Raw genomic sequence first — 72,089 nt, 5'->3', positions numbered from 1 at the left:
TAAAATTAAAAAATTAAACACAAGCAAATACACATCTTCTCATTAGGAAAATCATCATGTTTTAAAAGTTATCTCCATGAGTCCTCCTGGTTTGCTCAGGCAGCAGCTCTTATCTTCCCCTTTCCCACCCAATCTAGACCTGGGACCATCTTACCTCTTCTTCCAAATGTTACTACTGAGTGAAAAGTTTTCTGTTGAAAGAGGCTCTAGCCAGCTCCCAGACAGAAGATATCCTCCTCCTCTTTCCTCTCTGGTTTTATTACCAAGGATCAATAAATTTGTAATTCACCTGCTATATTCCAGGTCTGCACACAAAGGTAAAAAACAGCATTATCCCTACCCTCATGGGAATGAAATTCTTTCAGAAGAGATGAGGCATCTACACAGATAAATTTAAGGCAGAGAATGATGAGGGCAAAGGACATCTCTAGACAAAGAGCTCTAGGAAGTCTGGGGCAAGAAACATCACATTCAGCTGAAGGGGTCAGGGAAGCTTTCATGGAGAAGGGGTTACCTGAGCTGAGCTTTCAAGGAGGATGAGTTTTTTTCAGCTTTGTGTTGCTATCAATTAAGCAATCACAGAGCATTTATTAAGGGCCTGCTAAGTGCCAGGCAATGTGCTAAGCACTGGGGATACAAAAAGAAGCAAAAACAGTTCCTGGCTTCAAGGAGAATCAAATGGGTAACAAGAAGCAAACAAATATATACAAAAAAAGTTATATACAGGATAAATAGGAAATAATTTAAAAAGGGAAGGCACCAGAATTAAGAGAGTTTTTAGGAAGGGTTGCTATAGAAGGTGGGAATTTTAGTTGAATCTTAAAGGAAGCCATGGAGGTTAGTAATCTGAGGGGAGGAGGGGGAGTATTTCAAGTAAATGTCAAGAGATAGAATATATTTTGTTTGTTGAAAAGCCAGGAGGGCAGTGGATCAAAGACTACATGTAGGGAGTAAGGTGTAAGAAGACTAGAAAGGCAAAGGGGAGCTAACTTATAAAGGGCTTTGGATGACAAACCAAATGAAGATTCCAAAGGGCCCAGGCCCAGAGGATACCTCCACAAGATTCTGAATTATCAGATCTGCTTTTCACACATCTTGTCAAATGGTCAAATGTATCCAGTATCTCTCCATGTACAGTCATTGGGTACAGTGGGAAAGGTCCTGGTCTTATAGTCACGGGTCTTGGGTTCTATGGGATTTAAATTCAGATTTTACATTGTGTAGATGTGTAAATTTGATCAATAAATCAATCATGAGATCACAGACCTAGAGCTGAAAGCAGCACCTAATCCCAACACTCTAATTTACAGATGAGGAAATTTAGTAGAAATTAAAAAATTGAGTGGAGGTTAAGTGACTTGCCCAGGTTCACACATGCAGTAAGTGTCTGAAACAAAATTCAAACTCAGATCTTCCTCACTCTAAGTCCAGTCAGTGGAAGCAGTCACTCAGTGGCCTCTGGACTTTGGTTTCCTTGTCTATAAAATGAAAATCATAATTACATTTACATTCCTTACTACCCAGAATCCCAACTTTTAGAGAAAGCCTTTCCTGGTACCCCTAAATTCTAGAAGCAGCTAGGTGTTGTAGTGACTAGAGAGTCCGGGTTGAAGAATCAGGGAGACTTGAGTTCAAATTTGCTCTCAGACACTTACTAGTTGTATGACCTTAGGCAAGGCACTCAATTTCTATCTGCCTCAGTTTCCTCGACTGTAAAATGGTGATAATAACAGCACCTGCCTTGCAGGGTTGTTGTGAGGATCAAATTAGATAATATTCATAAAGCACTTTACAAACATTAAAGGACTATTTAAATAAATATTAATGATTTATATATGCAATATGGTATTTATCTCTCTATAGAGACATGTAATAGTGCCTTTTCCTCTGTTATTTCCAATTTATTTTGTCAATAACTTTTTTTGCACATAGTTGTTTCTATGTTGTCTCCCCCACTAGACTGTCCCTGAGAACAGAGACTGGCTTTTGCTCTTCTTTGTATCCCTAATGCTTAGGACAGTGCCTGGCACACAGTAGGTGCTTAATAAATGTTTAATGAACTAAAGACCTAAAGTTTATGTAAGTAAAGTGCTTTTTAAACTCAGTAAGTCCAAAATGTAACGTATTATTCTTCTCTCCAAATCAACCCCTTATTCTGAATTTCCTTATCTCATCTGAGATCACCATCTTTCATGTCAACCAGGTGTGAAACCCTGGAGTCATTCTCAGCTGCTCACTCTCCCTCATCCCATATATTCAAACATTCAAGCAAAGACTTGTCTCCATGATCTTCACAGCATATTTAAAATCTGTTCCCTTCTCTCCATTCACTCCTAACCATACTCCTAGTATAGCTCCTCATCGCCTCTTGTATAGTCTATTTTAAGAACCTTCATTTTGTCTCCCTATCTCTAGTCTCTCCCCTCTCCAATCTAATTCTCCATATATCTGCTGATGTAAGACATAGGTGTGACCATGTCATACCCTTACCATGTTAGTCCTATAATCATATACAGAATCCTTTGTTTGTAATTTAAGCTCCTTCACAACCTGGCATTAACTTACCTTTCTAGCCTTATTATACAGGGTGTCCCCAAAAGCTTTAGTGTAATTTTGAGCTTTAACAACTTCAGAAGGATATAGACATGTTGCAAACTTATAAAAATAATATATAAACAGACCTTTCCAGCTTTAAAATATTAAGATGTTTTCTTATTAAAACTCAATATGGCAACCATCTTGTGGTAAACATTGCTCTTTGGTTTTCAGCTTTTGTACAAACTTGCATTGGCTGCTGCTGCTCAGTGACTAAAAGCATTGCATTTGCTATCCTAACCTTAAGATCATCCTAAGAATGAGGTATGATTCATACATGACACTTTTGATAAAACCCTACAACAAAATATCTAATGGTCACTGAGGTGGCCATAGCAAAAGACCTTCTCTACCAAATTATCAGTCTGAGAAGTCTGAGAAAGTATCATCCAGAAACTGTTGTATTCAAATTGCATAATGCAGGATGCTTCGTCTTATTAACATCAAAATAAAAGATTTATTATTCAAAACTCACAAAATTAAATCAATGTAAAATGTAAATAATTAAACTTTTGTTTGTTTTTTGGTAGGGCAATTGGGGTTAAGTGACTTGCCCGAGGTCACACAGCTAGTACATTTGTCAAGTGTCTGAGGCTGGATTCGAACTCAGGTCCTCCTGACTCCAGAGCTGGTGCTCTACGCATTGTGCCACCTAGCTGCCCCTAATAATTAAACTTTTAAATGATATTTTTGTAAGTTTGTAGCATTTATATTTTGGGAGTTCTTAAAGCTGAAATATCATTATTGGGACAGCCTGATATTACTGACATTCAAATACTCTTTGGTTCATCCAAATTGGCCTTTCTACCATTCCTATCAGATGGCATTCTTTCTCCCACCTTGTACCCATGTACCTTCTCCTCCATGCCTGGAATGCACTTCGTTCTTATCTCCAGTTCTTAAAAAAAACCCCTAGTTTCCCTAAGCTCATTTCAAGTGCTATCTTCTCTGTGAGTCCTTTCCTGGCCCTTCCGAGGTAGTAGCATCTCTCTCCCAGCACCTTGTATTGGTTTCATATTTCTTTATTCCCTATTAATGTTATTTACTCCCCAAAGAATGTAAATTCTTTGAGGGCAGAAGACATTTCTTTTTTTGTCTTTGGGTCCCTTGGTGCCTAGTCCAGGGCCTGGCACATAGTAGGTGTTTAATAAATGCTTTTGATTGATTAAATCTTAAATGGATATATCAATGTACATGATAGATTTTATAGATTTCAACAAATTTCAGGGTTGGAAGGGACTTTGGACAGCATCACTCCATTGTATAGGAATTCTTTCTTCCACCTTCCCAGCACATCTCTGTTACCAAGAGTACTTTGAAGACTTCTAGTGGTAGAGAACTGACTGGTTCCATAGTCAGCTCATTGCCTTTTTTTTTTTTTTGACAATTTTAATTACTTGAAAGTTTTCATTTAAACATGTCCTCTAAAAGCAGTTCAGTAGGAAACACAACTTTAAAAGTTTTTTTCAATTTTGGAAAAATGAATTTATTATACTGTGCCTATTTCTTGAAGACTTCTTTACCTGAGTTCAAATCTCTCTTCAGACACTAGGTGCGTGACCCGGGGCAAGTCATTTAACCTTGTTCGCCTCAGTTTCATCATCTGTCAAATGAACTGGAGAAGGAAATGGCAAATCACTCCAGTATATTTTGCTAAGAAAACCCCACATGGAGTCCTGGAGAATCAGATGCAACTAAAACAAATGAAAAATAGCAATAAAACAACAACAACTTCCTGACTCCAAGGATGGCTCTTTATACACTATGACCCCTGTTATTGTCTCTAAAGTAGGGACTTCATCATAATATTTTAGTGAATATAATCAGAATGTGTTTCCTTGTGCTGAGCTGAAAGCAGACTCCCTGAGAAGTCTGAGAAGTAATTTCCTCCTTTCACTCCATTCAGTACTAATTTTGCCCTTCTTGGTAAAGGAGAATAAATCTAAGGCTTCTTTCACGTGTAATAATTCTTTCTTTAAGTATTTGACAAGAGTATGGTGTTCACCCTGAGCCTTCTCTTCTCTAGCCTAAAATTCCCAGTTCATTAGCCAATCCTTATAAGGTCTATGGAGCCTATTAATCCTGGATACTTTTTTTCTGGCCATCCTTCAACTAAGTGTTTACAATGCCATTATCCAAATTTGCTTCAGGGCAGACAATGAAACTATTGCCTCCCTTCTTTTTAACACTGTGCCTATCAGTGCAATTAAAGACCCAGAGCTGTTCTAATAGCCCTGGAAAACTATTGGATTGTGTTGAACCTACAATCCATTAGACTACTGAGACTCTTATACATGAAATGTTGTTTAATTGCATCCACCTCATCTAATACTTGCATTTCACTGCCTGAATTTCCTCCAATCTCTGAATCTCCCAGTCCTAGCTGAGGCTATGTTCTTGTTTTTTTTCCAAGGTTGACAGCTTCTTTCTCTTCTAGTTAGTTTTGTTGCTCACCTGTAAGCTGACTACTTGGGACTGTGATCATTTGGTTGTTTATGTTTGTGTATATATGTGAGTATGTATGTATATCTGACTAGGTGTCTGTGCTTGTGTGCTAATGTTTTGTATGTGTCTCTGTGGAATTGCATCTATACCTGTGTGACAGCATGTGTGTGGGTCAGGAATTCTTCAGCTCTACTGATTTCCTTAATTACCCTAAGCCTGAGTTCCTGGCCATCACTCACCACAGGGCAAGCATGTAGCTGGTACCACTCTGTCCTCCTAGTTAAGGAACACTCATCCTTCTACAGACACAACCAACGCTCTGGAAGAAGGTTTCTCACTGCCCTTTTTAATAGATTCTGAGTCAGAAAGTCCAGTGGGTATGGAAGCCAAGAGGATCCTGAAATATCAGGACCAAATTCCCTTAGTGAGAAGAGAACCCAGATGGCTATTTTTTTCCTCTAAGCCCACTCAGGATCTGGGCCACTAGGGACCCAAAGAAGAAAGTCATTATACCTAAGTTGAGACCAGAAACTCCCATCTCTCATTACCAACCCTGCAGAGATTTCTTCATCCCCACCCCTCCCCTTCCCTACCCTAGGGATTAGAACTTATGAAGTTAAACTTTTAGAGATTCAATTTACTCAAAGTAAGGTCTACTTGGAATCAGGAATAACTTGTAACTCTTCAAAAAATCTTCAAATTCATATGAAGCATCTTCTGAACAATTATATCCTACAATGATTTCTCCCTTCTCTGAGCTCCCACTATTACAGGTCATGCTGCTAGAAATTCTGAGTTGCAAAGCGTGTGAAAGGTCAAGCCCCTGTATGAAACCTGAGTCATTACTCTAATATTTCCCACAGACAATAACCCAACTTCTGTCTATCTTCATTATCTTAATTCCATTCTACTTTGGCACAGTTCTAATTGTTAGAAATTTATTCCTTATATTAAACTGAAATGTGACTTCCTATCACTTCTATTAATTAATCATGGATCACCTGTGGCCAAGCAAAATAAATCAAATCTCCTTTCAATAGGGCAGCCCTTCAAGTACTCACATTCAACTTTTATGTCTTCCTTAAGTCTTCTGCTCCAAGGTGGAGCCAAGATGGTAGAAAAAAGGCAGGAACGTACCTGAGCTCTCCCAATTTCCTTCCAAATAACTATAAAATAATGCCTCAAAGGGAATTCTGGAGCAGCAGAACCCATACAAGGATGGGGTGAAATGCTACTGCCCTCCCATTCTGGAAGCTGTTTTCTAAAGTGCAGATATTTTAAAGAATTACTGTTTAAGAGTTTGTTCCTCTCCTTATGGTTTCATGGATTGGATTCATAAATTCAGTAATAAGTATATATGTGATATATTTTGAATTGTACCCGATCTTATTGCTATTTTTCATTTGAATTAATTGAGGAGTGGGTTAATTTTTCTTCTGCTTCATGTCAAGGAAACTCTTAATACTGAAAGTCTTATGGAGGACATGATGATGAAATAATAACCAAGATTCCATCCAACCATGATGGCTGGATGGGCAAAAAGGGAAGCTATTCCATCCAACTTCAAAGGGAACTCAGAAAACTAGATACTTCTCTCCTCTTAGTTCCCCCCACTTTATGTGGTGAAACACTTGTCTCTAGCTTATCATGGATTTTTCCTATCACATTCTGGCTCATTGTGCTCCTACCCATTTGCTTATTTTCTTCATTGAGTGACTATGTACCTTGTTTATTCCCTTGTTAATCACTGTATTATGTAAAACTTTAATCAGATTATTGTAAAATAACTCAACAGGCAACATTAATACACCCAGGGTAGGTATCTCTCTCTAGTACTTATGATTCTCTTCACATCAGGCAGCTTCTCCCTTTTTATCAGATAAACTCCAAAACTTGGAAGTTTAATTCTTCTTCCAGGTGTTCCCACAGGAGGTAGCAAGGTCATGAACCCTAGAGCATTTCTAACCACAAGGGAACCTCTTGGAAAATCACTCCCAAGTCTGTGGAGTGACTCTAGGAACTCAGCGTCACTTTTTTTCTAAGTCCTTGAAATCTGACTGTATCTGTCACCAATCATTCACCTGAGCAAATACCACCTTTGGCTGTTGCCACTGCTAGCTGCCTTTGTTTGCTAATGTCAACTTCAGTCTGTATGTACAACAGGTATAGGTAAGAGACTCCAGTCTGTGCTAATGTGACTGCAGTCAGATACTCATAAATACTATACCATATAGAATTAAGAGACAGTTTCCAAGAGTAAGGAAGCAATACTCTAACTTTGTCCCCATCAGAAGATATCTGGGGTGGTAGTGATAGCTAGTGATTACATAACACTTTAAGGTTTGCAAAGTGCTTTACATATAATATCTCATTTTATCCTCACAACTGCCCCAGGAGATAGAGGTTATTATTATTCCCATTTTACAGATGAGAAAACTGAGGCAGACAGAGGTGGTTCAGGGACTTGCCCGAGGTCATGCAGCAAAGAAGTGTCTGAGGATGGATTTGAACTCCAGTCTTCCAGATCCTAGGGCCAACACTCTATCCTCTGTGCCAATTAGCTGCCTCTGGGTGCTATGTACAACACTGCACACCACTTATAAAGAGAGACATTGATTAACTTAAGACCTTCCAGAGGAAAGTCAATAGGATGGTGAAGTGTCTAGAGATCATGCCATATAAAGATGTTTTAAAGTTACTGGGATGTAAAGCCTGGAGAAGAGAAGACCTGGGGAGGGGCAAGCAGACAGAGGACAGCTGTCTTGCAGTACTCAAAAAGTTATCATGTGAGAAAGGGAATTGGCCTGAGAGAATTGAATTAGGAGTCTTGAGACACTGGAGGAAAACAACAACAACAGTAACAACCACCTTAGTCTTGATAATGGAAAAAACCAATTCCTAACCAATTCCCTCTGCAGATGGTGGCTCATTCTTAATTGAAAATTTTTAAGATTGGTGTGCTTGTCAATGTTTAACAATGGACTCTTCAGGAAAAAAAAGTTCCTCCAACACACTTTTAAGTTTAATCTGTGCCATTAACATTTTCTCCAGACAATAAAACAAAACATAACAAAACCAAAGGAAACAAAAACCAATAAATCAAGTTTTGTTTTGCAGTAATGCTCACACTGATCATTTAAGAGTCAGCTAGTCCTCCAGCACAATTCTGCATTCTAAAAAAGGCTGGATGACTGTTAGTTGTGTTGTAAAGAGATTCTTTTTCACAGATGGCTTAAGCTAGATGGGCACAGAGGGGTGTGTGGTGCGTATGTGTGTGTGTGTATATTATACTGAGTGCAAGGAAGACTCAGGGTATGTGTGTATGAGAAAGTATATGTGTATGTGGGAGACTCAAATTATGTGTGTAATAGGCTACATATGTATACAAGAGATTCAAGTGGTATGTACATGAGAAATCAGGCATGAGTTTGAGTGTAAATAATTGTGTGTGTGTGTGTGTGTGTGTGTGTGTGTGTGTGTGTGTGTGTGTGTATGTGAGACTGGCCTATTGGTGTGGAGAAAGGAGTAGGTTGGTAGGGGCAGGGTTTCTGTCTTTTTTGTTGACCACCACTATTCCTCAGGGGTAGGATTGAAAGAAGCAGAAACGTTGAAGCCAATTTGACCTGAATAACATCAAGAACTTACTCTCTGCCCCACAGCTCAGGCCCCATGGGAAGGAGCAAGATAAATATTCCTCCTTTCTCAGAGATGTCTCTATTCATGCACCTGTGTGTGCTCATGTTTATAAATACATTTGTCTGTGGCTGGGTCTCTGGGTCTTTATGTCAGTTCTAACCTCACATCGAGGACAAGATTAGGTGAGTCCATAACTTTCTTGGATCAATTTTTGAAAATGAAGACCTCCTTTGTGTCTATGCTATTATTTCCATCAATCCATAACATCATTACAGAATCAGAACTCCAGACCCTATGCTGTTTAGATAGGCTTAGGAAAAGAAGTGATGGAGCTGAAGACCTTTAGGTTAGACTTCTAGACAAATTTCCAGGGAGTTAGGTGTATGAGGCACAGGGACCTAGTGACAATGGATATCCTAGGGTTAGTGGCAACTAAGAAAAGAAGAGATTTTTCTAGGTCTAGGCATGTTTGATGTTTCCCTACCAAGAGACTGAAGAATAATTGGGAGGCCTCCCCAAGTGTCCCCTGATCTAAAGATGTGGAGAGAAAAGCAGATCAAGTCTTTTTCCTCTCTGCCACCAAAGTTATTCCCTCTGGGGCAGGTCTTTGCCCTTAATCTACTAGAAGGGAGGAAGGATAGTTAGCAGTAGCGGGGAAAGTGGTTCAGGAGACCTGATGTCTTGGCTCTCTCTCCTTGTCTCCTCTTATAGGGGAAGTCCTGGACTCATAGTTCACATTCAGAGAAGAGCAGGAAAAGCATCTGGCCACCAGCATATTGACCCTAGAGCCTCACAACCTGTTTCAGGAGGATTGCTTAGAGCTGTCTCCTGAAGTAATGGGTTCCCTATCCCTGTAGGTATTCTAGTGGAGGCTGGATGAGCACTACTCAGACATGTTACAGATGGGATTCCTTAGACTGGTTGATTCAGAAATTTGCTCCCAGTTCTAACATTCTACAGTTCAAACACTTGAACAGATCAGTGATTTTGTTAGCATGTGTCTGCCCTCTGAGACAGGTTGCACCCCTTTCCCCCACTGCTTAGTAGATGGTGTCATGAACTGCTCTGACTCCAACAAAGAAGTACTTGGTCTGTGCCAAAAGTCTTAGTCTAGAGCTAGATTTTTACTTGGATGAAAAAAAGAGGGGAAAAATTATCTAGAGACGTTTCAGTGGATTTCAAAATCAATGACTCAACAATGGAATACCGTAGGCAAAAAAACTGATGACATTTTTAGACTGAATTGAGAACAAGAATGTCCAGAAAGCAGCAGATGGTTATTTTCTTCCCTGATCAAAATAGAAAAAGGGTATTATATTTACAGTATGGGTATAGCATTTTAGGAATAACTCTGATAAACTGGAGATCATCTTGAGGAAAGTAACCAAGATGAGGAGCCTTGAGAAGATTTTATATGAAGAATTGGTGGTGTTTAGCCTGGAGAAGATAATTCTTATATTTTCAGAGCTGGGAGGCACCCCAGTGGCTACCTAACCCAACTCATAACCACCAAGTAATCATTTAATCTTTACTATTTTTATGTACTTGTACATTTGATGTATTGAAATTAAACATAAAACTTTATGTTTACCCCCATTATATTTAATCAGGTTAGATTGAGGCTATCATTCAAACCTGCCAAAATGTTTCTGTATTCTGGAAGACAAGTTTGGAAGAACAGTAAAATAAAGTCATATGGAATGATCTTGAGGCCCTTTACCATGCTGGTTGTTCTTCGCAGGATGATCTCTAGCTTATCTAGCTAGATCCTGAAATATTATGCCCGTACTGTTAGCCAGACAGCTCTGTTAGATTCTAATCAGTGAAGACTAAGGATAGTCACCTCCCTTTCTTGCCTAACCCATTAATTATTTATCCTATCTTTGGATGTGCTACAAATTTGATATCCAAGAATAAATAAGCCACCAATATTATTATTTGTCCCATTGCTAAGGACTTAAAACTGGAAGGTATATTTGAGGTCATCTGGTTCAACTCAATCACTTCACACATGAGTCCCAGAAAAGGCTTAAGTGATATGTCCAAAGTCACACTAATAGAAAGTGACACAGTTGGAATTGAAACACGAAGTTGGGATTCCAAACTCAGCTGCCTTTAAAACACTGAACAGCCTAAGATCAAGAACATAGACCTTCAAGGTCCAGAGAGGGTGATAGCAGAGATGGGGCTCCTTCTCTGGCCAGGAGGGAAGGATATCTGGGGCCCAGCAAGGGATCACCATTGAGAAATAAGATTCTTAAAAGGCTAAATCCCCTTTCTGTGTGTGCTATATGCTCCACACACAGCCTTAGGGGAGTTGAAAATCAAGGTTACACATACACACTTACTCTATCTTCCTGGGTCACTCTTTCCCTCCCCTTCCTCTTGGGCCAATATATACAGTTTACTATGTTCATCCCCCAACCTAAAATCAAGTGAGATTTCTTGTCTATTGTTCATGGTTTTTGGTTCTAGACATAATCAAGAACCTAGAATAATCTCATCCAACCCAGAAGAGACCATACCTTAACAGGATGATAATTTTTCATTATTTTTCAGATGCTCAAAAAGAATTCACCCTTTCTTCATATTATCCCCATTGGTTATGGGGTCTAGTACCTCTCACCATCATGAAGTTGTATCTGGAGTTTAATCTTAGTACTTACGGTTCTAGGTTATCACCATGCACTCTTTTGTCCTTGTCAAAGCTGAGCCAGAAGAGCAGCCCTGGAGAGTTCTTTCATTTTTGAAACCACTCTGTGATCTGATCTAGAGAAAGGAGAGCTGATTCCATAACTGGAGGCAGGGAGGGAGAGAGGGAGAAGACCAAGAGAGGAGGGTCCCTGTCAAAAAGACAGGGCCATGTAAGAGAAAGGAAGGAGGGAAATCTTAAAGGTGAAGAAGCTCAATGCAGTGAGAAAGGGAGAGAGAAGGCAGAAGAGTGGGAGGGGAAATGAAGGAGAGAAAGGGAAGAAAAAAATGGAAGAAAAATGAAGGAGTAAAAGGAGAAGCCAAAAAGCAAGTGAAAAGAGAGAAAAAAGCAAAATGAGAAGGAGACATGGAACAACTTGAGAAGAGCTGAGAGGGAAGGGGAGCCCCGCCCGGATGACCCCACAGGTTCTTGGCTGAAGAACTCACAATGGACCCCGGACATTGCTTTCCCAATGGCAGGGTGGCCGGAGGGGGAACTGGCACCCTATTTGATAGCTGAATCTTTGACTCTTTGCTCAAAAAGGAAAACTTAGTTTCTCTCTCCCCAAGAGATGAATCTCTGGGGATAGCCTAATCACTATGAGATCGCAGGAGCCTTAGCTAGGCTGAAGTCTGACCAGGCCTGATGCTTAACCCCAGAAATTCTGGCAGGGCCTCCCTGAATTGGGAGAGGGTGTGATGGAAAGAGTGTTGCTCTTAAAGTCAGAAGACTAGAGCAACAGTTCTTACTTTCTGAGCCTCTAGGACCAGTCATATAAGTGCTCTGACCTTCTAATGCAAAAGAGAGGTACTGAATGAACTTACATTTATATAGCGCTGTATGACTTAGAAAACACTTTTCTCACAGTGGTCTTAGCAGGGAGGTGGTGGAAGTTATTCAACAACTATCTATGATCATTTAATTTATATTTGGATATATGTGTATAAATAGATGTATAAGTGTGTGTATATGCATATATGAGTACCTGTATACATATAGGTGTACATATATTCATGTATGCACATACATACATGTGTACATATACACAGACACACAGATATATGCACATACATGTGTGTATGTGTATATATATAATCCTTATCTGATAAGGAAACATCCTAGGGCATCCTAGACATCCTAGAATATTTAGGTGGCACAGCAAACAGAAGACCTGGAGTCAGGAAGACCTGAGTCCAAATCTAGTCTCAGACACTTATTGCTGTGTCTTCCTGTCCAAGTCACTTACGCTCTATTTGTCTCATTTTCCTCATTTGTAAAAATTAGGATAATAATCACAATGCTCTCCCAGGTACACAGAGTTGTTATAAGGTTAAAATGGGATCATATTTGTAAAGCACTTAGCTCAGTTCCTAGCTCTTAGTAATGAATTGAGTGCTAGGCCCAGAGTCAGGAAGACCCAAGTTCTGGCCTCACACTTACCTGCTGTGTGGACCTGGACAAATCAATTTACCTTTGCCTCCATTTTCTCCTCTGTAAAATGGGGATAATAATAGCATTTACCTCTCAGAGTTGTTGCGAGGATCAAAGGAAATAAAATATTTTGACATATAAGAAGTTCAAGAGACAAAGTTTCTGGATAATTAATCATTTTATTGACTATGCTAGCAGATAATTAATAAAAGGCATCAGTGGCACCCTGGAAATGCCAAAGACTCCTCATGAATGCCACTCACTGCTTATATGCCCTTGGAAGTGTGAGTGTTCCTGAGGGTGACAATCAACTCTGAGTGATTAACAATGAAAAGCATGAATATTATAATGAGATGTGGACCTATTCTAATGAGTGACTGAGGGATATGACTCTGATCACTCTTACTCTCAGATCACTTTCCACCTTGGGCAATCTAGACAAAGGATCCACCCCCGACCCCTCACCCCACCACACACACATACACACACACACACACCAAAGCCTGGGTAGAACACATTGGCTTCCCCACTTCTCTAGTCTCTGAATGGTTACCTCACTCAAAGTGAGAACCTGAAACGGCCTTACCCTAAAAGGACTAGGTTCTCCCATTGCATCCTGGGCCATCTCCAGGTGTCCTGATGAATATTTGGCCACTGGACCCAGAGGCTCTGGAGGAGAAACTGAGACTGGTGACCTTGCACAGCCCTCTGTCACTCAAATCAAAGTCAACTGCAAGTCATGTCTCAATTTTTCTGATGCCATGGTCCTCTTTGAAAAAGAAGGACAGACACAGTCTCTGAATAAGATTGAGGAGAAAGTTAATCCAATGTCATTAACAACAATGTCTTTCAGATGCTAACTTGACCAAATACAGAATAAGGCAAAGGAAGAGAAAAAAAAAACTCAATGTCCACAACAATTCTTTTTTTTTTAATAATCATTTCTATCAATACAGCAAAATAGGTTGCCAGTATTAAAGCTCTATGTAAATGCAAGCTATTATTATTCTTATTATGAGTCATGGAATGATAGAGCTAGAAGTGGAGGGGCCTTCAGTACCCATCTACTTCAACTCTCTCATTTTACAGTTGAGTCAATTGAGGCACAGAAAAATTAAGCCACTTGAACAAAGTTTACAGACATCATAAGTGGTATTAGAATATGGGTCCTTCATAAACAGTGCCCTTTCTGCTATAGCACACTCCCTCCATAAAGACTCTGGGTTGGAATATTGGTTGTGCTATTTGATAGATGGGTACACTGGGGTAAGAGATTTGACCTCTGTGGTTCTTGGTAAAACTACGTTTTAGATTAGTTAATTTCTCAGGTCCCTCCTAGCTCCAGACGTAAATCCTATAAACATTATCTGTGATGATCACTCTATAAATTCTAGTCATTATTCATGTCAAATACATAGTCTGGTATCATTAAGCAGGAGAAGCCCTCTCCTTCTCATTATGAGATAGGTTAGGACATAGTATCTTTCCTAGGAGTTGACAGAAAGTTGTACACTTACAAAAATCCAACACATCTCTGCGCAGAGTTTACTTCCAGTGCAAGAAGTCCAGTGGTGGAGTAAACTTCCTGGCTTCTGTAGCATCTAGAGAAAGTCTAGAGGGTCAGGAATAAAGCTTGAAGAAGGGTGAAGAGATGGCTGGCCTGAGTGTTTTCCTGCAAATGGAGAGGTTTCTTTCCCATCAATTTTTGTGCACTACTTACAGAATAATATCCAAATTCTAAAAGCTAGTGTTCATGACCCTGTGTTTCAATTATCATTTAGCAAAGTGCAGATACTCAATGAATATATTCTGCTAGTTTGGTACTTCTCCTCTGATCCCTGAGACAATTGATCCAATGGACAGAGGCATAACTAGGAATTTTTGTACATTGAGGAAGAGGCAGAAATGGTTCCCTTAGTTAGGAACAAGGAGACATTACAGATACTTCATGCAAGATGGATGGAGGTTAGAGATTATCCTTGTGGATCATCTCATAACTTCCAAGATCAAACTTAATATATGCAAGGGTTTTTGCTGGCTTCTTGAAATATGTAGGTCAAAGCAAACAAAAATAAAAGCAAAAGAGTTCTAGTTTCAAGGAGCTTATGTTCTACTTCAGATGGACACAGCACACTGATAAATGAATTTATGCATGATAATTTGAATAGATAGATAACAACTAGAGGGAGCTGTATGAACTGAGCCTTGAAGGAGTGTGAGACACAAGAGTGAAGGGTTGCTTTTGTTTATTTATTTTTTGGCAACCATGAGGGGGATGGATTAGAGAGGAGAGACGAGAAGCCATCAATGTCATCTGGAGGCTATAGCAATAGTCCAGGTAAGAGCAGATGAGGGCCTGAACTGGGGGTGGTGAACAAGGAAGTTGAGAAAGGAGATCAGAGAATCATAGATGTAGAGCTAGAAGGGCCCTCAGAGGCCATGTCATCCTACCTCTTCATTTTTACAGATTAGGAAACTGATGTTAAGCACCTAGTCCCAGGTCTCACAGGTGGGAAGTAGCAGAAACAGGGATTAAGACCTCATTCTCTGAAGTCACTGAAGGACACTGCCTTAAATGGTTGGGATTTTACAGAGGTGGAATTGGCAAGACTTGACAACTGAGTGGATATGGGCAAGAACAATAGTGAAGAGTTGAGAATGAGGCCAGGAGATAATGGAAGAATGGTGATCCCTTCAACAGAAATAGGCAGATTTGGAGGAAATGTGGGCTTAGTGGGAAGAAGAAGGAGTTCCATTTTGGACAGTTAAATTTGTGGTGCCAATGGAATATCCATCTGGAGATTTTGCATGAGCAGTTTGGTTATTTAGATTTCGATCCCAAGAGAAAGATAAGGCCTAAACATATAGATCTTGAGGTCATCAATAAAAAGATAATAATTGAATGCATGTGATTACTGAGAGAATAATGAGAGAAAAGAAGGCCCTGGAGAGCCCTGGGGGCCACCCAAGAGGTAGGGCATAGATGTTTATTGAACAAAGAAGATTAAGTGGTCAGATAGGTAGAGAAGACAGATGGAAGAAAAGTGTAATGAAAGTTAAGGATGAAGAAATTAACCAAAAGAGAGGATGGTAAATAGTATCAAACTGGTGGACTGCAGAAAGGTCAAGGATTAAGATAAAACTACAAGATTAGATTCAAGTTTGAAACTAAGACATCCTTGGTAACTTTAGGGATTCAGCTGAATGGTGAAGTCACAACTGGATTGCAAGGGACTGAAAAGTGAGGTGGATGAGAGGAAATGGAGACAAAGACTATAGAGAACTTTTCCAAAATGTTTGACTATGAAAAGGAAGAAAAATTACAACAAGTAATTTCTTGCTAACTAGGTGATGCTTGGACCTTGTGTGGCTGGTCCAGGATGACAGGTATGGAGGAGGTAGAGGGTTTAACTCTATAACCACCCACCTTAGCCACCACCACACCTGTCTACATAAAGGAACAATTAGAGACACTCATCCCTTTCTCTTTGTGCTGATGATGTTTGAGACTCCACTTTAGGCAGAAGGTGCCAAAGGACCAGGACCTCCAAGGGGAATAGTAGCTTATCTGACCACTCAAACAAGGCTCAGCAGAATCACGCTCAAGTGGTCTCCTCATTTTGATACGTGTGTGTGTGTGTGTGTGTGTGTGTGTGTGTGTGTTTGTGTGTGTTTAACAGTGTGGGAAGGAGAAGGGAATATTTACAATAGGGAACATATCATTATGGGCCTCATGGGCCTGGGAAACCTTTCTCCTTCTCTGGGTCTTAGATATTCCCTAAGTAAAGAGCCCATATTCTCATTCCCAAGAAGTGTAAGCTGATGTTGATTGGATGCCCAGCCCTGCTCTCATCCTCAGTCTGTTGCCAAAGTTGACATAGCACCACTTTGTAGATCTTCTCATCTCTCCATCCCCACCATCTGCTAAAGTAGTTTAAATACTAGGAGCTACCAACGAGTTCTCTCATCATTCCTCTCCTCTAAGCCTTGACTTGTGTGGGATATGCCCATAGAACTAGAACCCTTTTCCCCAACGGCAGCGGAATTATGGCTCTGATTTCCCTCGAACAACACTCTTTGCACTCCATCCATGTGGCTTCTGTTTTGAACAATTCCAGTGGAGTCTTCAGAATTCTTCTTCAGACTCTCAATGTATGTCTCTCAAGCTGGAAACAATGTATCCCCAGCAATACATCATGTGATTTTAATTCTGTATGAATACAAGTGTGTGAGTATGCACATGTGTGAGTATCTATTGGTGTGTCTCTTGAGAATGGAAAAATCTGATTTTTAGAATATTTTGGACTTGCTCCTATATCCAAAATAAATTTATAGAGTCTCTAGAGAAGCATCATGAGGTAGAAGATAGAGCATGGGATTTGGAATGAGAGGAACTGGGTTCTGATCTGCCACTGCTACTTACTACTTGGGTTACCTTGAAAGAGTAACTTGATCTTCGCAGGTCTCATTTCTTCATATTTGAAATGAGAGGATTATTTTTATATCACACGCATATGCTGTGGGCTTATTCTCCCAGCCCTCGTGTCATGTGGGAAGTCAGATCCCCAAAATAAGGCTGGTGGTCCCCCTCAGAGTTCTAGGGGTAACCCTGAGGTGTTGGCATGATTCTTCTAATGCTATCACTCACAAACTCCCCCATCCAATATATTCTACCAAAGTTATCATCAATTGCTTTCTCCCCATTATTATTGCTAGTTGAAACCACTCCCACATAAATTTGACCAGTTACCCTTTTGATATCACTGATGAGCAGAAACACCAATTAGCTTCTAAAAATGACATTTATTTTGAAGATATAGCAAGTCATTAAGTACAAAACATCTGAAACCAGGAGCATATTCTTCTCCATCACTTCATTCCCTAGGACGGATTGGTTCAAATTTAAAATAGATGCTAACAACATTCCTCTCATCATATTCACTTCTGGGTATGGTATGGCCAATAAACATGCCAGTCTTTTGCTTCAAAACTATATTACTTCAGTTGCCAGTCTTAATCACTGCTTGCCTGGTGACTTGCAGATGACTACCAAGGGCCAGGGGCCACTAGGTAACACAGTGGACAGAGCACTGGGCCTGGAGTCAGGAAGACCTGAATTCAAATCCAGCCTCCAACACTGTTTAGCTATGTGACCTTGGGCGAATCACTTAGTCCTGTTGGCCTCAGTTTCCTTATATGCAAAATGAACTGGAGAAGAAAATGGCAAAACCACTCCCTGTATCTTTGCCAAGATAACCACAGATGGAGTCATGAAGTGTCAGACATGAATGAGCAACAACATCAAATTCTGTTTCTTTAGGTAGAGTCCATTATGGACTCTACTTCCTGGACCTCTTGTAACTTCACTGAACTTTTGAATCTCACAAGGCCATCCTTTCTCCTAAAATTGGGAAATAATTAACACCGTAGGGAGAGGGGAAATAGCAGGGCTATATATTCATGACCAAGTGTCAGGGGAGGATAGGGAGAGTAGGTAACTGATGCTACCTCTAACCTCCCACTACCTAGACTTACAGCAGTTCCTGCCTTGATTACTACTAGGGAAGAGAGAGAGTTTTCATCTGTTCATGACTTTTGTATGCAAGCTCAGTTTCAGCTCTGTAGCCAATTTAAAGACTTTCTGTTACCACACAGTAAACCAACAGGAAATAGTCACAGGATATGTGTACATGCTCTGAAGTGGAGGGTGGAAGTCCTCCATGTCACATCATCATACATTTCCAGAAGGAGGTTCCCCATGCCTCCACTTGGTTGCTACCAGGCAGAGCAGAATCTGTATGCTGGGCTCTTTGCCACTACATATTAGATTTAATTCAACACAACAAGCATTTTTTTTTAATTTATTTTTTTAATTTTTAGTTTACAACACTCAGTTCCACTCAATTCCACATTTTCTTTCCCTCCCTCTTCCCCCTCACCCCCCAAGATGGCATGTATTCTGATATAGGTTCTACATATACCTTCACATCAAACTTATTTACATAATAATCCGGTTGTAAAGAAGAATTATAATCAATGGAATGAATCATGAGAAAGAAGAAATGAAACCAAAAAATGAGAAAAAAAGAGAGAGCAAATAGTTTGCCTCAATCTACATTCAGACTCTAATTCTTTCTCTGGATGTGCACAGCTTTTTCATCATGAGTCTTTTGGAGCTGTCTTTGAACCTTGCATTGATGAGACAAGCCAAGTCTATCAAAGTTAGTCCTTACAGATACTGTGTGTCTGTAATCGTGTATAACGTTCTCCTGGTTCTGCTCCCCTCACTCAGAATCAGTTCATATAAGTCTTTCCAGGTTATAATGAAGTCTGCTCCTCATTTCTTATAGCACAATAGTGTTCTATTACATTCATATACCACATCTTGTAGACATTCCCCAATTGATGGGCATCCCCTTGATTTCCAATACTTTGCAAACACAAAAAGAGCTGTTATAAATATTTTTGTACATACCGGTCCATTTCCCACTTGTGTGATCTCTTTGGGATACAACCCTAAAAGTGGCATTGCTGGGTCAAAGGGTATGCACATTTTTATAGCTCGTTGATCATAGTTCCAAATGGCTCTCCAGAATGGCTGATCAGTTCACAGCTCCACCAGCAATGTAACAATGTTCCAATTTTCCCACATCCTCTCCAGCATTTATGATTTTCCTGTTTTGTCATGTTAGCCAATCTGACAGGAGAAATGTGGTACCTAAGAGTTGTTTTGATTTGCATTTCTCTGATCAATAGTGATTTAGAGCATTTTTTTCATATGACTATAGCTATCTTTAATTTCTTCCTCTGAAAACTGACTGTTCAAATCCTTTGACCATTTCTCAATTGGGGAATGACTTGTATTCCTATAAATTTGGTTCAGTTCCCTGCATATTTTAGAGATGAGGCCTTTATCAGAGATACTGGTTGTAAAGATTCTTTCTCAATTTTCTGCTTCTCTCCTAATCTTTATTTCATTAGCTTTATTTGTACAAAAACTTTTCAATTTAACATAATCAAAATTATCCATTTTGAATTTGGTAATGTTCTCTATCTCTTGTTTGGTCCATAAATCTGACAGGTAAACTGTTCCTTGCTCTCCCAAATTGCTTATAGTATCAGCCTTTATTCCTAAATCATGAACTCATTTTGACTTTATTTTGTTACATGGTGTAAGATATGCATCTATGCCCAGTTTCTGCCATACCATTTTCCAATTTTCTCAACAGTTTTTGTGAAATAGTGAATTCTTAACCCAGAAGCTGGATTCTTTGGGTTTTTCGAAGAATAGATTGCTGTCATTGTTGAGTACTGTGTCTTGTATACCTAACCTATTCCACTAATCCACCACTCTATTTCTTAGATAGTGCCAAGTAGTTTTGATGACTGCTGCTTTATAATATAGTTGAATATCTGGTATGGCTAGGCAACCTTACCTAGAATTTCTTTTCATTAATTCCCTTGATATTCTGGACCTTTTGTTCTTCCAGATGAATTTTGTTATTATTTTATCCAGCTCTGTAAAATAAGTTTTGGTAGTTTGATTGGTATGGCACTGAATAAGTAAATTAAATTTGGTAAAATTGTCATTTTTATTATATTAGTTAGGCCTAACATGAGCAACTGGTGTTTTTCCAAATATTTAGATCTGATGTTATTTGCAGCAAGCATTTATTAAGCATTTTCTAGGAATCCAGGACTGTACTAAGAGCTAGAAGTTCAGAAAGCTGTCCTTTACTTTCAAAGAGTACATATTCTGTTAGAGGTGATGTGACATATAACAAATACATGAACACAAAATGTATACAGAGTAATTTTTCTGAGGAAAGACAGGAGGAAGGCTTCTTGTAATACTTGGTACTTAAGCTCAGTTTTGAAGACCGTGTTTCTAAAAGCTGGACAGGAGGAGAGAGAACATTCTGGAATGTTGAGGGTGGAGAACAGCAGATAGGCCAGTATTTGCCTATGTCATCGAAAGTACAGTAATAGAGAAGGAGGTGTGTGGTGTTATCTGGAGATCAGTCTGAAGGAAACCTAATTGTAAAGTGATTTAAATAACAAATATAATCGTTCTTATTTGATCTTAAAGTTCATAGATAATCATTGGAAGCTCTTGAGCAGAGGTCTAACCTGTACTTTAAAAATCTCATATTGGCACATGTTTGAAAGATGGATGAGAGGAGAGACTGGAAACCAGGGAAACCATTCAGGAGGCTATTGAAATAATTTAGATGGGTGCTGTCAACCTCAAATGGAAACAGGGACCACTAATCCATACATAAGGATCCCTACTTGACTTAATTTTATTGAATATTTCCTGATTACATTTTCATGTGATTCCAGACATGTTTGGAGTGTTATGGGCTGCATGTGACCCACTGGCCCAGTGTTTGATACTTATGGCCTGGAGGAGAGACAAGAACAGGAACCAGGGACTGGTGCAAGTAGAGAACCTTACCTGAAAACAGTCTACATATCTTACCACACCTAATAAGTGACCATTCAACCTTTGCCTGAAGCTTTCCAACAAGTGGGAACCCACTCCATCTAGACAGGCAGCCTGATCTACTTAAATAATTCAATTCAGTTCAGTAAATATTAAGTTCCTACTATGTGGCTGGTATTATGCTAAGTACTTTGGAATGATTCCAAATGATTAAGAATTTATTTTTTTTTCTGTGATAACAAAATTAGACTCTTCATAACTTCCCCCCATTGTTTGTGTTTTTTTTTTCCTTCTGAGGCAGGAAAAAAAATGAACCTAATCCATCTTCCTCATGAAAGTCTTTCAAGTTCTTAAACATGGTTATCCTGTTTCCTCTGAGTCTTTTCTTGTTCAGACTATACATCTTCACTTTCTTCCAGTGATCCTCAGATGGCACACACTCGAGATTTTTCACCATGTGTGTCAAATTCCTATAAATGTTTTCTGGTTTATCAATATTGCTCCCTAACTCTGACAGTCTGGATGTAAACTACCAAGGCAGAGAACGGCATGCCTATTACCTTCTTATTTCTAGAAAGTGTTCCAAGTAATCCAAGCTTATTTTAATTTTTATTTTGTTTTTAATATAACACATATTTTCATATTAAGTTTGTAGTCCACTAAAAACTCCAGATCCTTTTCAGATAAACTCCTGTCCATCTATATTTGCCTCCTCTTATACTTATGAAGTCAATGATAACAGTAGCAGTTCACATTTCTGTAATAATTTTAAGGTTTACAAAATGACTTCTCCACAATATTTCTTATGAAGCATTCAAGGCAGGTAGTAATATGTCCATTCACAAAAGTGGAAAAAGTGGTTAAATGGCTTATTTGGGGTAACATGTCTTAAGTGTCAAAGGTAGGAATCAATCCAATTCTTCTGACTACATGCATTTGCTCTCTCTCACCTTTCTACAGTCCTGAAAGATATCCATTCATTCATTCATCTATCCAGCAATCATTTCCATCATTGGTCAGAAACTCAAACAAAGTCTTTGCCTGGACACATTAGCCTAAACATCCTTCGTTGGATCTCTTTGGTCTTGGCCCCATAGATAATGGGGTTGAGCACAGGTGGCACCAATACATACAGGTTGGCCAGAAAGATATGGACATGCTTGGGGACATGATGACGGCCAAAACGATGAGTAAGGAAAGAGAAGAAAGCAGGTATATAGAAAACAAGGATGACTGCAATGTGGGACCCACATGTTCCTAGAGCCTTGCGTCGTGCGTCACGGGATGGAAGACGGAATACAGCATAGAGAATAATAAAATATGACACTGCAATGAGCAGAGAATCCAGACCCATGGCCAACATGGCCACAGTCAGGCCATAAACAATATTCACTGTGATATCAGCACAGGCCAGTCGGGCAATGCCCATGTGTTCACAGTATGTATGTGCCATGATGTGGTGTCCACAATATGGGAGTCTCCGCAACAGGAAGATGAATGGGGAGACAATAGCCACACTCCTAATTAGCCCAGCAAGGCCAATCTTGACAATGACACCATGATTGAGGATGGTTGTGTATCTTAGTGGATTGCAGATGGCCACATAGCGGTCAAATGCCATAGCCAGGAGGACAGAGGACTCTAGAGCAAATATTGAGTGAACAAAGAACATCTGGGTCAAACAGCCTCCAAAAGTGATCTGGCCAGCATGAAGCCACAGGATTGCCAACATTTTGGGCACTGTAGTAGAGCTGAGGGCTAAGTCTGTGAATGAAAGCAGACAGAGGAAAAGGTACATTGGTGTGTGGAGACTGTGATCAGTAGATATGACCAAGATAAGGATCAAGTTCCCAGCCAGAGCCACCATATACATGGCACAGAAAGGAATAGATATCGACATATAAGCAGCTTCTAACCCTGGAATACCTGTCAAGAATATGGTAGTTGGGAGGGAGTTGCTGTTGTTGGAAATAGACATAGCCAGTAGTTCTTAGTCAGTAGAGGTTGTTGAATATGATATTGTCCCTAAAAATAAAACAAGAGAAACATGTTTAAGTGAAGCTAAGATGGTGGATTAGGGACAACTCAACTGAACTCTCACAACATTCACTTCTAAACTACTTTAAAATAACACCCCAAATAAAATTTTGGAGAAGCAGAGGCAAGCAAAAGTCAGGGTGAGACCTTTTTTTTCTGATCAAAGAAACCTTAGGAGGTCAGCAGGAGAATTTTTTGAAAGCAAGGTGGAGGCCTGTCCAGATCCCACAAATGTAAAGTAGCAACAGCAGCAGTGGCTTTGAAAGTTCTCAGCCCAGAGACAGTAAGGAGGTCAGGTAATTGGTCAGAAAGAGATTACAAAGCTCTTTGCTGGCATTGCATACCGCTGAAACTGATTGGCAACTTTGTTGCCCCTAAGCAGTTCTGGGTCACAGTTCCAGGGTGGAGAGGCCCATTGGAGGTTGGTCTTAACAAAGCAGGGGCCCTGGTCTCGGTTCAAAGGCAAAGAAGTACTTGTGGCTATAGGGAATCAGGGGCCCTTCTTGGATGAAGACTAGAGAATAGAGCTGGAGAGCAATGATCACACTCTCCCTGCATGACGCCACCCCAGCACCACCAAAAACTAGCAGATCCCCCCACCATGAAAACTAGCTCTGGAATAAGCCTGAAATACGGGGCAGTGCCTCCCCACCTCTAGGTGAGCAGATTCCAACTTTAACATAAATTTCAAAGTCAAAAAATAGCCTGGAAAAATGAGCAAACAAGAACAACAACAACAAAAATAATAATTTGACCATAAGAAGCTACTATTGTGGCAAGGAAAAGAAAGACCAAGTCAGAGAAAAAAAAACAATGTAGAAACAGCTAAAAACAAAGCCTTAAAGAAAAATGCTAACTGGACCTGAGCCAAGAAGAATTCCGGGAAGAGGTAAAGACATTGATACGAGTGGTACAGAGAAAACTGGAAAAAAAAGAAATGAGAGTGATGCAAGATAATTATGAAAATAGAAGTAACATCTTGATAAAAGAGGCACCAAAATACTGAAGAAAACAGCACCTAAAAAATAGAATTGACCTAATGGTAAGAGAGGTACAAAAACTTCACTGAAGAAAAGAATGCCTTAAAAAGCAGACCAGGCCAAATAGAAAATGAGTTAAAAATTAACTGAAGAAAACAACTTCTTATAAACAGAACTGGCCAAATGTAAAAAAGAGGTACAAAATCACCCAGAAGAAAATCATTCCTTAAAAATTAGAATTGGGAAAGTGGAAGCTAATGACATTATTAGAAATTAAGAAACAATATATAAAGTCAAAAGACTGAAAAAGTAGAAGAAAATATGAAATATTTCATTGAAAAAAACAACTGACCTGGAAAATAGATGGAGAGATAATTTAAGAATTATTGGATTACATGAAAGCCATGATCAAAGAAAAAGCCTATCCATCATATTTCAAGAAGTTATCAAGGCAAACTTCCCTGATACCTGAAATCCAGAGGGTAAAATCAAAATCAAAGTATAATTTTCTCACTTTAAATAAAATGGTTAATATCACTTCCCTTCTCAGTGGGTAGGTGAATAGGTGGGAGCGAGAGAGAGAATTTGGAACTCAAAATTTAAAAAGAAAAGAATGTTTAAAATAAACAATAAATTAAAAACAAGCAAACACACATCTTCTCATTAGGAAAATAATCATGTTTCAAAAGCTATCTGCATGAGTGCTTCTGGTTTGCTCAGGGAGCAGCTCTTATCTTCCCCTTTCCCACTCAATCTAGACCTGGGACCATCTAACCTCTTTTTCCAAATGTCACTACTAAGTGATCAGTCTTCTGTTGAAAGAGGCTCTACCCAGCTCTCAGACAGAAGGTATCTCCCTCCTCTTTCCTTTCTTGTTTCATTACCAAGGATCATTAAATTTATAATTTACCTGCAAATTACATGTTTGTACACAAAGGTGAAAAGCAGCATAATAAATGTTTATCAACAGACTGACCAATCAATCACCAAGGGTTGATGTGAGTAAAGCATTTTTAAACTCATTTAATTCAAAATGTAACTTACTATTTTTCTCTCCAAATCAACACCTTCTTGTGAATGGAAATGAAATTCTTTCAGAAGAGATGAAGCATCTACATAGATAAATTTAAGGCACAGAATGATGAGGGCAAAGGACATCTCTAGACAAACAGCTCTAGGAAATCTGGGGCAAGAGAGATCACATTCAGCTGAAGGGGTCAGGGAAGCTTTCATGGAGAAGGGGTTACCTGAGCTGAGCTTTCAAGAAGGATGGGGTTTTTCAGCTTTGTGTTGCTATCAATAAAACAATCCAAAAGCATTTATTAAGGGCCTGCTAAGTGCCAGGCACTGTGCTAAGCACTGGGAATACAAAAAGAAGCAAAAAACAGTCCCTGGATTCAAGGAGCTTTACAATAGAATGGGTAACAAGAAGCAAACAAATATATACAAAGTAAGTTATATGCAGGATAAATAAGAAATAATTAAAAAAGGAAAGGCGCTGGAATTAAGGGCGGTTGAGCAGGCTTCCTATGGAAGGGGGGAATTTTAGCTGAAGCTTAAAGGAAGCCACAGAGGTCAGTAGTCTGAGGGGAGGAGTCAAGACATGGAGTATTGTTTGTTCAAAAGCCAGGAGAGCAATGGATCAAAGACTACATGTAGGGAGTAAGGTGTAAGAAGACTAGAAAGGAAAAAGGGAGCTAGCTTAAAAAGGGCTTTGAATGACAAACCAAATGCAGATTCCAAAGGGCCCAGGCCCAGAGGATACCTCCACAAGATTCTGAATTATCAGATCTGCTTTTCACGTATCTTGTCAAATGGTCAAATGTATCTGCCATCTTTCTATATACAGTCATTGGGTACAGTGGGGAAAGTCTTGGTCTTAGAGTCATGGGTCTTAGGTACTATAGGATTTAAATTCAGAATTTACATTTTGTAGATGTGTAAATTTGATCAATAAATCAATCATGAGATCACAGACCTAGAGCTGGAAGTAACATCTAATCCCAACACTCTAATTTTACAGTTGAGGAAACTGAGGTGAATAGAGGTTAAGTGACTTGCCCAGGTTCACACACCTAGTAAATGTCTGAAACAAGATTCAAACTCAGATCTTCCTCATTCCAAGTCCAGTCAGTACTATATCTGCTGCAGGAATAATGTGAAAACCTGAAAACTTTGGCTGGAGGCAGTCACTCAGTGGCCTCTGGACTTCAGTTTCCTTGTCTATAAAATGAGGATCATAATTACATTGGCATTCCTTACTACCCAGAATCCCAACTTCTAGAGAATGCCTTTCCTGGTGCTCCTCAATTCTAGAGGCAGCTAGGTGGGGTCATGACTACAGAGTCCTGGATCTAGAATCAGATAGACTTGAGTTCAAATTCACTCGCAGACACTTACTAGTTGTGTTTTCCTGGGCAAGGTACTCAGCCTCTGTCTCAGTTTCCTTAACTATAAAATGGTGATAATAAAGCACCTACCTTGTAGGGTTGTTGTGAGGCTCAAATTAGACAATATTCATAAAGTACTTTACAAACCTTAAAGCACTATTTATACAAATATTAATGATTTATATATATATATATATATAATATGTGTATATATAGTATATATCTCTCTATAGAGACATGTAATAGTGCCTTTTTCCTCTGTTATTTCCAATCTATTCTGTCTGTAACTTTTTTGCACATAGTTGTTTCCATGTTGTCTCTACCATTGGACTGTCCTTGAGAAAAGAGACTGTCTTTTGCTTTTCTTTGTATCCCTAATGTTTAGGACAGTGCCTGGCACACAGTAGGTGCTTAATAAATGTTTATTAACTGACTAATGACCTAAGATTTATATGAGTAAAGTGCTTTTTAAACTAAGTCCAAAATTTAACTTACTATTTTTCTCTCCAAATCAACACCTTCTTCTGAATTTCCTTATCTCATTTCAGGAGCTGCTCACTCTCCCTCATCCCACATGTTCAAATAGTTGCAAAGGCTTATCTCTATGATCCTTGTAGCATCTCTCAGATCTGTTCCCTTCTCTCCTTTCACTCCTAAACATACTCCTAATATAGACCCTTATCACCTCTTGTCTAGTCTATATTAAGAACCTTCATTTGGTCTCCCTGTCTCTAATCCCCCTCTCTAATCTAATTCTCCATATATCTGCTGATGTAAGACATAGGTGTGGCCATGTCATACCCTTACCCTATTAGCTCTACAATCATATACATAATTCTTTGTTTGTATTTTAAGGTCTTTCACAACCTGGCATTAACTTACCTTTCTAGCCTTATTATACAGTGTGTCCCCAAAGGCTTTAGTGCAATTTTGAACATTAATAACTTAAGAAGGATATTCACATGCTGCACACTTACAAAAACATGAAAACAGACATTTCCAGTGTTAAAATATTAAGATATTTCTTATTAAAACTCAATAAAGTGACCATCTTGTGGTAAACATTTTGATTTTCAACTTTTGTACAAACTTGCATCAGCTGCTGCTGCTCAGTGACTAAAAAGCATTGCATTTGCTATCCTAACCTTAAGATCATCCTAAGAATGAGGTATAATGCATACATGAAACTTTTGATAAAACCCTACAAGAAAATATCTAATGGTGACTGAGGTGGCCATATTAAAAGACCTCCTCTACCAAATTATCAGTCTGAGAAGTCTGAGAAAGTGTCATGAAGAAACTGTTATATTCAAATCGCATAATGCAGGATGCTTTATTTTATTAACATCAAAATAAAAGATTATTCAAAATTCACAAAATTAAATCAGTGTAAACATGTAAATAATTAAACTTTTAAATGATATTTTTGTAAGTTTGTAGAATTTTTATTTCAGAAGTTCTTAAAGCTTAAATATGATTCATGGGACAGCCTGATATTACTGTCATTCAAATACTCTTTGGTTCATCCAAACTGGCCTTCCTACCATTCCTGTCAGATGGCATTCCATCTCCCACCTTTGTGATCACGTATGGTCTCCCTCATGCCTGGGAGGGAGACTACTTATCTCCACTTCTTAAACAACCCTAGTTTTGCTAAGCTCATTTCAAATGCTATCTTCTCTGTGAGTGCTTTCCTGACCTTCTCTAGCTACTAGCATCTTCTATCACCTTGCATTTATTTTGTATATACTTATTGCCTCTTTGAGGGCAGAGGATATTTCTTTTTCATCTTTGTATCCCTTGGAGCCTAGCCCATGGCCTGGCACATAGTAGGTGTTTAATAAATGCTTTTGGTTTATTGATTAAATCTTCAATGTTTATATAAATGTACATAATAGATTTCATAGATTTAAACAAATTTCAGGGTGGGAAGGGACTTCAAACATCATCATTCTGACCTCTGTATAGGAATCCTTTCTTCCACATGCCTAGTGAATTGTCATCTCTGTTACCAACAGTACTTGAAGACTTCTGACTACTTACATAGTCAGCTCATTCTATTTTTTGACAATTTTAATTATTGGAAAGTTATCCACTCTATGGAACCTACATATATAAAACCTACATATACATATATGTGTGTATATATGTATGTATATATATATAAACTATATATGTGTGTATATATGTACATGTGTGTATGTATGTGTGTGTATATGTATGTATATGTGTATAAATATAAAATTTAAGCATTTGTCCTCTAAAAGGAGTTCAGTAGCACGCACTGCTTGTAAAAATGTGTTTTTTTCAATTAAAAATGGATTTATTATACTATGCCTATTTCTTGCTTACATCCTCCTCAGTCACATTGCTGTATATCAGAATTTGCATTTAAATGCAACTTTAAATGACTCCATCTGAGTAGCACACTAGATAGAGTGCCAGACCTGGAGTCATGGAGACCCCTTTACCTGAGTTGAAATCTGGCTTCAGGTACTAGGTGTGTGACCCTGGGAAAGTCACTTAACTTCGTTTGCCTCAGTTTTCTCATTTGTCAAATGAACTGGAGAAGGAAATGGCAAATCGCTCCAGTTATTTTTTTCCAAGAAAACACCAAACGTGGTCCTGGAGACTAAACAACCAAAACAATTGAAAAAAATAACAATGACAACAACTTCCTGACTCCAAGGATGGCTCCTTACACACTATGACCCCTCTTATGGTCTCTATAGTAGGGACTTCATAATAATATTTTAAATTGAATATAACTAGAATGTGTTCTCTTGTGTTGAGCTAAAAGCAGACTCCCCGAGAAGTCTGAGAGGTAATTTCCTCCTTTCACTCCATTCAATACTAATTTTGCCCTTCTTGGTAAGAGAATAAATCTAAGGCTTCTTTCACATGTAATAATTCTTTCTTTAAATATCTGACAACCATTATGATGTTCCCCCTGAGCCTTTTCTTCTCTAGCCTAAAATTCCCAGTTCATTAGCCAATCCTTATAAGGTCTATGGAGCCTATTAATCCTGGACACTTTTCTCTGGCCATCCTTCAACTAAGTGTTTACAATGCCATTATCCAAATTTGCTTCAGGGCAGACAATGAAACTATTGCCTCCCTTCTTTTTAACACTGTGCCTATCAGTGCAATTAAAGACCCAGAGCTGTTCTAGTAGCCCTGGAAAAATATTGGATTGTGTTGAACCTACAATCCATTAGACTCCTGAGACCTTTACACATGAAACGTTGTTTATTTGCATTCACCTTATCTAGTACTTACATGTGCACCACCTGGATTTTCTCCAATCTCTGAATCTCCCAGTCCTAGCTGAGGCTGTGTTCTTGTTTTTTTCCAATGTTAACAGCTTCTTTCTCTTCCAGTTAGTTTTGTTGCTCACCTGTAAGCTGACTACTTGGGACTGTGATCATTTGGTTGTTTGTGTTTGTGTACATATGTGAATATGTTTGTGTATCTGACTGGGTCTCTCTGTGCTTGTGTGCTAATGTTTTGTATGTGTCCATGTGGAATTGCATCTATACCTGTGTGACAGCATGTGTGTGGGTCAGGAATTCTTCAGCTCTACTGATTTCCTTAATTACCCTAAGCCTGGGTTCCTGGCCATCACTCACCACAGGGCAAGCATGTAGCAGGTACCACTCTGTCTTTCTAGTTAGAGAACACTCATCCTTTTACAGACACAACTGGCACTCTGGAAAGAGGTTTCTCACTGCCTTTTTTTTAATAGATTCTGATTCAGAAAGCCCAGAGCCAGGAGGGTCCTGAAATATCAGGACCAAGTTCCCTTAGAGAGAAGAGAACCTAAATGGCTATTTTCTTCCCTCTAAGGCCATTAAGGATCTGGGCCACTAGGGACCAAAAGAAGGGTATCATATTACCTAAGTTGAGACCAGAAACTCCCATCTCTCATTACTAACCCTGAAGAGATTTCTTCATCCTCCCCTTCTCCTTCCTTATCCCAGTGATTAGAACCTATGAAGTTAAACTTTTAGAGATTCAATTTACTCAAAGTAAGGTGTATTTGGAATCAGGAATAACTTCTAGCTCTTTAAAAAATCTTCAAATTTTTGTTAAGCATCTTCCCAACAACTACATTCCACAATGATTTGTCCCTATTCTGAACTTCTGCTCTTACAGGTCACACTGCTAGAAATTCTGAGTTGCAAATGGCCTGAAAGGTCAAGCCCCTATATGAAACCTGAGTCATGATTCTAATATCTCCAACAGTAAATAACTTAACTTCTGTTTAACTGTCTTTACTACCTTCAGTCCATTCTACTTTGATATAGCTCCATTTGTTAGGAAGCTATTATATTAAACTGAAATGTGACTTCCTATCGCTTCCTTTCACTAATCACAGATCACCTTTCTAGGGCCAAGTAAAATAAATCAAATCTCCATTCAATATGGCAGCCCTTCAAGTACTTACATTCAGCTTTCATGTCTTCCTTAAGTCTTCTGCTCCAAGGTGGATCCAAGATGGTAGAAAAAAGGCAGGAACTTGCCTGAACACTCTCAATATTTTTCCAAACAACTCTAAAATCATTCCTCAAAAGGAATTGGAGCAGCAGAACCCATACAAGGATGGGGTAAAATGCTACTGCCCTCCCATTTTGGAAGCTGTTTTCTAAGGTTCAGACATTTAAAAAATATTGTTTAAGACTCTGTTCCTCCCCTTATGTTTCCTTGGACTGGATTCATAAGTTCAGTAATATGTATATATGTGATATATTTTGAGTTGTACCTGATCTTATTGCTACTTTTCATTTGAGTTAATTGAGTGGGACAAATTTTCTTCTGCTTCCTGTCAAGAAAACTCTTAACTCTGAAAGTCTTATGGGAGGACATGATGATGAGATAATAGACAAGGTTCCCTTCAACCATGATGGCTGGATGGGCAAAAAGGGGAGCTGTCCTGTCCAACTTCAAAGGGAACTCTGGGGTTACTTGCAGGCTCTTTCTGACTTAGAAAACTGGATACTTCTCGCCCCTTAGTTCTCCCCGCTTTGTATGTCAGAACATTTGTCTCCAGTTTACCATGGATTTTTTCCAATCACATTCTGGCTCATTATGTTCCTACCCATTGGCTCATTTCTCTCATTGAGTGATTTGTACCTTATTTATTCACTTGTGAATCACTGTATTATATAAAACTTTAATCTGAGTATTATACATTAATTCAAAAGACAACGTTAATACACCGAGGGTATGCATATCTCTCTAGCCTTCATGATTCTTTTCTCATCAGGCTGCTTCTCCATTTTTAGCAAGACTTGGAAATGTAATTCTTCTTCTAGTTGCTCCCACAGGAGGTAGCAAGGTCATGAACCTTGGAGCTTTTCTAACCACAAGGAAACCTCTTGGAAAATCAGTCCCAATTCTGTGGAGTGACTCCAGGAACTCATGGTCACTTCTTTTTTCTAATTCTGCCTCTCTTGAGGAACCATAGGCTTTGAAATCTGACTGTATCTGGCACTAATCTTTCACCTGAGCAAATAACCAACTTTGGCTGCTGCCACTACTCACTGCCTTTGTTTGATGATCTGAAACCATGCTCAACTTCAGTCTGTATATAATATAGGTACAGTTAAAAGACTCCAGGCTGTTCCAATGTGGCTGCACTCAGATATTCATAAATACTATATGATATGTCATGGGGAACTGGTTTCCTTTGTTCATCATTATATCTCTTCCTTTCTTTTTACAAAAGTTCATGGTATCAGGGGGAGGAGGGGTGAGCCAAGATGGTGGAGTAAAGAAGGAACTTGCTCGAACTCTCCCACAAAACCCTCCAAATACCTATAAAATGTTTCTAAACAAGTTATAGACCAGCAGAACCCACAAAATGACAGAGTGAAACAAATTTCTAGCCCAAGACAACCTGGAAGGTCGACAGGAAAGGTCTATTGTACCAGGCTGGGAGAAGAGCACAGACCAACTCTGGCCACACCAGCATGGACAGACAGGCATGGTGGTTTCCACACTTCACAACTGTAATGTTAATGGAATAGGAAGATCTTCCCTATCCATTTATAGGCCTATGAGACCACATGTGTTCAATCACAGCTGTGATACATCCTGAGTCAAATAGAGCCCATTGAGGGAGAAAATTGTTTAAAGTGAAAGCTTACTTATGGGGGGGATTGCTTGTAGGATGGCTCTCACACCTTTTGGTACTAAGCTAATTAGGCATTGAGTCACAAGGGTTGTGATGCCTTCTGCCTCTGAGCCTATTAGCCAAAAATGCATATATATTTTGAGGTTGGTATTTTGCTTTGGAGGTTCACTTATCATAAGGAATTTTTGATTCCCTGGATAGGTCTCTGATTAGCTATTTGTTCAGAGCCCCCACAACTATTCAGATGTATCTGTGCTCCCCTGACCCGGTGGTATACATAGCTGTTTGTAACACTTCGATCAGACAGCTGGAGCCCTGTCTGTTGGTTCTTGTGCTATTTTCTCTGCTTGTATTTTATCCATGTTCAGGGTGCTGACCTTTCCCCTGAACTGGTGAATGTAATTAAAGTAAGATTGTTCACCCCTTTAAGGCTATCTTTCCTTCAGAAGCAGATCAAAGAACCTGTACTAGCAAGCCATCCTGGGTATGCTAGGATGCTTGCTGTTACAACAACCCACAAACCTCAAAGATAACTTAGAAGGTCAGTATGAAAGGTCTATTGGACCTGGGTGAGAGAGGAGTGAGTTCTGGCTCCAGCTCCAGGGAGGTGGAGGCTGCAGGGGCAGTGGCTGCTTCAGGAGCTCTTGGTCCACAAATGGTAGGAGGATTGAGCAGCTGGTCAGAGGGGGATTTCAGGGTTTTCTTTTGCTGGCACTGAGGCAGCTTGCTTTGTTCATGTCATGTCCATGTCCATGCTTGGATCTGAATTACAGTCCTGGGTGATGGTCCTGGGGTGAGGAGGAGAGATGGCATCATGGGGCTTGTGGCTATGGAGGAAAGGCAATCCTTCTCACAGTTCCTAAGCAGAAAAGAGTGCTTGTGCTTACTCACAGACCAGAGCACAGGCCAGGAGAGGAGTAAATACCTCTCCTTTGATCATACAATCATGGAAAAAGTGAAAATTTACAAGTCCCTAGAAGTATCTCTGAAACAACTGCACAAAACCCCTGAAACTTGGGACAGTACACCTTCCACACTGGAAGGAGAATCTTAACTTAACAAAGAGTTAAAAAAAATCAAGTAGTTGTCTGGGAAAATGATCAAACAGTGGAAAAAACTCAAGACTATAGAATCTTACATTGGTGACAAAGAAGATCAAAACATACAACCAGAAGAAGACAACAAAGTCAAAGCTCTTACATCCAAAACCTCCAAGAAAAAAATATGAATTGGTTGCAGGCCATAGAAGAACTTAAAAAATTTTGAAAGTCACATAAGAGAAGTAGAGGAAAAAATGGGAAGAGAAATGAGAGTGATGCAAGAAAATCATGAAAAATGAGTCAAAAGCTTGCTAAAGGAGACCCAAAAAATACTGAAGAAAATAACACCTTAAAAACAGACTAACCCAAATGGCAAAAAAGAGATCCAAAAATCCAATGAGGAAAAGAATGCTTTAAAAAGCAGAATTGGTCAAATAGAAAAGGAGGTCCAAAAGCTCACTGAAGAAAATAATTTCTTTAAAGTTAGAATGGAAAAAAATGGCAGCTAATGACTCTATGAGAAATCAAGAAATTATAAAACAAAACTAAAAGAATGAAAAAATTGAAGAAAATGTGAAATATTCTCATTGGAAAAACAACTGACCTGGAAAATAGATCCAGGAGAGTTAATTTAAAAATTATTGGACTACCTGAAAGCCATGATTGAAAAAGGAGCCCAGATATAATCTTTCAAGAAATTATCAAGGAAAACTGCCCTGATATTCTAGAACCTGAGGGGAAAACAGAAATTGACAGAATCCACCGATCATTTCCTGAAAGAGATCCCAAAAGGAAAACTCCCAGCAATATTGTAGCCAAATTCCAGAGTTCCCAGGTCAAGGAGAAAATATCGCCAGCAGCCATAAAGAAACAGTTCAACTGCAGAAACAAAATCAAGTTTGGAGGGAATATATATTGCCAGAGGGCACAGGGTGAGTTGAATATGAAGGGATGGTATCTAAAAAATAAAATTAAGATGTGAGAGAGGAATGTACTGGGAAAAAGAGAAAAGGAGAGGTAGAATGGGGTAAGTTATCTCACAGAAAAGAAGCAATAAAAAAGCTTTTACATTGGAGGGGATGAGGGGGGTGGTGAGCAGGAACGTGTAAACCTTAGTCTCATCAGATTTGGCTTAAGGAGGGAATAACATGCACACTCAATTGGGTATGGAAATCTACCTTACCCTACAGGAAAGTAGGGGGGAAGGGGATAATAGGAGGAGGGGGGATGCTAGAAGGGAGGACAGATTGGGAGAGGGGATAATCAGAAGCAAACATTTTTGAGGAAGGACAGGGTCAAAGGAGAGAATAGAATAAAAGGGGGATGGAATAGGATGGAGGGAAATATAGTTAGTCTTTCACAACATGACTATTATGGAAGTGTTTTGCATAACTGCACATGTATAACCTATATCAAATTGTCTGCCTTCTCAACAAGCATGCATGAGCGGGGGAGAAGGGAGAAAATTTGGAGCTCAAAGTTTTAAAAACAAATCTTAAAAATTGCTTTTACATCTAACTGGGAAATAATATATATATATATAGGCAATTGGGTATAGAAATCTATCTTGCCCTACAGGAAAATAGAAGGGAAGGTGATAAAAGAAGGGGGTTATAGGGAGGGCAGAGTGGGGGAAGGGTAAACAGTATGCACATTCTCTTGAAGTGGGGGGTGGGAAGAGATGGGGAGAAAATTTGGAACTCAAAATCTTGTGGAACTGAATATTTAAAACTAAAAATAAATTAATTTTTAAAAGTTCATGGCATTCCCTCAGTTGAATGGCATTATGTCCAGGAGCAAACAACTTCTTCATCCCCCTCCTTCAGCATATGCAGTAAGGAGCACATTCCCAACCTCACCCAATCCTCAGTTTAGGCAAGTCTATAAAAAGAGTGGCAATACAAAGATAAATGCTACGTACCATTAAATTTTTAAGCTTAAGAATATATGACCCTCAACACAATTTAGTATTTATAGTACAGGATGGAGTAGGCAGTTAGGTGTTGAAATGGATAGAGTGCTGGGCCTGAATTCTGGAAAACTCATCTTCTGAGTTTAAATCTGTACTCATACACTTACTAGCTATGTGACTGTGGGTCAATCACTTAACCCTGTTTGCCTCAGTTTCTCATATGTAAAATGAGCTGGAGAAGAAAATGGCAAACCACTACAGTCTATTGGCTAAGAAAACCTCAAATGGGGTCAGGAAGAATCAGACTCAACTGAAAAGTGACTGAATAACAATAAAATGGAGTAGGCATGGTTAGTCAGCCATTGGTCTCAAAAATATTAGCTTTAGTAGTTTTTAGCAGACAACAAGCTCAATATGAGTCTACAGCAAAAAAAAAAAAAATAGCTAATGCAATCTTGAGATGCATTGATAGACAGTTTCCAGGAATAAGGAAGTGATACTCTGACTTTGTCCCCATTAGAAGATATCTGGGGTGGTAGTAATAGCTAAAATTGTATAGCACTTTAAATTCGCAAAGTGCTTTATATCTAATATCTCAGTTTATCCTGACAACTGCCCCAGGAGATAGATGCATTTTACAGATGAGAAGACTGAGGCAGACAGAGGTTGTTCAGGAGCTCGCAGAAAAAAAAAGTTCCTCCAACACACTTTTAAGTTTAATCTGCACCATTAACATTTTCTCCATCATTTTCTTAAGTCTAGATAATAAAAAACCAAACCACTAAATCAGGTTCTGATTTGTGGCAACACTCACACTGATCATTTAAGAATCAGCTAGTCCTCCAGCACAATTCTGCCTTCAGAGAAAGGCTGGATGACCAGGTGTTAGTTGTGCTGTAAAGAGATTCTTTTTTCACAGATGGCTTAAACTAGATGGGCACAGAGGGTTTTGTGTGTGTGTGTGTGTGTGTGTGTGTGTGTGTGTGTGTTTGTGTGTTATGCTGGGTTCAAGGAAGACTCAGGATATATGTATATGATAAAGTGCATGACACTACATGTGTATGTGGGAGACTCAAAGTATGCATGTATAACAGACTGGTATATATAATAGACTGCATATGTATATAAGAGACTCAAATAGTATGTATATGAGAAATCAGACATGAGTTTGAGTGTAAATGTGTGTGTGTTTGTGTGTGTATGAGAGTGGCCTGTTTGTGTAGAGAAGGGAGTCATTTGGCAAGGACAGGGTTTGTGTCTTTTCTGCTACCCATCACTAATCCTCAGCGGTAGGATTGAAAGAAGCAGAAAGTTTGAGGCCAATTTGACCTGAATAACATCAAGAGCTCTGCCACGCAGCTCAGGACCCCTGGGGAGGAGCAAGATAAATACTCCTTCTTTCCCAGGGACGTCTCTATTTGTGCACCTCGGTGCTCATGTTTATAAATACATTTGTCTCTGTGTGGCTGGGTCTCTGGGTCTTTATGTCCTTTCCAACCTCACATCAAGGAAAAGATTAGGTGAGTCTATAACTTTCCTGGATCATTTTTGAAAATGAAGACCTCCATAGTGTCTATGCTATTATTTCCATCAATCTATAACATCATTCCAGAATCAGAACTCCAGACCCTGTGCTGTTTAGATAGGCTTAGGAAAAGAAGTGATGGAGCTGAAGATCCTTAGGTTAGACTTCTAGACAAATTTTCAGAGAGTTAGGGGTATGAGACACAGGGACCTAGTGACAAAAGATAACCCAGGGTTAGTGGTAACTAAGAAGAGCAGAGATTTTTCTAGGTCTAGGCATATTTGATGTTTCTCTACCAAGAGAATGGGGAATGGTTGGGAGGCCTCCCAAAGTGTCCCCTGACCTAAAGATGTAGAGAGAAAAGCAGATCAAGTCTTTTTCCTTTCTGCCACCAAACATGTTCCCTCTGGGGCAGATCTTTGCCCCTAATCTACTAGAAGGGAGGAAGGATAGTTAATAGTTGGGGGAAAGGGGTTCAGGAGACCTGATATCTTGGCTCTCTCTTATTTCCTATAGGGGAAGTCCTGGACTCTTAGTTCACACTCAGAGGAGAGCACAAAAAGCAACTGGCCACCAGCATATTGACCCTAGTACCTCACAACCTGTGTCAGGAGGATTGGTTAGAGCTGTGTTCTGAAGTAGTGGGTTCCCTATCCCTGTAGGCATTCTAGTGGAGGCTGGATGACAACTTCTCAGACATGTTACAGATGGGATTCCTTAGACTGGTTGATCCACAAATTTCCTCCCAGTTCTGATGTTTTACAGTTCTAACACTTGAAAAGTTCAGTGATTTTGTCAGTGTTGGCCTGCCATCTGAGGCAGGTGGCACCCTTCCCCCCACTTCTTAGTAGGTGGTGTCATGAACTGCTCTGACCCCAACAAAGAAGTTCATGGTGACCAGCTTTATGGTGATAGTGGCCAATCAAGTGGCAGAGTGACTCCCGATTTAACTAGGTTTGTTCTTGGGTACTAGATACATAGTCTTGCCCTGGGCCTGTGCTTCAAGCACTTTCACTTGGTTAAACAGCCTTTGAGAGCTCCAAGTTGCTTTCATGCCACAGTAAGGCACCAGAGGAGGCTGCTAGAGAAAGCTGTTTCTAACACCATAGAGAAAGGCTACATTCACAAATGTCTTAAGTGACTATTAAATTTTTCTCTTTCTCTTTTTCTCTGAAAAGTTAGGAGGATTGTAGGTAATGGTTCATGAAAAGAAGAGAGAGAAGGCACTTGGATAGGCTGAACAGATGCAACTCAATGGGTCAAAATGATGACAAATTGCAAGGAAGTAAGGTTATAATAGATTTAATAAATTGCCCAAAATTATAACTTGAAGATTCATTCTGACTAGGCACTAAACACTAGTCATGATTATGCCAGAAGCTTCCAGAAGTCATCAAATTTATCCTTAACTCAACAATGAGAAAAAAGTAAAGAATACCAGTTATACCCAATAATGCTAGTTCCAGGATTTGTGAGATACTTTTAGCTAGGCAGTAATGTGGAAAATATGAATCAACAATAGGCCAATCCACGGTCGTTGATAGGCTTGGGGATTGGTAACTTGTGAGAACTGAGTAGTCTGAAGGCATTAATCTCAGCTCCCTGCTGTTTGGTACCTATTTAGAAAAACATAATTAGTCACATCATCCTCTGCTATGAAGGACAGCTTAGTTTGTACATAGTCATTTCTGGAAAATAAAAGGAGTAGATTAAGTAGTTTAAGAGAGTATTTTATGGCTGGTGAGAATGGTACTGCATTATACCGACATGTTTGTGTTGGTTTTTTATTTGTTTTCTCTAAATCAAAATGTATTACTATTTTTTATGTCATGGTCCCTTTCAGCAGTCTGATGAAATCTATGGACCCCTTCTTAAAATAATGTTTTTAAATGTATAAAATAAAATACACAGCATTACAAAGGAAAACTATTATATTGAAACAGTTTTTTAAAAAAGCATGTATTTAAAACCAAGTTCACAGATCCCAGGATAAGAACCCTTGTTCCAAACTGTGTATCAAATTTTAATTAAAATAGAGCAAGAGAAAATAGGAGAAAATGCTGAGATGGGGGGGAGGCAGCAGTCATAGAGAGGAAGGGGAAGACATTTGTGTAAATGACAAAGTTTACAGTGTAAAGATTCAGAGAGAAAATAGTCGCTGTTTTATCCTATCTTGTATAAAGCAGTCTAGGTAGGTAATGAGGGGGCTATAATTTCTTTCTGGTGTTTTTTTGCTAGACCAACCAACTTCATTATCAAATTGAAAAAATGTAGATTGTCTCACAATCCAATAAATACCTGACCAGGAATCTCCTCTCAAACATCCCTGATAAGTGATCATCAAACTTCAACCTGAAGACCTCAAATGACAAAAGTACTCACCACTGTTCAAGGTCCATTTCACTTTGGGACAGCTTTAATTTCCAAGAAGTATGTTCTTACCATGAACCTAAATCTGCCTTTATGAAACTTCCACCCAATGCCCCTTTCATGTAGTTCATAAGACCGTGGTATTAAGAGCAAATGAGGCTTTAGAAATAGTCTAGCCCAGTGGTTCTCAACATTTCTGGCCTCAGGTCTCCTTTAAATTCTTAAAAATTATTGAGAACTTCAAAGAGCTTTCATGTATATGGATCATATCTATCAATATTTATTGTAATAGAAATTAAAACTGAAATTAAAAAAGTCCTACATTTTCTTTTTTATTTACTATTTTATTTTTCTCCAGTTACATGTAAAATTTTTAACATTTGTTTTTAAAACTTTGAGTCCCAAATTCTCTCCCTTCCTCCCCCTATCCTCCATTGAGAAGGCAAGCAATTCAGTATAGGTTATACATGATATGCAAAACATTTCCATAGTAGTCATGTTGCGAAAGAAAACATAGTACTCAAAAACTCAGAACTCATAAAGCTAAAAAAAATAAAGTAAAAAAAAGTATGCCTTAATCTGTATTCAGACACCATCAGTTCTTTTTCTGGGGATGGATAGCATTTTTCATCGTATGTCCTTCAGAGTTGTCTTGGATCATTGTATTGTTGTTACTTTGTACACAGTACATTTCACTTTGCATTAGCACTTATATAAGAGCAAGGTTTTTCTGAGAGCATTCTTCTCATCATTTCTTATAGTACAACAGTATTCCAACTTGTGCAGCCATTCCCCAATTGATGGGCATTCCCTCAACGTCTAATTTTTTGCCCCCAGAAAAGAGCTTCTGTAAATATTTTTGTATATCTAGGTCCCTTTCCTTTTTGATTTTTACCTCTTTTGGGATCTAGACCTAGTGGTGGTATTGCTAAGTCAAAGGGTATTCATGGTTTTATAGCCCCCTTGTGCATAGTTCAAAATTGCATTACAGAATGGTTGAATTGGTTTGCAACTCCACCAACAGTGCATTAATGTCTCATTTTTTCCCACATCCTCTCCAACATCTGTCATTTACCTTTTCTGTCCTATTAGCCACTCTAATAGGTATGAGATAGTACCTCAGAACTGTTTTAATTTGCATTTCTCCAATCAATAATGAGTTAGAGTATTTTTATATGATATATAGATAGCTCTGATTACTTCATCTGAAAACTGATTATATATTTGCTCATTTATCAGTCAAGAAATGGCTCCTATTTTTATGAATTTGACTCAGTTATCCATATGTTTGAGATATGAGACCTCTATCAGAGAAACTTGCTTCAATTTTTTTCACAGTTACTATTGCTAACTGTATTTCCTTCCATCCTCCCCACCCCATTTATTCTATTCTCTCTCTCCTTTCACCCTGTCCCTCCTCAAAACTGTTTTGCATCTGACAACCCCTTCCCCGAGTCTGCCCTCCCTTCTATCACCCCCCTTCTTCTCTTATTTCCTTCCATTCCTACTTTCCTGTCAGTTAAGATAAATTTCTATACCCAATGGAATATGTATGTTATTCCCTCTTTGAGTCAATTCTGATGAGAGTAAGGTTCACTCACTGCTCCCGCTCTCCTCTGCTGTGAAAGCTTTTTTGCCTCTTTTATGTGAGATAATTTACCCCATTCTACTTTTCCCTTTCTCTTTTTTTCTGTATATTCCTCTCTCACCCCTTAATTTTATTTTTTAGATATCATACCTTCATATTCAACTCACACCTGTACTCTCTGTCTATATGTGTATGTGTGTGTGTGTATATATATATATATAATGTATATATATGTATACATATATATATGTAACTACCTTAATAATGAGAAAGATCTTATGCGTTACAAGTATCATCTTCTCATCTAGGAATGTAAACAGTTTAACCTTATTAAGTCCCTTATGATTTCCCTTTTCTGTTTACCTTTGTATGTTTGTCTTAAGTCTTGTATTTGAAAGTCAAATTTTCTATTCAGCTCTGGTCTTTTCATCAAGAATGCTTGAAAGTCCTCTCTCTCATTGAATGTCTATTCCCCACCGCTACCGTGACATATTTATTAATCTATTTTAAAATAATAAAATCATTACATGTTAACATAAAGAACATTTTTAATAAAAATAACTACTTTTACAAAGCAAAAAAAAATAATAAGAATAGCATTGTCTTACCTACTTTTGCAAATCTCTTTAATATTGGCTTAATAGAAGGCAGCCAAATTCACATACCTGCTTCAGGATTCAATCTGTTGCAAAATGTTGTTTTGGTTCAAATACATTGAGGAAATACAGCTTCACACAGATATGTAGTTGGAAAAGGGAAGATTATTTCAATAGGTAAATAATATTTTAGTATTACTATGCATGCAAATAGCTTTCACCTTGAGAACCCCCTGAAAGCATTTAGACCACAGACTCTGTACTTTGAGAACTTCTAGACTAACCTGGCTTACCTATTTTACAGATGAACAAACTGAGGCCTGAGAAGTGAAAAAACTTAGGGCCAAAGAAAAACAAGTCTAATCCATGCATCAGGCCCTGAAATACTAGAAGACAGCTTTTTCTTTTCCAAACTAAATCTCCCCAGTCCCTTTGGTGTTTTGGTCATATGGCATGTTCTCTAGTTCTCTTATCAAATCTCCTGGCCTGCATCTCTCCCTTGCTTCTGGCTCAGGAAATTCCTAGACCTTTTCAAAGTGCAGATTAGGTGCTGTCTCCTATAGGAAATTTTCCCCATTCTCCACAGTTGTCAGTGTTCTCTTCTCCCTCTCTACTCTAAGTAAAAAAATCACTTTTCACTTACTGTGTTTGTCTTTCATACGTTCATATGTGTGTTGATGTTCAGTCATTTCAGTGTTGTGACCCCATTTTAAGGTTTTCTTGGCAAAGATCCTAGAATGGTTTGTCATTTCCTTCTCCAGTTCTTTGATAGTTGAGGAACTGAGGCAAACAGGGTTAAGTGACTTGTCCAGGGTTGCACAGCTAGTAAGTGTCTGAGGCTAGATTTGAACTCATGAAGATGACACTTCCCGATTGCAAGTTCAGTACTCTATCCACTGCTCCACCTAGCTGCCCTCTTATTTATGTACATGATGCAATATCACCCACTCATTTTCAGTAGAATAACCTCCTAGAGGAATCCTTTGATTTTCATTTTTATATTACCCATCTCTTAGAACAATACATTATACACACTGTAGGTGCTTGGTAATTTCATGTTTCATTGAATTTAATTGAATTCCTCCCTATCACCCTCTCTATAGGTGGTGACCAAAGCAGTTTAAAAGTTGCAGAGTAGAACCTGATCTCTACCATGTTGCCAGCTAACAACTCCAAATTTCACCCAACCTCCTTCATTCTACTGGGAATCCCAGGCCTTGAAACTAATCACCTCTGGCTCTCATTTCCCTTCATTATGATGTACACCACAGCCATGGGTGGCAATATTCTCCTTCTTTGGGTCATCATCTCAGAGCAGAGCCTTCATGAACCTATGTACATCCTCCTCTCTCTTCTTGCCATCACAGACCTCATCCTCTCTACCACCACTGTGCCCAAGGCCCTAGCCATCTTCTGGTTTCAAGCTCATGACATTCCCTTCCCTGCCTGTCTCACCCAAGTCTTTTTCATCCACTTTGTCTCAGCCCTGGAGTCAGCCACATTGCTTTCTATGGCATTTGATCGTTATGTGGCCATCTGTGACCCTCTGCGCTATGCGTCTGTCCTCACCTACAAGGTCCTTGGCAGGATGGGACTGGCTGGTTTTGCTAGAGCTTTCTCCACTGTTGCAACCCTTGTCTTTCTCCTCCACCGGCTGCCCTACTGTGGTCATCATAGAGTACCCCACACATATTGTGAACACATGGGTGTGGCCCGGTTGGCGTGTGGGGACATCCGTGTCAACATCATCTATGGTCTTTGTGCGGCCCTTTCAACGTTGGGCATTGATGCAATTCTCATTGTTGTCTCCTACGTTCTCATCCTCCGTGCTGTCTTTCGCCTGCCATCCCAAGGTGCACGCCATAAGGCTCTTGGCACTTGTGGTGCCCATGTCTGTGTGATCCTCATGTTTTATACACCTGCCTTTTTCTCCTTCCTCACCCACCGCTTTGGCCGGGGTATTATCCCCCGCCATATTCACATCCTTCTAGCCAATCTGTATGTAGTGGTACCACCCATGCTCAACCCCATTGTCTATGCAGTTAGGATGAAGCAAATCCGGGACAAGGTTATACAGAGTTTCAGAAGGATGGGGAAAGGAGGTCACTGAGAGGGAGGGGTGAGTAGCAGAAAGGATATGAACAAAGAACATGTGATATGAACAAAGAACAAATTAAGTCCCTTGCATCTTTCAGCCACTGGATCCCAAGATCCAACAATTGAAAGCTAGAGGTCTTCTACTTTACCTCAAAAGAAGTCTTCTACTTCTAGGACAACAGATATGGAAACCCAATCCTCTCTTTTTCCAGATGGAGAGGTCCCAGAAAAGAGGATTGATTTTCCCAAGATCTCACAGGTGGTAAACTGCAGAGCTTGGTTTCAATCCAAGGTTTTATAATTCCAACCTCCAGTGTGGTTGATATTTCTTCTTTTGGAACTTATATTCTGTCCAAATGAATCTGGTTCAAAATTCTGCTTTTGGGAAGGGAGTAGATTTCTTTAAAACAGGCATTCTTAACCTTGTGTTTGTGAACTTGTTTTTGTAATATTTTCATACCTGCATTTCAATATAAATGGTTTCTTGCATAATCCTAGGCATTTTATTTTAGGTATTCAAAAATATTATTCTGAGAAGGGGTCTATAAATGCTGCATCAGGCTTCCAAAGAGTTCAATGACACTAAAAGTTTAAGAATTTTTGCTTTTAAAAAGTCAGAAGCAGATTTGTATGTGAGGTGGAAGCTGCTACGGTTTTGATTAAGAAGAACATTTAAGGATTTTTATTTTAAACCCAAGGTAAACACCACTTAGCCAAGCTGGCGAAACCTCAGGGAAACTCTTTTGTGAGTGGAAAAATCAATTCACTCCTGAGCATTCCTACTTTGAATACAAAGAAATACAGATCGCAAAGATGGTCTTTTTCTCTGCCCTGCCATGTGGGAAATAGATATATTAATATATTGTTATTGCACTTGGATGTTTCCTTGATATTTGAGTGGATCAGTGATCCCACTGGCATGAGTCTTTTATCCATGTGATTCCAACCCATAACATTCAGGATTTTTCATCCTTTTCTTTCTGTCTTCTAGTAAATCCTCTACCAAATGTCCTGGGGGCTTTCCTGAGGGTTCTTGACATTACGCATTGCATGTATTTGTCTTATATATTATATGTGTATCTATTAGTCACCTATTTGACTATAAGTTCTATAAGAGCAGAGTACTTGAGTTATCTAAAATTTTGTCTCTCTGAGTGCTGGTGGTGCCCAGCCCATTGTCAATGCTAAATAAGTGTTGAATTTGTTCTTGGGTATATTAGAGCTGGGGAGAGAGAGCTGGACACTTGGGGGAGTGTAGTCTGTTCTTGGAATGGAGGTTTCTTTTGATGGATAAAGGAGATCAATGATTCCAGAAGAAAAGTAACCTTCAATGGCTATTGTTGCCAAATTAGTCTGATGTTCTAAAGAACCAGAGACAAAGATACAGCCAGATCTATAGCCAAGAATATGTTTGTGAAGGGTTGCTGATGCCACTAAGGGCTCCCAGTGAGTTGGAACTATTCAAAATTATTTAAAGAGCAGCTAGGTGGCACAGTGGGATAGAGATGGCAAATGTACCTGGAATTAGGAATACTCATCTTCCTAAGTTCAAATCTGGCCTTGGACACTTACTAGCTGCGTGACCCTGGGCCAGCCACTAAAAAACCCCATTTGCCTCAGTTCCTAATCTGTCAAATGAGAAGGAAATAGCAAACTACTCCAGTATTTTTGCCAAGAAAACCCCAAATGGGGGCACAAAAGTGAAACATGACTGAACAACAGCAAAACTTATTTCAAACACACACACAAACTCACAAACAGACACACACACTCCATAACATAGAGAAGATCAAAAAGTTATTGAGAAAAGTTTAAGTTCATAGAGAAAGATGCCAAGTTCTATTTGTATTTCTTTAGATCTTACTTAAAATTGTGTTGTGGATTCAAATACAGTAATTAGAGACAAATAATTTTTATAGTTGGTCAACAAGCATTACATGCTTACTGTGTGCCAGGCTCTGTCCTAATTGCTGGAGATATAAAGATAAGCAAAAACAGTTATCTCTTCACTTAAAGGGCTCACGTTCTAATAAGGGAGACAATGTAGAAACAATTATGTACATATAAGATATAAACAGGGTAAATTTGAGATAATTTCAGAGAAAAAGAATATTAGTGGGGATGAGGGGGGCATTAGAAGAGAGCACCCCCAGAAGGCAGGATTTGAACTGAGACATGAAGGAAGACAGAAGGAGGAATTGAGAAAGGAGAACATTCCAGGCATGCATGGAAGACAGCCAGTGAAAAGTCATGGAGTCAGGTGACTGGACAGAGAGTGTTGTGTCTGAAGATCATATCAAGCTGGCCATCGTCAATGTCTGGTAGAGTACCAGGAAGGGAATGAAGAACACTGGAAAGATAGGAAGGGGCCAGATTATGAAGGACTTTAAAAAGCAAACAGAGGACTCTGTATTTGATCCTAGAGGGAATAGGAAGAAACTGAAGTTTCTTACAGGGGAAGGAGTAAGGTGGAGACATGGTCAGACATTCATTTTAGAAAGATTACTTTGACAGCTGAGTGGAGGATGGACTGGAGTGGGGTGAGACTTGAGGCAGGAAAACCCACCAGCAGACTCTTGCAATAGTACAGTCTTGAGGAGAGGATCTTGCACCAGGATGGTAGCTGTGTCAGTGGAGAGGACAAATGTACAAGAAATGTTGCAAAGGGGAAGATAAGACTTGACAACAGATTGAATAGTTATATTCTATGCATTGAAGAAAGAATTCTGCTTAAGATCTCAAGAATGAATAGAAATGCTTAGATGTCCTCTGTGTCAATCAATGAACAATTAAGCATTGAGTATTGTCTATGTATAAGACACTGGGATTTGCAACTACAAAGCCTTAGGGACAGCTTGGCTGTTCAGACCTGTAGTAATGGTTCAGAAGCCTGTCCCTAATAGCAGCTCACCTGAATGGCTGGCAGGCCCTGTATACCTGAGGAAAACCAATAGACTTCTGCATACAAAGCTACAGAGTTTGTTCTTTTATCATATCGGCAATGAGGTGCCACAGAAGGTTTGTGAGCAGGGCATTAGCATGGTTGAACCTGAATTAGGGAGATTTTGAGAGACAAGGCAGAGAGACCCAGTTAGGAGGCTGTTATAATGCTCCAAGGTTCATCTACCCTCAAATACACATGTTATGATACTTGGGCAGCTGGGTAGCTCAGTAGAGTGTCCAGCCTGGAGTCAGGAAGACTCATCATCCTGAATTCAAATCTGGGCTCAGACACTCGTGAGCCATGTGACCCTGGGCAATTCATTTAACCCTGTTTGCCTCAGTTTCCTCATCTGTAAGATGAAGTGGAGAATGAAATGGCAAACCCCTCTAGTATCTTTGCCAAGAAAACCCCAAATGGGGTCATGATGAGTAGGACACAACTGAAAAAAAAAACAACTCAACAACAAAAACAATACTTACATTCACTCACATAAAACAACTCTAAGTTTCACATGCAGTCAGTTATAAAGAAAATCACTCAGTCATATAATGACAGCATCTTGACAGCTGAGTGGCAAAGTAGAGAGAGTACTGGTTTTGGAGTCAGAAAGTCCTGAGTTCAAATCCAGCCTTAGATATTTAGTAGATGTGTGACCCTGGAAAGTCACTTAACTTTATTGCCCCTCAGTTTCCTCATTCGCAGAGTAAAGATAATATCAACAGAAGATTGTTGTGAATATAAAATGAGATATTTGTAAAGCACTTTATACACCTTAAAGTACTATGTAAATGTTAGCTATTATTATTATATTAAAGTATTGTTATTATTATCTCGTAGTTGATAGGAACATCTGAAGTCATTTAATCCAACCCATATTCTATACTCCTCAATGCTCCCAACAAGTAGCCATTACATCATTGCTTGGAGACCATACTATAGCTGGACTGCAGCAGTTATTATAAGGTTTTTCTTGTACCAAGCCTAAATGTGTTTCTCTGCAATTTCCACTGATTGCTCCTACCCTTTCCTTCTCTCATTCTTCCCTTCTCCCTCTCCCCTTCCCCCAAATGTGTTGTTGATGTTTGGTCATTTCCATTATGTCTGACTCTCTGACCCGATTTGGGGTTTTCTTGGCAGAGATATTGAAGTGGTTTGCTATTTCCTTCCCCAGCTCATTTGACAGACAAGGAAACTGAGGCAAACAGGGTAGTGAGTTGCTCAGGGTCACAAGCTAGTAAGTGTCTGAGACCAGATTTGAACTCAGGAAGATGAGACTTCCTGACTCCTGTCCCAGCACTCTATCCACAAAGCACCGCAAACACACTGGTACGCATGAGCTCATACACAAAGGTTAAATCACAAACATTCAGAGAATCACAGTTAGAAGGGACCTCAGGATTCATCAAGCCCAATCTCCCTTCCAGTAGGAGACTTCCTCCTACAGCCTCCTGGAAAGGGAATCACTCAGATTCTGATTAAAAGACTCCAAACTGATGGCTTGGAGCTCACTACTTACCAAGGCAGTCCTTTCCATTTTCAGATGGCTCTGATATCAGAAAGTTCTCCTATCATGTTGTTGGCTCATGTTGAACTCTTACTCTATTAAAACACACAGATCTTTCTGAGATGAATTGCTCTTTACCTGGAGCCTTTTAACAAATGTTTGTGCTCATAGTAAAAAGCCAGAGTCCAGGGGAATGGCCCATGAGAATGTTTCCTTTAGCGTGCCATCGAACCCAGATCATCTTGTAGGCCTATGCTTGTGCTACCACCATCCCAGGGTTATTGTGAGCAAAGGGCTTTGTTAATTTTAAATAACTAAATAAACACAAGGTATTATTATAATTCTATGATTTTATTATTAAAAGAACTAGAGAAAATCTTCCAGAATGTTTTATTTATCAACTGTGGAGAATTTGTGTCAGGGCATAGACAAGAGTCTCATTAGATGAGACAGCATGAATGGAGTGTCTTACACCTAGTAGATCCCCAAACCACTGGAGGAAAAGTTCTCAAATTTTATGGCCTCAGGACCCCTTTATACTGAAAAATGACTGTGGGTTTATGTGGGTTATAACTAGAAGTATGTTGGTAAATGTTTAACAGCTGACTCTCAAAAAAAAAAAAGAAAAAGTATTCCTGGAACACTTTTAAGTTCAATCTGTGTTATTAATATTTTATCCATCACTTTTTTCAGTATAGACAATCAACAAAATAATGAATCAAGTCCTAATGTATAGTGTTTGTTGAATTCCAAGATGTAAATGCTTGCACTGAAAATTTGATGTACTCAGTTGGAGTTGGTTCCAGCATACCCAATTATCTATATTTACAATGTTAGAAAGAAAAACATATATTTACTTATTTTTTCATGTTAGTCATTTTAAAAAAGACACAGACCAAAAGGGAAAAAACCATAAAAAATGAAGAAAGTTAAAAATTCTATGCTTAGATCTGCATTCAGACTTCATCAGTTCTTTCTCGGCAGGTGGATAGCATTTTTTATCACGAGTCCTTCAGAATTTTCTTGGCTCATAGTATTGCTGATAACAGCTAAGTCATTCACAATTGATTAACATATGATATTGATATTATTGTATACAATGTTCTCCCTGGTTCTACTCCCTTCACTTTACATCAGTTTGTGTAAGTCTTTCCAAGTTTTTCTCAAATCATTCTGCTCATCATTTCTTATAGCATAGTAGTATTCCCTTACAATCATATAACACAACTCATCCAGCCATTCCCCAACTGATGGGCATCCCACCACAAAAAGAGCTGCTATAAGTATTTTTTTTGTACAAACAGGTCCTTGAAAACATATATTTAAAAATATTTAGTGATTCATAACATAATGATAATAAACCCGTTATCTAGTAACAAACAACATTTTTATGACAATTATATTTTCCAAAATGTTTAGAAAGAGTAGCATTTTAAAATGTTTTTGAAAATCTCTTTAATGTCTGGCTTAGAAGAAAACTGACTTTTCCTATGTGCTTCTCCACTCAGTGTATTGTGATGTATTGTTTTGGATAAAGTGTATAATGAAAATATGGCCTTACTCAGATATGTATCTGGAAAAGGGAGTATTTTAATAGATAAATAACATCTTAGTATTATTTTTAAAATATTTTCGACTTTGCAGATGCCCTACAAGGGGATCAGGGACCCCCAATCACCCTTGGGTCACATTTTAGAACCACTGTACTAAAGTACTGAAGAATTAATATAAGTCTAGAATCCTAGGACTTGGAGCTGTATGCACCCTTAGATAATGCCTGGTTCAATCCTTTCATTTTGTAGATGAGAAAAATCTACTATAAGTATGCAGTGGTATAACAAAGAGGGACTAAAAGATCGAGGGGATGGCTCAGTATAAGGCCTAGAGAAGGAGATACCATACAAAGCGATGACAGAATAGAAAAGGGAAATGATATAATCAGACCAGGAAGTGATTTTTGCTAACATTTGGCCTGGTCAGATCACAGCAGGAGTATTGTGTGCAATTTTGGATGGACAGATAGGTAGATAGATGGATAGATAGACAGACAGACAGAAGAGAGAGAGAGAAGAGAGGGAGAGGGGAGGTGGGAGGGGAGAGAGAGGGAGGGAGAAACGAGGGAAAGAGAGACAGAGAGACAGAGACATATTCTGTTGGAGCTGGCTTCAGGACACCTAATTATCTATATTTGCCATATTAGTAATGAAAATATATATTTATTTTCTGATATTAGTCATTTTGTAAAAGAAGACACACACCAAAAGGAAAAAAAAACATAAAAAATGAAGAAAGTGAAAAATAGTATGCTTTGATCTACATTCAGACTTCATCAGTTCTTACTCTGTGTCCCCTGCATGCCAGTCTTGAAAGGATTACAGAATTCCAGACTTTTTTTTTGTTTTTATCTTTACCACTTACAATCATGGTACATGATTGTATTCAGCTCTTTACTATATAGTCTTATGTTCTCTAATTTGTGTAAGTCACAACAGATCAGGTCAGAAACAACATATTATATATCTTTGTATGGCCTATTCTCCATTACACACACATACACACATGCGTGCACACAAACACCCCAGTATCTTGATCAGTGGTAAACATACAGTAGTTGGTCAATAAATTTAGAATTGAAGTCATGCTCCTCAGTGTCAATCATAAGTCAAAGATGATGTCATCTGTTTAGCAATAACTTAATGGAAATGACTGTACACTGATTAAGTTTGGGGTGTGTAGGGTGTTCAGGGAGGGCAAACATCTTTGGTATAGGGACTGCCTGAGCCCTTTTCAGCACTACTTATCCATCTTTGAGGTCCATCTTCACCCAACTCTCCAGTGTAGTTCCAAGAAGCTGTAGCAGGCATAGGGGCCACACCTGATAAACTGTTTTAGTAGACGGGCTAAACCAGGTAGAGGATAACCAATAGGCTTCAACTCCATTGGTGCATTAGAGGGATGTCTACCCCAAACATGTGAAGACTTCGCCTGGTGGAACGGGCAGATGAGAACAATTCATTCCAATGGCCATGAAGGCAGCAGAAGCAGGTACTGTGGAGTGCTTAGAGCTTAGTCAGACATGGAAGACGCCAAGGTCATCCACTGCATCCCAGGTCATTGCCAGTCATCTTTACTTTTGTCTTACCACTGGATTTCAGTGACTCGGGAAGAGAGTGAGGCTGATGACTTTGAGCAACTCTGACTCACTTTAATTCAATTCACTCATGAGTCAAGACATCACTTCATGATTGCATTGGTCCTCCCACGTTTACTTTGCATACACTTACAGGAATGTGTGGTTTCATTAGTTAGAAACGAAGCTTCTTAATGGTAAAGATTGTTTCATTTTCGTTTTTGCACAACCAGGGCCTAGCACAATACCTGAAATGTTCACTTCATGTGAAGAGGTTTAAAAAAAATGATAATGGTAGGGAACCGTATGTTTCTAGGGGTGCGCATGACCCCAAAATACCGACATGCCGGGTCCTGCCAAAAGAATTCGACTCAAGCCTTCCCAGCCAAGGGAAAAGACAAAGTTTATTATGGATTCACCATAATGAGTTGTCTTAAGAGATCCCACCCTTTGTGACTCCTGTTTTCACAAGTGGGCCAGATTCAATCTACTGAGCTAGACTGAATCTGAGCCGAATTCCAGACTTTGAAGGAATCTTTTAGAAAGCATTTAACAAATAATCTCCCTTCCTCCTCCTCTTCCTCCTCCTTCTCTCTCTCTCAAAATTCTTAAAAATCGTTTTTTGTTTTAACTTTCACTAAAACTAAAAACCATTAAAATATGTGAACAAATAAGAAAAGACAATATAACCCTAACCCAAATCAAAACCAACCAAAATTGGTCAACAAACAAAACCAAATATAAGAGAAAAAATAAAAAAAACAAGTAAAATGACAACAAAAAGTGATTGCTACTTTTCTATTATTAACTAATTTTTAGAAGAAAGACATGGACATTGCCTTTAACAAGGCAGCACAAGCCACATGAAATTCTCTGTTGTGTAATATTTTTATTTGCAAAAGTACAGTGTGAATACATTGTCTGCTTTTGATTTTAGTCACTTGACCTCACATTATATGTGTTCATGTATCCACATCATCATAGAACTAGAGTTCCTTTTCCAATTGACCTGTTGGTGACCTCATTCAACTCTATGCTGTCCTCTCTTTCAAGGTTCTTACCACCTTATCCTATCACCAATCTTGCTCTGCCAAGCCTCAGCCTGGAATCACTCCACCCACACTCCATTCATGGAATGCTGAATGAAGCTGGGTAAAAAAATCATAACCTACTCCATAATTGATTCTCTATCGCATTCACCACAGTGTCTTTTCGAAACCTTTTTATCACTCCTGAAACCTCCCAGGGCTGCTCCCTATCTGCCTGCTAAGAATTTTGCCTCATGTTTTAGAGAAAAATTTGAAAAATTCTTCTCCCTTCTTTCTCATTTCACTTCATTCAGATGCTTTCTGCCACTATCTCCTCCTTTACCTATCTCATGTAACGAGATGACCTTTCTCTTTGTCGAGGCTAACCCCTCTGCATTCACAAGTGATCACATTCCACCCCATATACTCCAGCAGATTGTTCCCCATATCATCCGCACTCTTACTAATCTTCAATCTCTCTCTGTCTCCTGATTTCTTCCCCATTACCTACAAACATTTCTATGTCTCCAAGTCCTCAAAAAAAACCTCTCACTTGAGTTATTTATCCTAACTATTGTCTCTTATTGACTTATTGAGCAGATTGTCTACAATTTGTACCTCCGCTTCCTTTACTCTCACTCTCTTAACTCTCTGCAGGCTGGCTTCTGACCTCATTCATCATTTAACTGAAATTACCCTCTCCAAAGTTAGCAATGATTTCATCATCATACCTAATGACCTTTTCTCAATCCTCATCCTTTGATTTCTCTACAGCTTTTGACACGGTTGACCACTCTTTTCTTGTTAATATTCTCTTCTATGTTTTTGTGATACTGTTCTTTCTCGATTTAAATCTTTTTTATTGAGTCTTTATCCAGGTCAAACTCACTAACTGTGGGTTCCCCCCAAAGCTCTGTTCTTGTTACTTTCAGTTGGTGATTTCATTAGCTCCCATGGATTCAATTAGCACTTCAATGCTGCTGATTCTCAAATCTACCTCTAATCCCTTTCTTTACATCTCTACCTACTGGACACCTCAAACTGGGTATTCCATAGACACCTTATATTCAACGTAGCTAAAGTTGAACTCTTCTTCCTCCCCCAAACCATCCCCTCTTTGCAATTTTCCTATAATTGTTAAGGGCACCACTATCTTCCCTGTCATCTGGGTCACTCTGTCACCTCACAATTTAGGTGTCTTCCTTGACTCCACTCTCTCTCTAACCTCTCAGATACAATCTGTTGCCAAGTCCTATTTCTACCTTTGCTACATATATCAAGTGCACCTCCTTCTCTATTCTGATACTGCTAACACCTTAATTCAGGTCCTCATCACCTCATACCTGGACCTTTGCTGAAGCCTGCTGGTTAGACTTTCTTCCTGAAGTCTTTGCCTACTCCAGTCCATTCTACACTAAACTGTTTTTGATGGAACATCCTAAAGCCCCGGACTTGCCATGTGACACCCCACTCCACCCTTGTCAGAGGCTACCTATTACTTCTAGGATCAAATATGAAATCTTCTGTTTTTTGAAGCCTTCCAAAACCACATCCCTTGATCCCTTTCCATTCTTCTTACACTTTACTCCCTTTTGCACACTCTACAATCTGGTGATGCTGGCCTCATTGCTTATTCTTTGAACATAACACTCCAACTCTTAACTCCATGCCTTTTCCCTGGCTGCCCCCACACTTGTCTCCTAGCTTCCTTTAAGTCTCAGCTAAAATTCCGCTTTCTTCAGGTAGCCTAAATACTTGTATCTTCCCTCTGAGATTGCCTTTAATTTATCATGCGAATAGAAAGATATATTTTGCACATAATTGTTTGTATGTTGTTTCTCCCTTTAAACTGTGAAGTCCTTGAGGACAGAGACTGTTCTTGCATTTCTGTGTATGCTTAGTGCCTAGTAGAGTGCTTGGCTCACAGCAGTTGCTTAATAAGCTCTTGATCAAGTGTAGGCAAACTATAGCCCAAGGGCCAAATCCTACTACAACCTGTTTCAGTACGGCCGTGAGCTAAGAATATTTTTGATAGTTTTAAAATTTATTTAACAATGAAAATAATTTTAATAGTTATAAAACTTTATTTTAAAATGTAAAAAATATCCTTAGATGGAGGTCATAGTAGACCCATGGCCCTAAATTTGCCAACCTCTGTGCTCCATGATGATGATGATGATGGAGGGTGATGATGCTGATGCTGATGCTGATGATGAAGGATGGATTGAAAAGCAGGGTAGAAGCCATTGGACTAATTCTTGAAAAAAATTATTAGGTTATGGTGCTGTAAAAATGATGTGTGTCATGAATACAGAGAAGCATGAAAAGATTTATGTAAACTGACCCAGGATGAAGTAAGTGGAGCCAAGAAAGCAATATACACAATGACTCGATGTAAATGAAAAGGATAGCCATGCACAAAATATCAAGTGAATGTAATCAAATTATAAATATCAAGCATGATTTGAATTAATAAATATGGGAAAAAAACCTCAAGCCATCACTCCTTGGAATTGGGAGGTCCACATTGCACATATCTTTAGATTTTTTTCAATGTACCAATCAGCTGTGCTGATCTTTTTCCTCTTTAAGAAATACTATTTGTTATGTGAGATGTTATCTGATAAGGAAAAAGGAAGGAGCAAGGATTCTGGGCATAACTGTGATGATGTAAAAATCAGAAGACATCAATAAAAACTTGTTTTTAGAAAAGGGGGCTGTGAAGGCCTGTATGAAGGCTATATGGTTAAAGAGAAGGGGAATGATGAGAGACTGGATAACTGACTATAAAAGGGTAAAGAGTGAAGAATCAAGTAACACTGAGATTATAATACTGAAAGATTTTGATCCTGAGTATTTCAAGGATGGCATTGCCCTTTACAAAAAGGAAGGAGGGAAGATAGATTTGGGAGAAAAGATAATACAAAAGAAGATATAGACTACAATCTATTGCCACATTGCAAGCATGAATGCTTTTCCCTTGAGATTCACTCTTCCATTCCAGTTGAAAAAGGTTTATGGTGAGGCTCTTGCTCACTGCCTATCACCCTGGGAACATTCCAGCTGAGGGATGTCTGGTAATATGGTGCTACAGCACATGGATATTGTGAAGCTGCCAGTGCAGGGGCTCTGAGAGACCCAAATGGGGGCAAAAAGAGGAAATAAAGAGTTTGTAAAGTTGAGGAGAAGGGCAGGAGTGATACAGTGTGGTTGTGTTAGAGATAAGTCTGCCATATGGATGTCAACTTGGATAAAGAATAGGAATGAAATCCATATTTACTCCTTCTGATGTACTTTGGGTCATTCTACAACTCTACTTTGAAGGCCAAATTGTAGAGAACCAGGGGAGAAATTTAGCCCAACCTACTAGGAGAAGGGAAAATCAATTGCTTAAAGCTAGAGAAAATGAGGAAGTAGATAAACAAGTAGAGACTTTACATAGGCAAAATGAGTTCCTCTCTCTCCACCACCAAAATCCTGCACCAAAATAATCAGATATGCATCAGCCTAAGGGGCAGCTGAATGGTCCAGTGGAGACAGTGCTGGTCTGGAGTCAAGAAGACTTATTTTCCTGAGTTCAAATCTGGCCTCAAACAGTTACTAGCTATGTGACCCTGGACAAGTCACTTAACCTTTTTTGCTTCACTTTCCTCATCTACAAAGTGAACCGGAGAAGAAAATGGCAAACCACCCAGAAGAGTTAGACATGGCTAAAAAAGGACCAAACAACAATAACATTGATGGTCGATGGTGGTGAACACTGACCTTGGTTCTGTAATTTACCTTTTTGTTCTCACCCAGCTGAGTCCTTGGAGGCTAAACTAGAGAGAATCTTGAAGCTCTTTGATCTCATATGTCAGGCTTCTGAAGGCAAAAGCCTAACCTTAGTTTGGGAACTTTTTGCCTTGTTTTTGTTAGGTAAGTGTAGTGGTTCTGGCTTGTATAGCTTTCAGCCTGCCTTTATTTGGGGGAAGTTCTAGTCAGAATATCCTATATACTAAAGCTGAGACCCTTAAAAAATATGCTGAGATATGCTCCACAGCAGGGAACTTGTTGAGTCTAGCACTATTTCGAGTACTATTGAGCTGAGAGCATCAGAGACCAGCAAAGTTCCAGAAACCAGGCACCAGGAGACACTGGACAATACATGGTGAAGCCAGCAGGGACCAGCACAGGAGGTAGCTCATCAAAGACTTTGCAACCAGGGAGGAGCAGGCCCAGTGAGATCAACTTCATAACATCCTCAGAAGCCAGCCACTGGCAAGTAATACTTCACCTGTCAGATTTATGGACAATGGAAGAATTTATGATGAAACAAGAGATAGAGAACATTATGAAATGCAAAATGGATGATTTTGATTATATTAAATTGAAAAGTTTTTGTACAAACAAAGCCAGTACAACCAAGATTATAAGGGAAGCAGAAAGCTAGGAAAGAATTTTTACAAGTAGTGAACCAGCATCTCTGATAAAGGCCTCATTTGTAAAATACATAGAGAAATTTATAAGAATAGAAGTCATTCCCTGATCGAAAAATGGTCAAAGGATATGAACAGGCAGTTTTCAGAGGAAGAAATTAAAGCTATCTATAGGCATATGAAAAAATGCTCTAGATCACTATTGATTAGAGAAATGCAAATCAAAATAACTTTTATGTACCATATCATACCTGTAAGATTGGCTAACATGACAAAACAGGAAAATTATAAATCCTAGGGAAGACATGGGAAAATTGGAACGCTAATTCATTGTTGGTGGAGTTGTGAACTGATCTAAGCATTTTGGAGAACCATTTGGAACTATGCCCAAAGGGCTATAAAACGTGCGTATCTTTTGACCTTGCAGTACCACTTCTAGGGCTATACTCCAAAGAAATCATACAGATGGGAAAAGAACCCACAAGTACAAAAATATTTATAGCAGCTCTTTTTATGGTGGCAAAGAACTGGAAATTGGGGGAATGCCCATTAACTGGGGAATGGCTGAACTAGTTGTGGCATACGGATGTAATGGAATGCTATTGCGCTATAAGAAATGATGAGCAGGCAGACTTCAGAAAAACCTGGAAAGACTTACATGAACTCATGCTGAGTGAGGTGAGTTGAACTAGGAGAACATCGTACACAGTTATAGCCACGTTGTGCAATGACTAACTTTGATAGACTTGGCTCTTCTCAGCAATACAAGGTTCTAAGACAACTCCAAATGGCCCATGATGAAAAATGCTATCCGTATCCAGAGAAGGAATTATGGAGTCTGAATGCAGACTGAAGCTTAGCATTTTCTCTCTTTTTGGTTTTGTTCTGTTTTGTTTTGTTTCTTGTTTCTCATGGTTTGTTCCATTTCTTATAATTCTTCTTTGCATCATGACTAATGTGAAAACATGTCTAATGTGAATATATATGTAGAGCCTATATCAAACTGCATGCCTTGTTGGGGAGGGAGGTAAGAGAGGGGGAGAAAAATTGGAACTGAAAAGCTTGTGGAACTGAATGTTGTAAACTAAAAATAAAGAAGGAGAAGGAAAAGAAGGAAGAAGGAAAAAGAAGGAAGAAGGAAGGGGAAGAAGAAGAAGAAGAAGAAGAAGAAGAAGAAGAAGAAGAAGAAGAAGAAGAAGAAGAAGAAGAAGAAGAAGAAGAAGAAGAAGAAGAAGAAGAAGAAGAAGAAGAAATAAAGAAGAAAAGAAAAGTAGAAGTGAAAAGAAGAAATGAAGAAGAAAAGAAAAGAAGTGAAGAAAAGAAAAGAAGAAATGAAGAAGAAAAGAAGAAGAGGAAGAGGAGGAGGAAGAAGAAGAAGAAGAAGAAGAAGAAGAAGAAGAAGAAGAAGAAGAAGAAGAAGAAGAAGAAGAAATAAAGAAGAAAAGAAAAGTAGAAGTGAAAAGAAGAAATGAAGAAGAAAAGAAAAGAAGTGAAGAAAAGAAAAGAAGAAATGAAGAAGAAAAGAAGAAGAGGAAGAGGAGGAGGAAGAAGAAGAAGAAGAAGAAGAAGAAGAAGAAGAAGAAGAAGAAGAAGAAGAAGAAGAAGAAGAAGAAGAAGAAAAGAAGAAGAGGAAGAGGAGGAGGAAGAAGAAGAGGAAGAAGAGGAGGAAGAAGAAGAGGAAGAGGAGGAGGAAGAAGAAGAGGAAGAGGAAGAGGAAGAGGAAGAAGAGGAGGAGGAGGAGGAGGAGGAGGAGGAAGAGGAAGAGGAAGAGGAAGAGGAAGAGGAAGAAGAAGAGGAAGAAGAAGAAGGAAGAAGAAGAAGAAGAAGAAGAAGAAGAAGAAGAAGAAGAAGAAGAAGGTCGCTGCCAGTTACTGTGCTTCAGAGGTGAGAGTTATCCCTGCAAGCATCTATTGCCCCTATGTAGGGACCTCATACATGAGCTTTGTGCATGCTTGTTTCCTCCATTGACATATATATCTTTATGAGAAAATCTTCTTTATGTCTAAGGGAAGAGTATTACAATGTAACTCTTAAAATGTTATTTCGTTCAATATCTTTGCAATTGTGTCCTTTGGCAAAAACTAGAGGAGAAATAAACACATCTATGTGTCTCTTGTACTATTGGGGGTCTCATTGCTACTGTTTTGAGTGGATACAAGCTTATGGAGTACCTTGAAGCTTGGGGGAGGGTCCTTCATGTGAAGAAAGGAGTGCCTCTCTTAAGAGGAAGATTAGGGATCAAAAGGAAACTGGACATTTTTTTTAGGAGAATTCCTGGGCATAATCCTAAACTGAGCAGGGGAGAAGATTGGGCCTGAAAACCACAGGAGAGGGAGAGAGCAGGGCAGAGGGAGAAGGAGATGGAAAGAACCAGGAAGACCCTATTTTAGGCCATACTCTTAAATCTGTGTCCCTGAGATTGATTCACCTGTCCAAAGGCACCATCATCACTGCCTTGCAAAATGGAAATAAAATAATTTTCAATAGGTTGTTCACTCTGCTGAAGATAAGTATCTTTTCCTGAGAAAGAGGATGACAAAGGGAGTTTGTATCTATGGACCTATGATGAAGGGAGGTAAAACCCCAAACCTACCCCAATAACTCAGCCTTTCAAACAAAGTGACACAAGACACATTTGGCCAAGCCGCGGCCTTTTAGTGGAGAACGAGACAGCTGCCAGAACGGTGCTGTCCACAGTGATCTCCGATTTGCATAGGAGATTATCCGAAAATGAGTTATTTCCTCTTCCTATTCCTCTCTCTCCCTCTCTCTGTGCAGTCTCCCCAGGGCAGCAGTCAGGGTGCTAGGCCTGGGGGGGCCCCAGTAGTCTCTCAATAGCAGCGTAGATGTCTCCACCAGTGGCAATTAGAGCTTGCAGATTGGCATCATGGTTGGAGAAGCCCATTGCCTTCAGCTGTTCCAGCTCCTGCTGGAAGCGGCCCTCGGTCGGGGGTGGTGGCAGTGGTGGTGGTGGTGGGGTCTGAAGGGTATTAGGGCTTGCATGGGCCAAGGCCTGGAGTAGCTGCAGCACAGCTAGTGTGGGTTGCTGGTTGGATACTCGAGAGTTTGACCCACCAGCCACACCTCCTCCATGACCCCCACGGGGCCTTCCAGAACCCCGGAGGCAGGGTCCCAGCCCTGGAATCTCCATGGAGAGTGTCTGCAGGCCCTGTTCAATCTGTAGCCAAGCCTGTAAAGCCCGTGGATTAGTGAGGATAGGTAGCAGGGGCAGGCGGGGCCTCAGAGGGCTACCAGCAGTGAGCTGGTGCAACAGTGTTGGGTTCTGATGCAGTACATGCAGGGCATTCCGCAGGGCGGAGGCAGAGGGTATGGATGGGCCTGGCAGGGAACCTTTGCTTATAGTTGGGGACACATCCTGTGAGCCAGGTCCCAAACCCATACACAGGTTGGGCATGCTAGAGCTATAGGGTGAGGTATCCTGTGTTGAGGCTCCCAGAACCCGGCCCACATTTCCCAGCCTAAGAGGCCCTGCTGAGGGAGAAGAGCTAGAAGGACCAGACAAGGAAGTTGGGCCCTTGGAACGGGGTGGTGAGGCCGGGACTGTGAGCATTAGCTGTTGGATATCAGCATAGACCTGTCGCAGGGCATTATCACCCCCAGGAACAGCCTTTAAAGCCCCCAAGCCTCTCTCATCTGCCCTTAGCATCAACAATTCCCTCAGAAGAGCAGGGCTCCTCAGGGCCTCAGGCACTGTCTCATTGGCTTGGGCTGGTGGAGCAGTCTGTGGCTGAGCCATCAGCCGGCCGGGTCCAGAGCCAGAAGAGGGATTGGTGCTGGATGGAGTTTCACCCAGCAGACCTTGTATGGAGGGATCATCCAGGAATTGCACCACAGCTTCAGGGACTGCCATGAGCAGCTGAGCTAGATGGCCAAGGAAGTCTGCCAGGTCCGGTGAGCACCGGGCTATGCGGCCCAGCCTGGCCAGAAGACCAGAAGCCCCTGTCCTGGGTGAAGCCCCAGGGCTGTTGCTACCTGGGAGAGGTTGATTTGAGGTGGCAGGTGTGGTAGTTGTATGGCATGAGCGGGTGAATCCAGGGAAGCGGTTCCGCACCACTAGATAGACGGTGGTGCCATCGAGGACTCCCCTCTGGTTCAGTGTGTCCTGGTCTCGCAGGATCTTCCCTGTGAAGATGAGCACCAGACGGTTCACATCACAGTTAAGACGCTTTGAGATCTGCTCTTTGAACTCCCTAACACTGCAGTTTTCTGCCAGGGTGAACTCCTGGCACTCTTGTGGTGTCTTTGCTGTTACTGTGATGATGCGTGGTGGTGGCTCCCGGCCTGCCACCAGCCTGCTGTCGCCTGCTTCCTCCCGGGCCCCCGCCATGCTTCAGTGATGCGCCAGTGCTGGTCTGTCTGCCCAAGTCCTTGTGCTGTGGGGTCAGACACCGTGGGGGAGGATGTGGGGCGTGTGCCTGCTGGGGCAGGGAGCAAGGTTGGCCTTGTAGAGCTACCCCTGCCCCCTGCTCTGTGCCTATCCCACCTCCCAGCTCACCTCCGTGGCTGTATAACCCTGCAGCGTCCTGGCTCCCCCTATACCCAGGGCTGCTCCCCCTCAGCATCTGGACCAAGCCAGAGCTGGATCCTTTGCCCTACCCTGCCCACACCCTCAGGGAAGACTCGGGGAATGTGACCTCAGTAATGAGGTCACAATGAGGAGCTATAGCCATGAAGATGATGGAGGTTGGCACCAGCTTCTAGAATGATGGAGGGGGAAGCAGGATCAGGGTTAACCATAGGCAGAGTAGAGACCTACTTTCATGCTATGACTTAAAGAGCCTTATGATGGACTCATTATGACCACCAGCCTATCATACTGCCTGAAATTCCACCATTAGAATAATCTTCCTATCTGTTATGCATCACCATCTCTAAATCCCTTTTGGGAGGAAGAACATATTAGGCCAATATCATTCCATTCACACTACAAGAAGAATTGGGAGTTGTTTTCTAAAGTGATCCAAAACGATCTTGACATAGGTTGAATGTAATATGGGATATATAAATATAAAAGCCCTGCACTTGAGGTTAAAAGTCAGGTGCATAAGTCCAGAGTAGGGGGGAAGATTTATAACTTGTTCATGTGAAAAAATATGGGAATGTTAGTGGACCCAGGTTAAATTTTACAAGTTAACAAAGTGACATAACAATCACAAAAGCTAATGCAGGCACAGAATGTATCAGGAGTGTTCTTATAGCCGGAATAAGAATAATTTGTCTTTTGATTTGGTCAGCTCACATCTGGAATCATTGAGCTCAGTTTGGGGTATGGCATCATAGTGAGTACCTTGACAAACTGGATTGAGTCTTGAGGAGGGCAGCAGACCAGAATGGTATGGGAATCGGAGACCATGGCAGAGATTGACGATTAGTTTGACAAACAGGCCGTGTTTAGACTAGGGTAGAAGAAACTTAAGAGGAATGAAGGAAGGATTTATTAAATGCCTACTATATATCAGGCTCCATGCTAAGCAAATACTTTACAAATATTATCTTATTTGATTCTCACAACAACCCTGGGGGAGTAAGGTGCCCTCATTATCTTCATTTGAGAACACTAAGAAAAACAGAGGTTAAGTGATTTGCCTAGGGAGGATATAGGAAAGCAGGTACCTGGCCATCAAATCACAAATCTTTTCATTGGACAGGATCTCAGAGGCCATGCGGTTCAGCTCATTCTTGAGCAAGTATTGCCTCTACGACATACCTGACATTCTCTTTTGGGACACAGAACAGCCCTAGTCTTCTAGCTAAAGGACACATATGAGCCTTGTCTCTGCATGCTTCCCCCTACTGCTCGATGAGGGGAAAGGTTTCCATCCCAAGCCTCTGTCCAATTTGGAAACTGAAAATTCTTGAAATTCATTAATTTCTGATAATCAAGATTCACTCCTTCAGAGTCATTTTAGAGAGGGGCTTCCCTTTCAACAAACTGATAGGGGCTGTCTGAGTGTTACAGGATAGAAAGCAAAGCATAACCTCCCCTCACCTCTTCTAGGCATCACCCCATAAAGTCTATCTTTTTGTTACAAATTCTTACCTTTGTTTCATACATGTGGCCATCAAGAAACTTCCCAAAGGGTTGAGACCACTTGCAAGCATTATGTGGCAGTCATAACCAAACACAATACTCTAAATGAGAATCTAAGGTGACTATGACCTCCCCAGCTAGTCCCACACCTGAAGACTCTCAATACAGCATAAGACTGCATTTGCCTTTCTTGGTTGTCAATCAACTAATTAATAAAAATTTATTAAGCACCAGCTTCGGGCACTATGCTAAATGCTGTCATACATATTATACTGTTGAATTATATTGGGTTTATATTCCAATAAAATCTTCAGAAAATTCCTAGATGGATTTCTGTCTAACTACACTTCCTTCATCTTGGATTTATAAAGTTGAGTCCAAGTGTAAAGCTTTATATTTATTCTTATTTAATTGTATTCCCATTAGATTTAGCCCAGTACCTATTAGATTTAGACTCAGTTCTTCACTATGTTGAATCATCAGCAAGTATTTATTGAATGCCCACTAGGTGTCAAGCACTGTAGTAAGTATCAAGGATGTCAAAAAAGAAGAGCAAAAATCTCTGCTCTCAAGGAGATTGTCTAATTGGGGAGATGACATACAAACAACTACAATGTGTTTATGTGCATATTTATATATATGTATTCGATAAATTGGAAATAATCACAGTGGGAAGGTATCAGCATCAAGGGGTATTGGGGAAAGGCTACTTGTAAAAATAATATATTAGTAATCTCTCCCATCTTTGTGTCTTTTGAAAATGTCATAATCTTGGCATCTATGTTTCTGTCCAAGTTATCAATAATAATCGCATAAAATTGGTCGCTGCCCTCTGGGGCTATCACCTGTAAGCCTTCTTTCAAATTGAGAATGAATTGTTAATGGCTTCATTCCATTGTTCAACCAGTTCAAAAGCTATCTATACTCACTTAAACCACATCTCTTCATATTTTCCCCATTAAAAGAGAATGAGAATTTTTATTAGCATTGTCAAAGAGGTAACAATGTTAATCTGGCTTGACTCATTCTGGATAACCTCATGTTGGCTTTCTGTAATTACGATTAGCTTTTCTAGATGTCTACTAATTATCCATTTAATAATAATTTCTATGATTTTACCAGTTATTGAAGTCAAGCTTACCGTGTGTGTATGTATAATATGTATTTATGTTATAAAATTATTATATTACGTATAATTATTATATTATATATGTACAATAACATGTATAATATATAGATACATACACACATATGAAGACTGTAGAATTCTTAAAGGAAATTGCTCTTATATCCTGCTTTTCCTCCTACCTATCTGACCACTACTTCTCAGTATCCTTTATTGTCTCCTCATCCAGATCATACCTGGGCATCTTCTCTTTTCCCTCTACACTATGTCATTTGGTGATCTATCAGCTCCCGTGGATTTAATTGCCATCTCTACACTGATGATTCTCAAGTCTACCTGTCCTGCCCCAAACTCCCTACAGACCTGCAATCTCACTTCTCTAACATTTAGATATCTTAAACTGGATGTCCAGTTAATCACAGCATGTCCAAAACAGAATTAACTATCTTTTCTCCCAAATCTCTCCCCCCACTTCCTACCCTCCTATTACAGTAGAAGGCAACACTATCTTCTCAGTCTCTCAGGCTCACAGCCTAGGGGAATCCTCAACTCCTTACTACCCTATACCCAATGTCTTGCCAAGGCCTATGCAACGTGGCAACATATCTCCAATACTCCCATTTTCTCCTCTGACATTTCCGCCATTCTAGTGCAGACCCTTACCACCTCATGCCTGGACTATTGTAATAGCTTGCTGATAGGTCTGTCTGCCTCAAGTTTCTACTCCAATCCATTCTCCATTCAGCCAACAAATTGATTATCCTAAATTGTAGGTCTTAACATGTTCTCCCCCTACCCCTGTACTCGATAAATTCCAGTGACTCCCTATTGTTTCCAGGATCAAATACAAAATGCTCTGTTTGGAATTCAAAGCCCTTCATAACTCAGCTCACACCAGTTTTCAGTTTTCTTGAACCTTACCCCTTTCCATACACTCTTCAATCCAGAAGAGTCTCCTGGCTCTTCTATGAACAAGATGCTCCATCTTTCAGCTCCAGTTATTATCTCTGGCTGTCCCCCAAATCTGGAATCTTCTCCCTCCTCACCTATGCCTACTGACTTCTCTGACTTCCATTAAGTCCCAACTAGAATCCCATCTTTTACAGAAAACCTTTCCCAACCCCTCTTAATTCTAATGCCTTCCTTCTCTTAATTTCTTATTTATCCTGTTTATAACTTGCTTTGTGTATATTTTATGTGCATGTTGTCTCCTCCATTAGACTGTAAGCTTCTTGAGGACAAGGACTATCTTTTGCCTCTTTTTCTGTCCCCAAAATATTTTAGCATAGTGCCTGACACATGCAGATGCTTCATAAAAATGTTTTTTGATTGATGAGTGAACGTATAAATGAAAAAAGCATTTAAGCACCTACTACATACCCAATACTGTACTAATCACTGAGGCCATAAATACAAATACAATCTGTCCTGCTCTCAAAGAGCTTAAATTTAAATAGAAGAACAGCAAGCTAAGAGAAGTAGTGGCCTGAGGAGGAAGTTTTGGACAAGAGAATCACAGTGATTGTCAGCAGAATCATAGAGCGGTCAGTTGGCATGCTCTTTCAAAAAGCAATGGTACTGATTTAGTTATTGTTTCTGGAACAAGAGATAGCAAGGAGGAGGATGGGGTAGGAAACTGGGGAACTGAAGGTAAGGGGCAGATAGCAAGATTCTTGAGTAGGCTGGGCAAGATTGGCAAGTATTATTTAAGGAGAAAGGTAGTGTGAAAATTAGAGGGTGAATAGAAGGTTGTAAATTTTGGTGACTAGAAAGATGTTGATGTCCTCAAACATAAAAAGGAAAAGACATAGGAAGGAAGAAGATGAGTTCCATTATAGACATGTTGTGATCGAAATGCCTACAAGATTAGGTGGTTTTCAGTAGGTATTTGCTGATGTATATATGGAGCTTAGGAGAATGATTAGGGCCACATATACTAGATATGTCACAACACCGCGCTTGTGACAAATGGCAGTCCTGCTACCATCACCACTGCCCTGAATGATGACCTGGTTATCTTTGGCCCAATCATCTCTAATCCTTTACCAGCAACAAACATGCTCCCAGTCCAGGGGCCTCCCACAGTACCAGTAGCAGCCACTTTAACTGCTGGATCTGGGGATCTGGGTCTATTCGCTGAGCCAACTACAAAATCAGAAGAATCAGCAAAGAAGCATCTGTCCAGAGACTCCATCCTATCCCTGTATGGGACAGGGGACCATTCAGCAACCAAGTGCTCCAGGTATGTTTATGGGCCCTTCAAATATGCTGTTTACCTCACAAGCACCAACTCAATTTCAAGGCTTTCCATCCATGGGAGTACCTGTGCCTGCAGCCATTGGAATCATGGGAAATGTTATGGGACAATCAGTACTTGTCATGCAAGCATGATGGTTGGCGTAACTATGCCCAATGGGTTTGTGGGAAATGCACAAACTGGTGTGATGCCACTTCCACAAAATGTGATCAGGTCCCAATTTGTTGACTGAATGGAGGATGGATTGGGGTAGAAACCTGAGGCAGGCAGACCTATCAGCAAGCATTACAATAGTCGGGGCATGAGGTGGTAAGGGTCTGCACTAGAACGGTGGGCAAGACAAATGGGAGCAGCACAGAATAAGTTTGGTATCCAGCAAGCTCAGCAACCCCAGTGGAACCTCTCTCAGATGAATCAGCAAATGGCTGGAATGAACATCACCAGTGCTAGCAGGGCTGTGGGTTTTGGCCAACCCCCCAATGCAACAGCAGGGTGGTCTGGAAGCTCATCGGGTCAGACTCTCAGCACAGAGCTGTGGAAATGAAAACTGCAATAGGAGTTTCATCCAGAATTATCACCACCCGACATTCCCTGATAAAAGCATCTAGTTCCCCTGTTTATTCATGTACACATTCTTTTTCTCCCCTAGTTGTTCATATTAAGAATTAACTGACTGACCATGTTGGTTTTTATTGATTAAATTTGCTGTGGTAAAAAGCAGGTTGAGAATCCATATTGATGTCACTGGCAGTTTTCTTCATACTACACATGATTTCATAAACCATATTCTTGGAGAAGCTGCTTGGTCAATTTTCATATCTGTTTTATTATCAATGAGATTATAGGTATATTGTTTGCATATAAGTGAAATAGTTATCATGTTAGTAATACCTCTAACAGTATAAACTCTGCCCCCCAAATTAGCCAGTAATCCTGTAGAAAGGTACTATATGCTAAAAGTAAAAATAATAATAAAAAGGTACTATATGAACAGATGTTTAATCACATAAATTGAATGTAAATGTATCACTGAGCACTGTTTTCTAGCATATCAAAATTCTTCTATTTCATCATTCATTTCACTGTGATGTTTCTGTGGTGTACTTAACACCTATAGGGGAGTGACCTGCATAGAGGTTATAACATAATTTATGGAAAATGAGATTGTTGTTGAAAGGGGAAAAAGAGGAATCCTGAAGTATTTCAGAAGGATGGAGCGGGGTAGAAGAATATAATATGGAGAAGAAGGAACCACTGAACATTTAAGCTAAGTGAGTGATAGGTCTGAGACTTCTTTCCTCACATAGCAAGGAGCTAGTCCCTCTGAAAAGAAAGCAGCTTCTGGTGAAGGAGAAGCGATGATGTAGAGCCATATGTATGTGCCATGTGGAAAACATGTTGCATACAGTCAGTTACAGTTGATGTTCTGGTTAACTTTCAAAATAGAAGGAAGATTAGAGGAGAGGACCACTTATTCCTAGGATACAATATTGACAGAAGGGCTAGCAATAAAACTCATAGCCTTAGATGTCTATATAAACTGGGACTTATCTTGTGCAAGAGGCAAACTGGACACAATAGGTGTCACTTAGGTTTGGTGGAATAATATTAATGAAAGAGATGTTGCTCTTTGAAATATTTATTTAAAAAGATCAAAATAAGGAAAAGGCATAAGGAAGGGGATAGCACTGTGTATAACAAAGAATATACTCAGGTAAGATATTCCAGAAGTCAGAGGAAAAATCATGATGGAGAGAATGAGAGATGTGAGCTAATGAGGGAGGAAACGAATAACATAGTAGGGGCAGGGATGTGCTGTAAGCATCTTGAACTGGCTTTTATTAAATTTTCAGTAAGAATAACTTTATACCTTGAAAATTTAGCTAACAAAAGTCAATGCTTGGTTTAATGTTTGGTTAATTATCTAGATTTAAGAAAGTCATGGAGAAAATGTTAAGAATGAATTCAATGTAAGTGTTATAAGTACTTTGGGTTGTTAAATCTTTACCAGCTCACCACTGGGTGGACATGTACTACAAAATGCACCCTTACAGAAGGAATAAATTAGAATATCAGGGAAAAACAACAACAAAAAAGATGTGATATAGTGGGGGAAATGGGGAGAGGATGAAGATCTTCAGTTTTCCAGCCTTCCACTAGCTCTCTCTCTTTCTCTGCCCAAAGCAGAATTTTTTGATTAATAAAATGATGATGATTATGTTTTTTTTAAAGATGGAGAAAGAATGGCATCCCAGACCTGAATTTTGCATAGCAACTTTTACTGGATACTGGAGAAGGGATTATTGGAAATGTGGAGGAATACTAGAAGGGAGTGACCACTCCATCTTTGACTTTATGATGAGAGGAAAACTGGTCCCAGTCTGAGGGGCACCATTGATGTGGGGAAAGCAGATTTCAAAGGGCACAGAGAAAGTATAGGTAAGATTATATGACTTCTAATTCAACAGGAAATACTAGTCCATCAGAGGCGGAGGGGAAGCTCTCAAGAATGCAATCTGAAGACAGGAGGAAAATAATTCCAATGAGAGGAAAAGGGGGCATTCTCGAAAATGCTAGTATCTCATCAACTTTGATATTTAAAAGATTTGTATCATTTTTTAAAAGAGGGAAGCAAAGACATAGAATGGTGGGTTGAATATAAAACATGGTAGATACTGTAAAAAAATAGCTTCAGTGAGTGTAAAGATTAAAATAAGTCTAAGCTGTTGTTGGAATCTCAGGCAATAAAAGGGCATTTTAAATGACAACATTTTAAGGACAAAATATCAAGGGAGCGGTTGACTTGAACTGAATAGGTTTGTTAGAGTATATATAAATAGATGATAATAACTCATTAACTTGTTTTTTCTGACCAAAGGAATGATTTTTGGATTAGGAAGAATATTACAGTAATGAATAATTGGGAGTTCATAACCTAGATAAGTGAACCAATGATAAGAGAAAACATTGTTCTCCATGTGAGTTAATCCCGCCAAGGCTGAGTGAATGTTTATCCTCCAAGTACAGATTGAATTGATGGTCCACTGTCAATCAACAAGAGTTTGCTATATGCCTGGCACCGCACTAAGTGCTGGTGATACAAAAAAAAAAAACGAAAATAAAAAAGGCAAAAAGACTGTGTACCTCCTCAGCCTAATGAGAGGTACAACATATATATATATATATGTATATATATTATACATACATGATATATACAGAGAAAATGGAAGGGAATCTTAGAGTAAAGGTGGTAGTGGTGAGATCTGGGGTGTTATAGCAGAAGGTAGTATTTGAGCTTTGTAATGAAGGAAACCAGGCAAGAGTTCAGACTTCAAAATGTATCATGAGCTTGATTGTGTTTCTTGTTAAAAAGTTACGGGATAGAGACTGAAGTTGTGATTTCATTGGTCTAGTGAACACTCTCTCTACCAAGATAAATCAGTGCTTTCTCTGCTTCTTAGAGAGTTGCCTAAAGCACTGAGAGAATAAATGTTTTTTTCCAGCGTCCCCTAGCCAATATTTCTGAGGTGGGACTTGAACTGGTCTTCCTAGCTTCAAAGCCCAGCTGTTGATCATTTTGCTTGACAACGATTAAAGAACACATTAACAAAGAAATGGTTTGTGAGCATATAGATAAAGACAAGTGGTTGTCACTAGGAATTTTCATGATACCCTTTGATCCAGTAATAACACTATTTTGGATCTATAACCCAAAAGAGATAAAAAAAGGAAAAGGACCTATGTGTACAAAAATATCTATAACAACTCTTTTCTGGTGGAAAAAAATTGGAAATTGAGGGGCTAACCCTCATTTGGGGGATGGCTGAACAAATTGTGGTATATAAATGTAATGGAATGGTATTTGTGCTGTAAGAAATGATAAGCAGGCAGATTTCAGAAAAAACCTGGAAAGACTTTCATGAACTGATTCTGAGTGAATTGAGCAGAATCAGGATAACATTGTACACAGTAACAGCAATATTTTAAGATGATCAACTGTGAAAGACTTAGCTATTCTCAGCAACTCTGAAGGACATATGAAAAATGCTATCTCCAGAGAAAGAACTGATGGAGTTTGAGTACAGATTGAAGCATATTTTTTTTACTTTTATTTTTCTTGTTTTTTTGTCTCCATTTTCTTTTACAAAATGACTACATATGTCTAACCTATGTTAAATTGTTTTCTTGATGAGGGGATGGGGAGGGAGGGAGAAATTTGGAACTCAAAATTAAAAAAAATAAATGTTAAAAATTGTTTTTACTTGTAATTGGGGAAAAATAAAATACTGAATAAATAATTTAAACAAAAAGAAGAGCTTGCATGACTTCCTTAACAATGTGTCCTGCCAGAGTAACCTTATTTTCTTTCCTCGTTGATAGGTCAAGGAATGTGGGAGGCATAGGTATCTAGATTTCAGCAAAATGTTTGACAAAAGTCTTATATCTATGCAAACATGATAGAGAGATATGGGCTTTATGAGAGTAGCATTATTTAATTTGAAACCAGATAAATTACTAGACCCAAAGAATATTTGATAATAACTTGGAGTTGATACTATCTTGGAAAAGTAAGGTCAGTCAACAGCGTTTATTAAGCATCGTCTGTGTGCCAGTACAGTGAAAATCACCACACACATTGGCATTGGGCTGTTCAACATTTTTTATCAATCAGATGTTTCACTTGTCAAAATTGCACATGATAGGGAGAAATAGCTAACATGTCAATGACAGAGCCAGGATCAAAAAAGACTTGAAAATACTAGAACCAAGGACATGATATAGTAGGAAAAGAGAGAATATAAAGATTCTATTCGAAATGAAATAAGGAGGTGTGCAAAATCCCTCCACTTAGATTCAATAATTAACTGTAGAAGTACAGAATTAGAGAGACATGGTTAGATGTGAAAAACTAGATGTTTGCACAGAAGTGGCCAGGAGACTTTATGGTGTGCAAAAACAAGTCAATTGTGTGATGTGATAACCAGAAAGTCTAATTTAATCCTGTGTGATTTTGATGGAAACAAAACCAATAGTAAGTAGCAGTCACAGGATTTTAATCTGGGTATTCAGAAATAGAAATATAGTTCCTAGAATTTGAACAAATATCAAATGAGATGAGAGTTTAAAGCACTTAGCAAAAGACCTCGAACATTACAATAGGTGCTTGTTCACCTCCCACTCCTCATCCCCAGCCCAGAACACGGGAGATAGTAGTCTTAGCCTACTTTGCACTCATCAGAACTCACCTGGAGTGCATCACCTTTTAGGAAGGTCATTGACAGTGTGTCCTGTAGTGTGGTTGTAGATCAAGAGCTGGCCTTGGAGCCAGAAAGTTCTGGCCCTATATCCTGCCTCTGACTCACACTGGCTATGACCCAGGACAAGTCACAGTAGGCAACTAAAGGCATCTCTAAGACTCATAGCTGCATAGATGGTCACAACTCTGAAACAGGGACTGTGCAGATCCAGGAGTTCACTGTGCCAGTGAATCACAAATCTCATCCCTATCCCTATTCACTGACAAAACAGCACCTTAAGAAAATGGGTGACCTGGAGAGAAATTAGCCTTCCTAATTGGCTGAAGTAGAGATGTTAGGCTGAAGAAGAAAAAAGAAAAAAAAAAACTTAGGGTACACAGGACAGGGCTACCTCCTTCGATCCCATCAATTCCTCTCCCTACCCCCCCTCCTTAGCTTCTCCTTCCTGAGGATTTG

At 39.5% G+C, this 72,089-nt stretch overlaps 4 protein-coding genes and 1 pseudogene across 4 annotated transcripts; 2 read left to right on the top strand and 3 right to left on the bottom strand.

Annotated features, from left to right (window-relative positions):
* Positions 1-22,269: 22,269 nt before the first annotated feature.
* Positions 22,270-23,226, bottom strand: LOC118838837 (olfactory receptor 52D1-like). The gene has a single exon (XM_036746207.1). The coding sequence runs from the start codon at positions 23,221-23,223 to the stop codon at positions 22,270-22,272; it is 954 nt and encodes a 317-aa protein (XP_036602102.1). The 5' UTR covers positions 23,224-23,226.
* Positions 23,227-24,697: 1,471 nt separating this feature from the next.
* On the bottom strand, positions 24,698-31,518 carry LOC118836538 (putative 60S ribosomal protein L39-like 5). Its single transcript, XM_036743793.1, has 3 exons — positions 31,398-31,518; positions 29,932-30,011; positions 24,698-24,730 (listed from the first exon to the last, which is right to left on the bottom strand). Exons 1-3 carry the CDS (start codon positions 31,516-31,518, stop codon positions 24,698-24,700), a joined length of 234 nt encoding a protein of 77 aa, XP_036599688.1.
* Positions 31,519-42,972: 11,454 nt separating this feature from the next.
* Positions 42,973-45,731, top strand: LOC118838329 (olfactory receptor 52B2-like). The gene is made up of 2 exons (XM_036745583.1): positions 42,973-43,887; positions 45,705-45,731. The coding sequence occupies exons 1-2, from the start codon at positions 42,973-42,975 to the stop codon at positions 45,729-45,731; spliced, it is 942 nt and encodes a 313-aa protein (XP_036601478.1).
* Positions 45,732-59,743: 14,012 nt separating this feature from the next.
* LOC118838614 (ubiquilin-1-like) lies at positions 59,744-61,288 on the bottom strand. Its single transcript, XM_036745956.1, has one exon. It carries the CDS (start codon positions 61,286-61,288, stop codon positions 59,744-59,746), a length of 1,545 nt encoding a protein of 514 aa, XP_036601851.1.
* Positions 61,289-61,297: 9 nt separating this feature from the next.
* On the top strand, positions 61,298-66,950 carry LOC118836537 (annotated as a pseudogene).
* Positions 66,951-72,089: the final 5,139 nt, after the last annotated feature.

This window comes from Trichosurus vulpecula, chromosome 2 (genome assembly GCF_011100635.1).
Source record: "Trichosurus vulpecula isolate mTriVul1 chromosome 2, mTriVul1.pri, whole genome shotgun sequence".
Taxonomy (NCBI): domain Eukaryota; kingdom Metazoa; phylum Chordata; class Mammalia; order Diprotodontia; family Phalangeridae; genus Trichosurus; species Trichosurus vulpecula.
Note: the sequence above shows the minus strand (reverse complement) of the source record. Positions and strands in the feature narration are given on the sequence as shown.

What these genes read in the sequence shown, in the direction of transcription:
- LOC118838329 (XM_036745583.1), top strand. Translation starts at nt 42,973, where the DNA reads ATGTTGCCAGCTAACAACTCCAAATTTCACCCAACCTCCTTCATTCTA. An exon ending in TGAAGCAAATCCGGGACAAG is followed by an intron (nt 43,888 to 45,704) that starts GTTATACAGAGT and finishes AACATAGAGAAG; the next exon opens with ATCAAAAAGTTATTGAGAAA.
- LOC118836538 (XM_036743793.1), bottom strand. Translation starts at nt 31,518, where the DNA reads ATGTCCTCCCATAAGACTTTCAGAGTTAAGAGTTTTCTTGACAGGAAG. An exon ending in CAGGTACAACTCAAAATATA is followed by an intron (nt 30,012 to 31,397) that starts TCACATATATAC and finishes AAAGAAGCTGTT; the next exon opens with AACATTGGAAAAAAACAAGA. An exon ending in AAAATCCAGGTGGTGCACAT is followed by an intron (nt 24,731 to 29,931) that starts GTAAGTACTAGA and finishes TCTGGATTTCAG; the next exon opens with GTATCAGGGAAGTTTGCCTT.
- LOC118838837 (XM_036746207.1), bottom strand. Translation starts at nt 23,223, where the DNA reads ATGTCTATTTCCAACAACAGCAACTCCCTCCCAACTACCATATTCTTG.
- LOC118838614 (XM_036745956.1), bottom strand. Translation starts at nt 61,288, where the DNA reads ATGGCGGGGGCCCGGGAGGAAGCAGGCGACAGCAGGCTGGTGGCAGGC.